Below are 72,089 nucleotides of genomic sequence, written 5' to 3' on the forward strand. Positions count from 1 at the left end.
TACCCATGAGATCTGTTGCCACCTCTCAGATCTCCACGGCCCTGAAAGCAAGTCAGTGACTACTTGTTAAGGTGCTCTGTTCTGCTTCCTTTTCTTAGAGAGGAGGTAAGAAAACCCACCAGTGTGGGAAAGCAGCAGAGACAGGACAAAAGGGGGACAGTAAATGAAAGTAAATGGTCCTGTATTAAATATGCAAATAGTGTTGTGAAAGTCACTCAAAATGTCTAAAAAAACAGTTCAGTTCAGTTCAGTCACTCAGTTGTGGTCCAACTCTTTGCGACCCCATGAACTGCAGCACGCCAGGCCTCCCTGTCCATCACCAACTCCCGGAGTCCACCCAAACCTATGTCCATTGAGATGGTGATGCCATCCAACCATCTCATCCTCTGTCGTCCCCTTCTCCTCCTGCCTTCAATCTTTCCCAGCATCAGGGTCTTTTCAAATGAGTCAGCTCTTTGCATGAGGTGGCCAAAGTATTGGAGTTTCAGCTTCAGCATCAGTCCTTCCAATGAACAGACGGATTTCTTTTAGGATGGACTGGTTGGATCTCCTTGCAGTCCAAGGGACTTTCAAGAGTCTTCTCCAACACCACAGTTCAAAAGCATCAATTCTTCTGTACTCAGCTTTCTTCACAGTCCAACTCTCACATCCATACGTGACCACTGGAAAAACCATAGCCTTGACTATACAGACCTTTGTTGGCAAAGTGATGTCTCTGCTTTTTAATATGCTGTCTGGGTTGGTCATAGCTTTCCTTCCAAGGAGCAAGCATCTTTTAATTTCATGGCTGTAGTCACCATTCCATTATAAAATAAACTCATGGCTTGCTTCACTGATTCACATTATATATGTAATTCCTATATGCATTTTGTATCACTGACTTCAAATTTAATTTTTTAGAAGTATTTTTAGGAAAAACCTACCTTATTTGACTTCATTGTTCATTAATCCCTCTAGTTACAAAAGAACAGACGCAAACTGATCATTTAAATATTTTGTCAAATTCTAGAAAAAGAATATCTAGATTAAATGAGGTAGTATTTCCTCTGTGCATTATACCTAACAATGTTCATATGAGTAATTGATTGGGGGTCTTGAGAGCAGAAGTAATGTGACTTTTCAGAAATGGAGTCTTCAATGGGCTCAATTTGCCAGATAAATGTTCTAACCTCCTGGGGAGTCCTAGGTTTATAGCTTAAAAACTGACAGCATATACTTAAGTCCCTATCAGTTCAGTCCCTATCACTGAACATCAAAGATAATGCTAATGTCCTATATGGACCCCAAGATTATACAGGACTGTTCCAAGAAAAGCCTTTCTTATACACAAAAGCTTATGTTTTTAACAGCACACAGAAAAAAAGAGAGTATCTGATCAAAGACTATAATTTAGAATGAATCCCAACTGGGCCACCATTTTGTCACGTTAATAAAAATTATTTTAAATCAATAAAATCTAGAACTATACTTCAAAGACTGAATCTTCTGTTCTTAAATTCAGAAAGAAAACAGTACAGGTTTTAAAAACAAGCTGATGTAATCCGAACATTGTAAATTAACAACTAAAACGGGTAGAAAGTATTTTAAGAGACATGCAAAGGAATCATTCTTAAGTTAGCGTGCAGTCCCAGGCATCCAACCATTACAATCCCATCAATTTAAAATGAAACTGTGGCATGACAATTACTCGGTTTACAAATAAGAGAGGCATGTAGTTTTTATGAGCTAAGGACTCAGGAGGTGGATCTTCTACTTACCAAAGTATCAGCTGGTGCAGCACTGATCCCCACTCCAACTCTGGATATGCAGCCTGGCTAGCAAGTCTGACTCCACACTTGATCCCCCATGAAAAAGCCTGACGCCTCGTGCACCGTGCTGTCTCATTCTACACTTGACTGACATCATGACAATTCCCTGGCCTAATATGGTTCAGGAGTGTTTGGGTATGATATTCCCCACTACGAACCCTGTTCTAGCTGACCCAGAGCAGGGACCAGGCTAGAGTCCTATTTAAAGGACAGAGTCACTCCCTAGCTGGTGTGTCTAAGGACTCCCCTTGGGCAACTGAGTATCTGTCGTCTTCATTCCCAGGTCACCTTTAACAAATAGAGTTCTCTCTCTGGTAACTTTTAATTACTGAAGCTGAAAATGTACCACCATTTCAGTAAAAATTCTAACCAATAGTTCCACTGTTGTCCTTCCACTAATGTCAAGAAGGACATTAGTCAAATGCTACTTGTACTAGAAAGCTCCAACAGATCGAGCAAGTAAAATTCATCAGGCTTGTAAGGATCTCAAGCACAACCCTATAATTCAGCCCCTATCTTCAAACTGAGTCTTTAAAGGACATAACATAACCTCATTTTATGAGCCAATGAAAAGCACAGAAGGGCTACTCACAGACCAAGAGAATAGTTTCATCTGAGGTCAATCCTTTTTCATTTGGTAACGACTACAATTCCACTCACAGAAAAGAGACTCTCAAAGTTCAAAGGTTTAAAGTTTCATTAGAAAAATCATACATAAAATAAAAAATATGTTTATCAACAATAATGGTATTATTTCATTCAGCAGATTCATGCAAAACATGAGTGACAGTATAGAAATGACAATATAAAATCTCATACAACTAACTTATCTGGAGAACCAGTCCCTTAGAAGGCAACTGCAGTTCCATTTTTCCAAGCTCTCTTCTTAAGTTGAGGGTTTTCTGTAATTGGTTTTACCTTTTCTCCAGAACAAGTTTAAAGATGCATGTCATTTTCCCATCACCAAGTACTTTATTTCCCAAAATGTTTAAACCAAGCACCTGATAACCAGGTGAATCTGTTGCTTCCGATTCTTTTATTTTGCTAAGGAATATGAAACTGCTTTGAAAGTCAATCCAAGATTACACCAAAGTTCTACTGTCCTTGGCTACTTGGCTCTTTGTCCTCGTCAGCTTCTTAGGAAGTATGAGTAACAGTCATCGGTAGCTGCACAACTGACATTATAATGAACACTTTTTTTCCTCTTTGTAAAGTATGCCTATAGGTTCTACCTCCTCTCTGCCCACCCGGTGGCTCCACCTCCCTGATCAGATTCAGATTTCTTCTGTGATCAAAGTACACGAGTTTACTTAAGATTTTTCAAAAAGAAAGAAAAAAAGTCTCTTTTATTGTTTCAGTGAGAAAATGCTGAAACCCCAAGAGAAGTTTACCACCTGTCCCAACTCCATTCCATCAAGGCTGCCAAGCAGCTCCCGTCTGCTGTGACAGCAGTGATGGGATGCCCACCATCAACTACTGTCAGCGCCGGTGTGACACTTCAGACTGCGTCTTTTCACTGCTCGCTTTATTCCTAAAAAGCAAAAGCCTTTGTAATTAGACTAAATTCAGTTCTGAAAGTGAAGGTATTTGTGTTGTTCCACTGTTTGGTTACATGCACAGGACAAAAGACAGGATGACTCATTTACCCTGAATAAAACGAGACAGTGACAACTAGGTTGATTAAAATATTCCTGTAGCTTAGAGAAACTAAAGCAAAGTGCAAGCTGGAACAGAGTTCTAAACATCTCCCGGGTGAAATTCAAACTATCGGAAAGAAGGCGAAGGGGCATTAATAGGATCAGTGTCCTAAAAAACTATCGAGGTGGAAAGCCACCTCTGTGCGCGCCTCCACGGCCCCCCCTGAAGCCACCTCTTTCTCCTCGGAAGTTAGATCGATTTCTCTCTCGCCCACGGCCAGCAGAAGTGCCACCTCTTCCGCCTCCTCTGGGAGCTCCACCTCCTCGATCAGATTTAGATTTGGGAGGAGGTGATTTTGGTCGAAGTCTCTCAATTTCCTCTGTACATCCAGTCAAATAAGAATTCGGGGCACTGAAGTAGGATGCATACGTTTCTGCATTGTAGTTACTATTTGTAAGAGTTGGTCCAACTGTAAGCCACCCTGAAATGGAGGGAAGAAAGATTAACCTTTTTATCGCCCCCAATTCTCTTACTGATCTTTAGGAGCCATTTCAAATCTCCAGTGTATTTCTAAAGATGTCCCTATCACTTACCCAATATTGATATTTTACATAGAACATGTGGCATTTAACTATGGTCTTTGATTTCATATATATATATATATATATATATATATAGTTTGCTTGTTTTGTTTTTCCTCTTAAACTGTAACTTTTATAATATAATCGTCATTTCCATCCATATTTCACATTCTGTGAGAATAGGATTTAGAAAATATTGGACACCACACTGAATTCTGCTTAGTGAAAATTTATTAAATTTTATATCACCTTCCTACTTGTAGAAATGGTTCCAGTTTTCTGACTAACATCCTGGAACTAACTTTTGCTTCTTTTCTTCCAACCACATTAACCCAGCTGACAGGTCTTAGAAATTCAACCTATTACCATGTTGCTCCTATTTGTTACCATCTTTCCATTTCTACTCCCACCCTTAAGAGTTTTTATTTTTCTACTAGTTTTGTCCCCTACACATATAACAGACATACATGTATGCTGTAATGCTTTCTCAGTCTCTCCTCCCTCTAAAAGTGGAAAGCCTAAAGTAAAGCTAAAACCACATTCCTTCTCTGTACAACCTTCTGGGCTTTCCACTAAGCCAGAATTCAGAAATATGGAATCGAAAGTCTTATACAATGAGGTCTGAACTAGCTTTCTAATCGCACTGCTGAAACAATGAACCACTAGTTAACTGTTTGCACACGGATATCCACCTTGTGCCTATAATTTTCTCTATCCTGTCAACCTAGTGAAAATTCCATCCTTCAACATCCACCTTAAACATGTATCTTAATGAAATGAATTATCTTTCTGAATTTCCATTACATATTATATTTCTATAGGTAAAAAGGTATTTTTGTCAACTTCACTGCTAGACAGTTTTCTTCATAAGGGTGGTTTCTGTTCGGTCGCCTTGTATCTGCAGCAGGAAGAACTGCAGATTAACTGTAAATGCCTGATGGAGACCTCGTGCTCCGAGGCTCCCTCCACGTGCTGATTCCTCATCACTGGGGCAGGCCGAGGAATCTCTAAGAATGAGGTTCTTCACCTGAAAAATCAATCTCACACTATTTATGCCTTATCAAGATTATTTCTTAGACTATTAGGTCCATGATAAAATGCAAAATATTTGACTAAGATCACATTCTAAAATGTAGTAGCCTTTTTTGTACAACACTGTGTTCATCATTTAAATCATCTAACAGTACACAGATAAGATCTGTAATATCTGGAGAAAAGTAACAGATAAAACCGTATGATGCCTTTCATGTCTCATCAAGTAGACACCCTGGTAAAAGTCAGATGAAAGAATACACTGCACACCTATGTGGTCTCACTGACAACTGAACCTATGAGACTTCTACTTGCTTTTGGTTTATTTTCTGCTATATATATGGTGCTGTGGAACACAACGCACAAGCAAGAGGTAAGAAAAAATTCGAAGATTTAATAAAAATAGTTAATATTGTCTCTTTCATGCTATATTGCCCTACATAAATAAGACATGTAAACCTTTACAAAGTAAACTGCAAGGGACGCTGCTTCCCACTCACAAATTCTTCACTGCAACAGAGTTCTATTAAAATTTCTAATCCTTTATTTCTAAGAACCAAGTAAGCTTAAATTAGCCTGGCTTCAGCGAGTATGATATATATAGCAATTTTTAAACTTTTAAAGCAGTAATAAAGAGTATTCCTTTGGTATGTGTTATATACCTTAGACTACCTCCTTGAGGAAGAAGTGTATTTGAGGATTTGACCCAAATAAATTATAGCCTCTTGAACAGACTTCTCTCAATTGCTCCTATTATTATTTACATGGTTAACTTCCTACTACATAATTTTCCCAAGTGGATATTCCTTCTTAATACTAAAATAATTTTTGCAAGAATGGGCAAAGATAAAGAATCAGATAGTAGTTTACAAGCAAAAAATAAAATCTGAACCTCTAAGACTTTGTGCAACTGGTATAGATATAGATAGAAGGGTATCAAAGATATAATGTATAATATAAAGTGGGTAGAGTGGCCACAGCTAAATGAATGGAGAAAATTCCCATGATGTTATAGTTATAGAATATTATAAATACAAACTGGCACCAAAATTTGTATTTTTACTTCAGTTGCTGTTTATGCTTGTATCTACAGCTATACTTAACAATTATCTACTCTCTCTACTCCTTAGGTTCTTCCACTCACATTAAAAAAAAACTTAAAATAATGCTATAAAGCCGTTAAAAGCATTATAACTAATTATTTAAATGTAGAAATAATTTTGACGTATATTTTGACAAATATTTTGACATAATATTGAGAAAAATATAAAATGATGAATGACACAGTTATGTAAAAATTTGTATGCACAAGAGGACTGGAAAGTATTATGCAAAAAAATACTTCTTGGAAGTAGTGAGGTTGAATCTTTTTTCCTCTTAAAAATTTTCTTTAATGTTGTTACACTGACTTTTCAATTATTAAAAGATTACCATCTGTTTGATGTTCCCTTTTATTGTTTAAATAGCTTTGCTTTTTCTTTAAAGTTTTCTACTTCCTTTAAATAGCAGTTCCCACTGAAGATTGTTTCCAGATTCAAGAGCTGTTTTTGGGTACAAAGGTTAATGATGGAAGATAAAAATCTGTTCCTTATTTCCTCAAACACTACAGCCATAATCTTAATATTCAGCATCTATGGACATCTACACTTTCTGAAAAACACACAATTCCAGCTGAGCATCTAGTTGTTACTTTCTTTTAAGCCAGTGAAGAGGAAATATTTGCTTGCCACAAGCTCTGTTGCCAAAATATTTTACTTTGATAAAAGAGTAAAATCATCTACTAAACCTCCAAACAAGATGTTCATGTATGTGTACAGCAGAAGTCTCAACAACTCAAAGTTCATTCTGTAGCTGTCTATCTAGTAAGGGTGTAATAACTCAGGCATGACTATATATATATATATATTGAGAAAAACTGGTTTTAAAAGACTAAAGAAACTATGAGGCATAACCATAGCATTCCTACCCTTTAAAAAAACCAATACGCTATTTTACTTTAGAATTTAATAATTCAAGGGTACAAGCTGCAATTTCCAAGAAAACCAGTGAAGGAACAATAAAAGAATATTTAACAAGTTAATAAAAAAGAAACACTGAATAATGTAAGAATACTTAATCCAAAAGAAATGAGAGAAAAGGGGACACAGAACAGGTGGTACCAATGTAAAGCGAACAGTAAGGTGGTCACCTTCCCTTCAAACACCCTCTTCCAACAACACGAGACAACTGTATGCATGGATGTCACCAGATGGTCAATACTGAAATCAGATGGATTATATTCTTTGTAGCCAAAGATGGAAAAGCTCTATACAGTCAGCAAAAACAAGATGGGGAGCTGACTGTGACTCATATCATGGACTCTTTATTGCAAAATTCACACTTAAATTGAAGAAAGTAGGGAAACCACTAGGCCATTCATGTATGACCTAAATCAAATCCATTATGATTATACAGTGGAAGTGACAAATACGTTTAAAGGATCAGATCTGATGGAGTGACTGAAGAATATGGACAGAGGTTCCTGACACTGTATAAGAGGTGGTGATCAAAACCATTCCTAAGAAAAAGAAATGCAACAAGGCAAAATGGTTGTCTGAGGAGGTCTTACAAATAGCTAAGAAAAGAAGAGAAGCAAAAGGCTAAGGAGAAAAGGAAAGATACACCCATCTGAATGCAGAGTTCCAGAGGGGGGATAAGTTCCAAGGAGGGATAAGGCCTTCTTAAGTGAACAATGCAAAGAAATAGAGGAAAATAGAATGAGAAAGACTAGAGATCTCGTCAAGAAAATCTGAGATACCAAAGGAACATTTCATGCCAAGATGGGCACAATAAAGGAAAGAAACAGTATGGACCTTATAGAAGCAGAAGAGATATAAGAAGTGGCGAGAATACACTGAAGAACTGTACAAAAAAGGTCTTAATGACTTGGATAAACACAATGGTGTGATCACTCAGCTAGAACCAGACCTCCTAGAGTGTGAAGACAAGTGGGCCTTAGGAAGCATTAATACGAACCAAGCTAGTGGAGGTGACAGAATTCCAGCTGAGCTATTTCAAATTCTAAAAAGTGATGCTGTGAAAGTGCTGCACTCAATATGCCAGCAAAGATGGAAAACTCAGCAGCGGCCACAGGACTGGAAAAGCTCAGTTTTCATTCCAATCCCAAAGAAGGGCAACGCCGAAGAATGTTCAAACTACCACACAATTGTACTCATTTCACATGTAAGCAAAGTAACACTCAAAATCCTTCAAGCAAGGCTTCAACAGTATGTGAACCAAGAACTTCCAGATGTACAAACTAAATTTAGGAAAGGAAGAGGAACCAGAGATCACACTGCCAACATCTATTGGATCATAGAAAAAGCAAGAGAGTTCCAGAAAAACATCTACTTCTGCTTCAGTAACAACACAGTCTTTACTGTGTGGATCACAACAAACTGTGGAAAATTCTTAAGAGATGGGATACCAGACCACCTTACTGGCCTCCTGAGGAACCTGTCTGCAGGTTAAGTAGCAACAGTTAGAACTGGACATGGAACAACAGACTGGATCAAAACTGGGAAATGACTATGTCAAGGCTGAATATTGTCATCCTGCTTATTTAACTTATATGCAGAATATATCATGAGAAATGCTGGGCTGGATGAAGAACAAGTGGGAATCAAGACTGCCAGGAGAAATATCGATACCTCAGATATGCAAATTGACTCCATCCTAAGGGCAGAAAGTGAAGAGGAACTAAAGATACTCTTGATGAAAGTGAAAGAGGAGAGTGAAAAAACTGGCTTAAAACTCAATATTCAAAAAACTAAGATCATGGCATCCAGTCCCATCACTTCATGCCAAATAGATGGGGAAACAATGGAAACAGTGACAGACTTTATTTTCTGTCTCCAAAATCACTATGGATGATGACTACAGCCATGAAATTTAAAGACACTTGTTCCTTGGAAGAAAAGCTATGACAAACCTAGACAGCATATTAAAAAGCAGAGACATCACTTTGCCGACAAAGGTCCGTATAATCAAAGGTATGGTTTTTCCAGTAGTCACATACAGATGTTAAGAGTTGGACCATAAACAAAGCTGAGTGCCAGAGAATTCATGCTTTTGAACTGTGGTGCTGGAGAAGACTCTTGAGAGTCCCTTGGACAGCAAGGAGATCAAATCAGTCAATTCTAAAAGAAATAAACCATAATTTAGAAGAACTGATGCTGAAATTGAAGCTCCAATACCTCAGCCACTTGATGCAAAGAGCCAACTCACTGGAAAAGGCCCTGATGCTGGGAAAGATTGAAGGCAGGAGGAGAAGCGGATGACAGACAATGACACGGTTCGATGGCATCACCAACTCAATGGGCTTGAGTTTGCGCAAACTCCAGAAATGGTGAAGGACAGGGAAGGGAAGCCTGGGGTGCTGCAGTCCATGGGGTCGCAAATAGTTGGACACGATTGAGCGACTGAACAACCACAAATATCAGAAACTACATTAAAGGTTATCCTAGTGGCTCAGTGGTAAAGAAACCCCACGCCAATGCAGGAGACACAGATTTGCCCTTGATCCTGGAAGATTATACATGCTGCAGGACAACTAAGCCCATTTGCAATTACTGAGCCTGTATTCTAGAAACTCCAACTACTGAGGCCATGTGCCAGAACTACTGAAGTTCTCGTGTCCTAGAGCCTCTATTTCACAAGAAAATCCACTCAAATGAGAACCTTGTGCACCATTACTAGAGTAGACCCTGCTAGCTGAGAAGTCTGTGTAGCAACAAAGACCCAGCTCAGCCAAGAATAAATAAAAAGAAATATTTTTTAAAAAGAAATTACATTAAATATAGACTTGACTTGTAGCTCAATTGGTCAAGAATCTGCCTGCAATGTAGGAGGCCAGGGTTTAATCCTTGTGTTGGGAAGATCCTCTGGAGAAGGAAACGGCAACCCACTCCAGTATTCTTGCCTGGAGAATCCCATGGACAGAGAAGCCTTGCAGGCTCATGGTTCATGGAGTCGCAAGAGTTGGACACGACTTAGAGACTAAACCACCACCACCACCACCAAACAATTCAATTAAGGGACTTCCCTGGTGGTCCAGTGGTCAGGATTCCACACTTCCAAAGCAAGGGGCATGGGATAAATTCCTGGTTGCAGAACTGAGATCCTATGTCTCTCAGCCAAAAACAAAAACAAAAAAACCAAACATGGGAAAGGGAACAATCAATTATTTTAAAAAACCCCAATTCAAAGATAAAGATTAAATCTACCTATTTAATGAAAACTACCTCTGTGTTTGATCACAAGAGATATATTAAAGGATATGGAAGACTGAAAATAAAGCATGGAAAAATATGCAAAGCAAACACAAACCAAAAAAAAAACTGGAATCACTGTAATGTTAGATGAAGTAGGATTTAAAGTTAAGAAACTGGATTAAGAAGGACATTTCTTAATATTAAGAGCATCAACCTACTAGGAAGGCATAAAAGTCCAACATTTTAAATACACCTAATGATCTCGAATAGACATAAATTCAAAACTGACAACTAAACAGAACCACAAACCCATAATCTTAATAGATTTAAACATACCTTTCTCATAGAATAAATAGTTAAACAAAATCAGTAAAGACATGGCTGACAGAACAGCATACAACAAATACTACAATCAACAACAAAAAATTTACATTACTTTCCATCAGACTTTCATCTGAATTGGACAGTCATCTAAATTCAGTCAAAGCAAATTATAAATTAGTGATATTTTATGATACATATTATTTGACCACAATATTAAGCCAAAAAGCAATGACAAATGATAACTTCAGCAACGCAATTCTGAATAACAAACTGCCAAGAGAAACACCATTTAACTTTTAAATACAGAAAACATTTTCTCTAATCCTAAGCCACAGAGAAAAAAACATTTCCCACGCAAAATATTTCTTTGTAAAGAGAATGCACTTTTATTTTTCTCTTTATCATTTTACAGAACTTTATGAAATTCAAGACCAGTTTCTACAAACGAAGATATTTCTAAGCGTGTTCACTAAAGCACATCCACAGAGACCAGCTGACGAGTCTGGGGTGGAGGCAAGGAAGATGGATCCCGTTATACCTACCCACCTACCGCAACTTTAAGGGTTACTTTTTTTAGAACGAACATCAGAGTTTCTCCTAAATTCATAGGTACTTTGAAGGCCAATTATTCCACTGTACCTTCTTCAACTTTTACTTTGTATAAAATGTAGACTATTTAAAACAAATAAGATCCTGGCTCCTTTCAGCTTTAAACAACATTTCTAGCATGGTAAAACCAAACAGGTTGATTTCATATACTGTGATTGAATGATGCAACGTCCTTAAAAGTAACTTTTATATTTTCCGAGAAGTAAAAGAAATGGAATGTAGAATTACTTCAACAATACTTTGTAAACAAAAGCTGTGCCCTCTGAAAAAAAATTCCAGTCTATAATAGCTTAATTATTTTCTACTCATTTTTTTCAAAATTGTAAATTCACATTATACAGATTTAGTAAAAAAAGTTAAAGTTTTGATAAAACAGTATCATGATATATGTAAGGAGACAAGTCAAGTACTAATAAAGCTGGGATATATCATATATTTCACAAATGTATGGTTATTTTCTACAGGATCATTTGGTTAGCAGACATTTAGTGCCATCTAAAAAGTAAGACATTTTGTTCACGCCAAAAGGTCCTTGAAACCTGAGCAAATCTGGTCCCTGCCAAATAATTTTGGACAGGGCCAAATATCAGGAGCCTTTTGGTGTGGACCAAATGTCTTACAGACGTTTTGGACAGGACCAAATGTCCATTATGCATTTCTTCAACACAGTATTTATTTAATAACCTAAATGCTGGGTCAAAGAAGAAAATAAGACAGTCTTCGCTTTCCATGAGACTGAAATGCGAAAGAGACTGACTATAAACATGTCCAAACGATTTTATAATTCAGATAATAATAGTGCTATGAGGGAAAGAGTGGTGGGAGGACTGGATAGTACTGTGAAGCTGGCTAATCTAGACAGTGTTGTGAGAAAAGGTCTGTCAGGATCAGAATGATAGGAAAGAGGGCCATGAAAGAGTACTGAGACAAGACTGAGTATACTTGAAATACAGCAAGAAGAAGGGTCAAATGTGTCATAAGCATTTTATTTTACAAAGCACTGTGTACTCTTTCTTAACATCTATATCTCAAGGAACTATCAACACTCCCCCCTGCTGAGATCTTACCTGGTCGAATTGTACTATCTCTTCCAAACAGATGAAGGCGTCTTCTACCAAGACAAAAATGTTCAATTATATGAAAAATTTCTACAGGCTTTTCTATATTGCCAATTTCAGGTTCTTCTGTGATAATCAAGTCAATGTCAACATTAGCATGAATGAAGTCCCCATCTGTGCTACGCTTAACAGTTCCTTTGATCCCCATAAGGCAGTGTTCCTAAGTAACAATAAAAACAGGCCAATTAATCTCTTCTCATAAACAGTCATATTGCACAACATTTTACATTTCAAATTCCAAAACAATACTCATTTCTCTGAATCTTTGGGATATAGTTCTATGGGCAAAAACACAATAGGAAAAACCTGGATCTCTGGACCTCCGAAGATTGGCAGGGAAGCTAGACATTAAACTCAGGGCTGTCACATTTTAGATAACTGAGTCAACGACTGTGGGATCTTTTCTTCTGCAACTCTTGATAGTAACTTGTTTCCAGAAGTTATGGAAACATGGGACTTGACTTCAGAATCTGATGTTATATTGGGCCTTGCATGATCCAAGAGCAAATCTATACACAAGGTATAAGCCTTTTCAAATGGAGGAAAGACTTTAAGCAAGGATACAAACTTAAAATACTCAACATACATAAATGTGAAAGTCAAACAATTTCCTTTTTTGTTGTTTATTGTTTGACCTCTATTTAATCTGGACAACAGGGTATAGTTTAAATAAATTTAATCTCACTTGACTCCATGAACCAATGGATGGCTTGGATTTCCTTCAAAAAGAATTTCTAGCCCAAGAAAGACTTCAAAAAGACCCTCCCCATGAAGCTCCCAGAAGAATGAAAGACTGGAGGACAAACTGTTAAACCCTGATAACTAGGAGGGCAGTCCTACGAATTAGAGGTTCTCAGGGGTTCTTGTTCAGGTTCTTATGCAGAAAAAAGAAGGTAAAGTGAAAGTTGCTCTGTCCATGGAATTCTCCAGGCCAAAATACTGGAGTGGGTAGCCTTTCCCTTCTCCAGGGGATCTTCCCAACTCAGGATCGAACTAGGGTCTCTGGCATTGCGGATGGATTCTTTACCAGCTGAGCCACCAGAGAAGCCAAGTATACTAGACTGGGTAGCCTATCCCTTCTCCAGGGGATCTTCCTAACCCAGGAATCAAACTGGGGTCTCCTGCATTGCAGGCGGATTGTTTACCAACCAAGCTATCAGGGAAGCCCAGAAAAAAGGGAAGAGGAGAGAAATATTCATCTCAGCTGGCCAGCTATTGAGTCTTGCTGCCATTTCTTTTTTCTGAGTCTAGAGAAAGGAAAAAATATGGGGGTCAGAAGTACCAAAAGCCCGTATCTGACTGAGAATTACAGTAGTATAGGATATACGGGAATACATATTACCTTCTCCAGCACAGCACAGGCTTCTCTGAGTGAATAAAGTTTTTAAAATGAACTTGGCTTTGTTACTTTAATGCTCAATGCTATCTGTGCAAGTCTGAGAGAACCCTTCCACCAAAATGAATTAAACAGCATGGAGTCATCTGGAAAAGCTTGAGAGAAAATAATTAAAATATAGAAAAGAAAACAGTAAAGACAATACCTTTGTTCTCTGGAAGACGGCCTTTGGATCTAAAGTCTTAGTCTTCCCAGGATTGTTTTTATTGGTTTTAATCCAACAAATATCTTCACATCTTCTGTAACCCCACTTGCGTAAACACTAGAAATAAGAGAATTTTTAAAAAATCCTTAGCTAAAAGAAATAAACAATACTTAACCAACCAGCATTAAAAACTTCCTAGAGGTTTGAGACACTAAATTCCAAGATGGCATAGTAATTTTGTATTACTGTAGAAACAGAAAAAAAGAAATACTTGTCTTTAAATATACAGCCATTATAAAAACATATAAAATCAAAACATGTAAAAGACTATATAATAGTCCAATTCTTTATACTACCTTCCACTGTCATCAATAGAAAGTGAGCTTTAAATAAGAGAATAATCAGCCCCTATTAAATCAAAAAATAATTCAAAAGGTAACTGTTCTTGCCACCTCAATTTTCTATCCTCTGATAAAGCTAAAAACTGTTGAGAAGTTCTAATCAGTAACTTCCTTTCAAATGAGTCTTGTAAAATGTTATTTTTATATATTTAATACTAAACCTCAAAAATCCAAAGACTTACAATTGTCTGTATATTTCTTTATAGGATAAAACTTTACTTTCAGCTTTATGTAACTTAGACAATAGAGAGTTTTGAATCTTAGTGTCTTAGAATCTGTCATATATGAACATATAACAAATACCAGCTAAGTGAGTACCCAGAGTAGCATTTTGAGCCCTACCATATGTAGGTGTTTGCTAGCTGCTGGGATTAAAAACTTGAGTAGGATGCAGTCCTTACCCCTAATTGACTAAGAGCAAAGTAGGAGGAATTAAATAAATTGTGCAGTGCAATACTGTTGGCACTATGATCAAGTACAAATAAAGACACAGTGGAGCATAAAACATATGTACTTTTCACTGTATAAACTGAGATACACCTCAAAATGGAACTTAGATTTTTAACTTAAAATCTCAAAAATCACAATCACTATCTGTTCCTGTTGCCAAATATTTGTTTAGCACTGGATATTCATGAAGTATCACAAGGGCCTAAATCCAACATGCCCTAATCAACTTACCACAAGTTCATGAGTATTCCTCATGCTGTATTATTTTTGTAATTATTTGGGGCCAAAATCTGCTTTCACTAGTATGACAAACTGCTGCATAAACAAGTAAGATAAAGCCTCCTAGTCAATTTCAAGCTAATTTGAGGGGTAGGAGAAAAGCCCAAAGCTAGACATTTGATCTAACAAGGGTAATATACCTATAAAATATACCAATACACCCATAAAAACATACGGTGTGTTTCTATTTTGTTTTTTTTTTTACAGCATCTTAGGGAGATGCCAGCAATAAAACAGATTCCCAGTATACAGTTATAGTCTTACCATGGAGTTAATAAAAGATGGAAACAATGATGTGATCCAACGATCTCAAACTTGCTATTTATACAAAAACTACAAAGCAACTGCAGAATTTCAGGATTTGAGCACAAATTTATCTCAATATAATCCTACTTAAATTCTTTACCTGTCAAATGGACACCTCCTAAAATTACCAGGATTAAATGAGATCTTGGTAGTATATCAAGTATTAATAATGTCCTAAAAATGTAAACATTATCCCATAACAAGTGAGGAAACTGAAGCACACAAGAGTAAATACCTCTTTACACAAAGTTTCACAGCTGGACAGCAGATCTGAGACCAAAACTAGCCACAAAGCTACCAGTATTAAAAAGAAAAAGCTTTCATTATTTGGTTTCCACTTAGAAATTCAAAATACTCCAACCAAAAAAAACAAAGAAAGTTCTGAACATGATAAACATAAGGTACCTAAAATAAACTGAGATGATAAACTTCTTTCTCACTCTCACTCATCCCTTCAAACTATGTGTTCTAGATGCTGTGTTATTTATCCAACTCGATTTGGCTTCCACTTGGAATTCATGAGTTAAGACTACTCAGAAGAATACATTTTAGCTACTAATAATGGACAGTATACAACAGTAAGCCTCCCGTTTTTGAGCTGCAATTCAATTTCAAATCTCTAAACTGTTCTCTTCTTGCAGTTGTAGTAAATTGTAGTTTGATTTTTTATCGTAAAAGCTAGTTAACTGACTAAGGGGTACTGTCTTTTACATATTCTTTTTATTTTTTTTTAATTTTTAAAATTTTTTACATATTCTTTTTAAAACAGTTTTTCTTTCTGAATATTTGAGTACTATGTAAGAAATGAAGAACAATTTAACATTAATCTTCAAATTTCTTACACAACATATTGTTATTTGTTTCTTATGAATTTTAAAAAAACACTTAAAAAAAACGCCATCTTACCACTCTTCCAAGGTCCAATCCTTCCCCAGAACCACACCAGAGGAAAATAAATGATCGAGGCGCTGCAATCTCATCGATTTCTAACTTCATAATCTGGAAGAAGCCAAAACAGTATAGCAGAGAAGCATCTTGTTTCCCACTCATTCTAAATCCAAAAGAACAAGCACTGAGATTTATCAGGACTTATAGTATATGTTTATATACTTATAATATATGCTTAACTGGTGGCTCAGATGGTAAAATGTCTGCTTGCAATGTGGGAGACCTGGGTTCGATCCCTGGGTCAGGAAGATCCCCTGGAGAAGGAAATGGCAACCCACTCCAGTACCCTTGCCTGGAAAATCCCATGGATGGAGGAGCCTGGTAGGCTGCAGTGCATGGGGTCGTAACGAGTCGGACACGACTGAGCAACTTCACTTTCCTTTTCACTTATAGTATATGTGCTCTTTAAATGTACTAATTTTCATTAGGAAATACAATGGAAAATAAATTTTATCCTTAAAGCTTGTTCTTAAGGGTTTTTTTCTCCCTGTATTAATACAACACAGATGAACACATGCACATACATACACTTGATTTTATATGAAAAGTTTATAGAAAACCATATTTATAGAATTATGGAATTTTATAAGGTATAGCTTTAGAGCAACCTGTTACCACTTACAGAAAAAGAAACTGAAAAGGAAAAGGATTAAATTACCCCAAAGTTAGGGGCAAACTTAAAATAAAACATAACTACAAATGTTTGTGGAGGACATGGTTTCCAGTAGAACAGTTCTAAATAAAATAAATCAATATACACATTTCATTGTAATGATCACTCGGTCTGAAATGTAAAAAAAAAATAGGCTATAATTGTTGGCTTTGTATGTGTTGAGTATGACAATTAAAAAAAAAGTTCTTTAATAATTAAACCTCTAAATTTGGGGACTACCATAAATGTGTATAAATGACTACAAAAGCAATCATTTAATATGGTATTCTTATTCTACTGCTTCCTATTACAGCTAACAAGTTTCACAGACCATGGCTCAAGCTAATACTTATTAGTTAGATGTATTAAGAAAAGTTTAACTTAGAAAAATTTTTTTTTCCTTTATTTTTTTCTTTGACCACACCTCACGGACTTGTGGAACTTTCCCAACCAAGGATGGAACCCACATTCCCCACAGAGGAAGTACAGAGTCCTAACCACTGGACTACAAGGGAAGTTCCTTAATTTTTACCTGAATGCATCATAACTGCATCACCTACAACTTATCTAAGTAAAAGAAACATTATTTGAGGGTGATAGTGAAAATAAACTACAATAGGCATAAACCTATTCAGTTTTACACTTCCAACTTTGTCTTGATATAACGCCTGATCTAATAGTCTCATAAGAATATGAATAAACATTAATATGCACACACACATATATTCCTACACACATTCCTACACACATATTATACATGGCATAGCTAAGGTAAGTGATGGCACCCAGTGAAGAACATTAAGCAAATAACTCTTGATGTTACAATTATAAATACTAAATATTGGTATTTTAAGTAAGTGCTTATATTCTTAACTAAAACACACTGACCTCTACTGACTTTAACATGAAAAAGAATACCTGAGAAACTCAAACACTTTTTTAATTTATATTTAGCTATTGGCACTTTCTTTAGGTCATTACTACATAAAGGTTAAGTTCTAAAGCTTAGAGTTCTTAGGGCTCCAGACAAACTTTTCAATATGCATATAAAATGGAATTTCTTTATTTCAAAAACTCTATTAGTTTATCATATAAAATTTAAACTCTTGGATTTCACTGACCAAATCTTAGAGATGGGCCAGAGAAAATAAAGTTCAACCTAACTACTAATCATAGACATAGTAAGATTAATTTTTCAAGTTTCTTTTGCCTAAATTGAAAAAGATTATTTTCTATATCAATTTTAATGAGGAAAAATAGACATTTCTTAAACACCATCAGAACAAATATTAATTTGTGCAATCTATCTGGAAAACCTCTCAGCCCTAAATATCAACAGCACTACATCTTTAACCTTAAATTTTGGGGATACTATATATTTCTGTGTTTCAACAATAAACACAGATTATACTTATCAGAGGACAGGAAAAACTTGCAAAATAAAAATGTAAATAAATGTGACAGAGGTATTGAAGCTAAAAAGAAAAGTTTCAAGGAAGAAAAACTGAAGTTATATCTTGAAGAGTAAGGAATACTAACAATAGTAATGACTATTAACTCAGAAGGGGATATGCAAGGATTCAAAGCAACTTCCTGTGAAATAGCAGTTTACAGTTTCCGTCCACTGCTTTCCCTACCTCTCTTCTGTGTTCAACGCTTTTGATCACATGCTCCTCAACTAGGGAAGCTCTCTATTTCCTTGGCTTCCATGACATTCAAACTGTCTTGATTCACCTCATTCATCTGTGACCCATTCTTTTCACATCTTTTCTATTTGCCTCTTAAATATAAGTTCCCTGAGGCTTTACTGTAAATTCACATTGTATCCTAATTGAGATACTATCTCAAATGAATATACATTCATTTATTCTCATAGGTTTAATATGCTAACCCTTTAAAATCTGTCTTTTGAGATGGTCAGATCTTTCTGTTACGTTGCATACTCCTGTTACAACCTTCACTTGAATGTCTCTCATACACCTCTAATCAACACATTCAGCATAATCCTAATCCCTCTAACCCTGCTCCTCTCCTTAAACTGACTTTCAGCTGGTGATAACTGAACGCACTTATCCCAAGTCTCAAACTTCCAAGCATCCTTACCTCTTTCCCTCATCCCAATCACTAGATCTCACAAGAAATACCTACAAAACATTTCTGAATTTATCACCTTTCTATCCTTACTACCATTACCCTAATTCAGGGATCCTTTATCTCCTAACCAGACTACTCCAACAGTCTGCTACCTGCTCTTCCCTCTCCAGTCTTCATTTTCTCTGGACCATCCTTCTCCACACACTAATTAGACCATTTTACTAAACTGGTTAAAGCCCTTCAAAGATTCCTTAATGCCTTCACGATAAAAGTCCAAGCTTCTAAGAAGACAGCATCTCTAGACAGTCTCCATCTGTGTTTCAACACAATCAACATACATACAGACCTCCATTCTCATCTCTTTGCCTCCTGCTCTTGCTGTTCCTTCAGCTTGCCCATTCTCAGCGGCTAATTCTAGCTAATCTGTACACGCATCACCTCCTCTTTATGTCCCCCAGCTTCCTCAACTTGATCAGGTTTTTGTTCAGATCACCTTATGCAGTCCTCTATTATTGAACTAACAAAATGATACTGCAATTATCTGTTTAGGTCACTGCTTATCCCATTCACCTCTGTGCTCCTTAAGGCCAAATACTAAGTCTCATTCATCTTTGAATCTCTAGTACCTAGTTGCCTAGTACAGAGTGGTACTCAATAAATATATATTTGCTATTTTTGTTACTGACCAGTAAAAACAGATTACTTTATGTAACTCACTGAAGCTATCAGTTTGTTTAATTAGGAAAACAGAACTTTACTGTAACTATATAAGACTGAGATTATATATTTTTAAAATCTATTATACTGTAAATTCTTTAAAGAGTAAAAATTATGCTAATACATATATGTGTGTGTGAATACTCTGACATTCACTGAAACTAACCAAATACAGAAAGCTATCAACCATTCAATCTGTTTTTAGACTTATTTCTAGCTATACATTCAAGGACTCTTAAGATTGGAATTTTAAGGCTTCTATAGACAACTTACTTATTCCCTGCTCAACTTCTGCCTCAAAAAGAAAGACCAAAGATATTATAATGTTTGTTGCTGCACCTTAGATTTTCAGCCATAATATATACTATAAATCTATATTTATAATTCCTAAAACAGTATTTATAATATTACTCTCTGATCAAATAAAGATATATTCATTTGAAAAATAAATAATTCATTACAATGCAGAAAGTTTCATCATACATCATCCCAAGTCCAGCATTTTTCATTAGCAGTGATGCCAGTCTCTCTGTAATATTCTTCTAAAGGTGGTTCAAGAAGAATCACATCAAATTTGGGTGTCAGTTCTCTGATGTCAAAGGCTTCTATATCTGCTTGTAAGTACCTATTTGATTAAAGCATAAAAAGTAAGAGATTACAGATGGTAATGAAAAAAAGTTTCTTAAATATTTCCTAATACTATTTCAAAGTCATCATGAGCTAATAACTAAATACCTTTTTATGGAGGAATCTCTCTCCTCAGTATAGACAGTAAAACTATCTATCACTGTTCTTCCTGAGGACATGGATAGAATCATACTGCAAAGCAAAACCATGATCCCACAGGAATATCCTGAGTATAAACCTCTCTCATTTTTTATACTGAAAATCCATACTCAGATGTGAGATGTGACTGTCTGAGTCCCTTTCCATTATCATCATAATACTTCGAGGAATATCACATTATTTTTCCTGCAATTGTCCTTTAGAAAAATTGTTTTAAATTCCTCCATCTAAAAAAGTTTCTAAAGATAGACATAATTTTCTTTTGCTAGTTTGTTTGTTAGCAATAGTGTTTATATTAACAGTCCTTTCCAGCCACTTAGTATAAATTACTACTAGCCTTTATTTAATGGTTATTTCTACATAGTATGAAGGTATTTCAAATATAAATATAAAACACTTTGGGGCCTCCCCGGTGGCTCAGTGGTTAAGAATTCACCTGCAATGCAGAAGACCCAGGTTCAATCCCTGGGTCGGGAAGATTCCCTGGAGGAGGGCATGGCAACCCACTCCAGTATTCTTGCCCACATAATCCCATGGACAGAGGAGCCTGAAGGGCTACAGTCCATAGGGTTGCAAAGAGTTGGACACAACTGAAGCAACTTAGCATGCATGCATGCATAAGATACTTTAAATGTAAAATATTTCTAAATATGATAAATAATATCCTGTTAAAATTTTTTTCACAAACTCAGTCATCTCTGTGGTTTTTCTAATAATAGTATACATTTTAGCAAACTGTTAAATGTACAAAATGTTCAAAGTAAGCTAAAGAGTCTCCAATTTTAAGGATTATACACATTTTTTGAAGGAAACATTATTCTGTTAGCAAAGGTTAAAATGAATTTTTGTATTCCAAAATGTTAAGAATAGTATCCCTAGATGCCAAGTTATAATTTAACTTTCATTTTCTTATTTTCTCTCAAGTTTTCTAACTTTCTTCAGTAAGTAATTTTTGCGAAGGAAATATATTTAAAAACATTTAAAGATAGTTAAGAATACAACAAAAAAGATTTTCTAAGAAAAAATACTTAAAGACACTCTAAATTATCTAGTAAACTGAAAACAAATAAAATGACAACCTACTGTGTACTCAGTACCAGACTTTCAAACTAATACATTTCACTATTAAAGAAGAAAGAGTGTGTTAACCTTTCAAAGGTGCTGAATTTTTTTCAAACTTCAGAAAGGTTACATTACAAAATGTAAAATATTAGTCTGAGTTGGGAACAAAAATTTTAAGCCTGAGTTGGGAACAAAAACTCCACTTACATAGGAGGAGTGTTGGATTTAGCTATTAACTCATCCTTCAGTCTGATGAGCTCCCGCAGTTTAGGGTATTCTTCAAATCTGTCGGCCAAACCTGGGGAGGAAAAATAGTAAATTCCAAATTTCAATACAATTGAGTATCAGTGAATTCAAAGGTGATGAGCCTGCTCAGGAAAACAAAACAAGACACAACCAACTTATCATTCTCACATCCTTTGTAAAAAAAGTTAGTTCTGAGTATTTTTAAATACTTCATATACACATTTTATACCTAATGACCCTAATTTCACATGTAGGCAAACACCCAGGGGTTTTAAAGGCCAGATGGTTTAAGTCAATTAACCATTTAATTTTTCAAACTCATTACATAATCTGCTTAAAGTATCAAGTTTAGACATTCTGTTCTCAGGAAAAGAAATTTTTTTTTATTCATGCTTTTTTTTTTTTTTTTAACTAAAAAACAACACCAACAACAAAAAACAACTCTCCCAAAGATCTAGTGACTGTTCAGTTTTCCCTTAGTTTGACAGTTATCCAGAAGAGAAAATGAAGATTTGTTATCCTTACTATTGACGATCTTAAATGGCTTAAATTATGGACACAATCCCAGAACAAATCTAGGCAGGGAGATAATGAGTCCCTATTAGTCAATTAGCTTTCACCTCACTCACTCTGATTACTTATCTAAAGTGCACTACCAACTCCAAGACAAGTCATTTTCTGTAAGAACATATCCTATATCAGTATTTATAGTTTTAAAGATCTCACATCTCCACATATTATAAACCAAATCCTCATATATATTTTCAAGCTTAGGATCTTCAAAAACACCTCAAAGTCCCAGAAAGGTTAAAAGCAGGAGCCTCATTGTTTCCATGTCCTCAAAAATATTTAAATCTTTGAACCTCAGAAGAGATTGCAGGGAAAACAGCATAATGCCTGTTTAAACAACTGTAAGGGTAAGTAGGGCCTTGAATATCAAAGATTCCTAAACGATTTTATTTTACTTTATCATTCTGCCTTACAAGAATCATAATCATCTTACGTTAAAAACCAAAAGTACATTTTTACAACCCTAATATCAAAAATTAAAAAAATGAAAGATTTTGTAAACAGTGCTTAATCAGTGGTTATAGATCAAATTTCAAATGAAACAAGTTTGAAGATTTTATTATATTCGGGTTTCAATCACAGTAGTCAGCTCTCAATCACCTACAAAACAGAGCTACAACTTTTTCTCAATTCATAATAGTTTCCTACGTACATTTTCTTTGCCTCAGAGAAATAAACGTCTTAAAAGCAGAAAGGCCAATAATGAAATCTGGCTATATTACTTATATCCTTAAAAAAAGCTTTACTGAAGTATAATTGATAAACAAAAACCTTATAAACTTATATTTAATGGATGCAATCTGATGAGTTTTAACATATGCACATAGCTGTGAAACCATAACCACAATCAAGGTAAGACATATTAATAACCTTCAGAAGTTTGTGTTCCTCCAGTTTTGGCGTGTGTATGTGCAGTAAGACCCCTTCATGGATCACTGCCTTGCCATGGCGAACGACGGGCTTGCATAACTCAATGAAGCTATGAGCCATGCTGTGAAGGGCCACCCAAGACAGACGGGTCATAGTGGAGGGTTTGGACAAAACGTGATCCACTGGAGGAGAGAATGGCAAACCACACCAGTATACAAGCCTTGAGAACTCCATGAACTGTATAAAAAGGCAAAAAGATGTGACACTGAAAGATGAGCCACTCAGGTTGGAAGGTGTCCAATATGCTACTGGGGAAGAGCGGAGTACAACTACTAACAGCTCCAGAAAGAATGAAGCAGCTGGGCCAAAGCAGAAACAACACTCAGTTGTGGATGTGTCTGGTGATATAAGTAAAATCGGGTGTTTTAAAGAATAGCACTGCATAGGAACCTGGAATGTCAGATTCATGAATCAAGGTACATTGGACATTGTCAAGCAGGAGATGACAAGAGTAAACATCGACATCTCAGGAATCCATGAACTAAAATGAATGGGAATGGGTGAAATTAATTCAGATGATCATTGGACCTACTACTGTGGACAAGAATCCCCAAGGGAAGCAACCTAGATACCCAGCGACAGATGAATGGATAAAGAATTTGTGCTACATATGCACAATGGAATATTACTCAGCCATTAAAAGGAATGCATTTGAGTCAGTTCTGATGAGATGGATGAATGTAGACCCTATTATACAGAGTGAGGTGAGTCAGAAAGGGAAAGATAAATATTGTATTCTAACACAGAATCTGGAAAAATGGTACTGAAGAATTTACTTATAGGGCAGCAAAGGAGAAACAGACAGAGAAGTCTTATGGACATGGTGGGAGGGGAGGAGAGGGTGAGATGTATGGAGAGAGTAACATGGAAATTTACATTACCATACGTAAAACAGATAGGCAAGGGGAATTTGCTGTATGGCTCAGGAAACTCAAACAGGGGCTCTGTATTAACCTAGAGGGATGTGATTGGGAGGGAGATGGGAAGGACGCTCAAAAGGGAGGGGACATGTGTATACCTATGGCTGATTTATATTGAGGTTTGAGAGAAAACAACAAAATTCTGTAAAGCAATTATCCTTCAATAAAAAAAAATAAATTAAAAAAACAAAGAATCCCTTAGAAGAAATGGAGTAATCTTTATAATCAACAAAAGAGTCTGAAATGCAGTACTTGGGTGCAACCTTAAAAATAACAAAACGATTTCAGTTCGTTTTCAAGGCAAACTATTCTACATCACAGTAATCCAGTCTATGCCCCAACCACCAATGCTGAAGAAGCTAATCAGTTCTATGAAGACCTAGAAGTCTTCTAGAACACCAAAAAAAGATGTCCTATTCATCACAAAGAAAGCCGAGTGCCAGAGAATTGATGCTCCTGAACTGTGGTGTTGGAGAAGACTCTTGAGAGTCCCCTGGACTGCAAGGAGGTCAAACCAATCAATCCTAAAGGAAATCAGTCCTGAATATTCATTGGGAAGACTGATGCTGAAGCTGAAACTTCAATACTTTGGCCACCTCTTGTGAAGAACTGACTCATTTGAAAAGACCCTGATGCTGGAAAGATTGAAGGTGGGAGGAGAAGGGGACGACAGGGGATAAGATGGTTGGATGGCATCACCGACTAAATGGACAAAAGTTTGAGCAAGCTCGGGGAGTTGGCAAAGGACAGGGGAGCTTGGCGTGCTGCAGTCCACGGGGTCACAAACAGTCAGACCTGACTGAGTGACTGGACTGAACTGATTCATCATAAGGGACTGGAATGCAAAGTACGAACTCAAGAGATACTTGGAATAACAGGCAAGTTTGGCCTTGGAGTACAAAATGAAGCAGGGCAATGGTTGACAGAATTTTGCAAAGAAAATACACTTGTCAGAGCAAACACCCTTTTATAACAACACAAGAGATGACTTTACCCATGGACATCACCAAATGGTCACTACTGAAATCAGATCGATTACATTCTTCATAGCTGAAGATGGAGAAACTGTATAGAGTCAACAAAAACAAGACCTGGAGCTGACTGTGGCACAGATCATCAGCTCCTCATAGCAAAATTCAAGCCTAAAAGAAAGAAAGCGGGGACAACTACTAGGCCAGTCAGGTAAGACTCAAATCAAATTCCCTACGAATATCAGCGGAGGTGACAAACACTCAAATGATTAGATCCAGTGAGCAGAGGGCCTGGAGAACTATGGACAGAGGTCTACAACACTGTACAGGAGGCAGCAAACAGCACCCCAACGAAGAAAATGCAAGAAGGCACGTGGCTGCCTGAGGAGGCTTCACAAACAGCTGGGGAAAGGAGAGGAGCAAAGAGAATGGGTGAAATGGAAAGGTTCACCCAACTAAATGCAGAGTTCCAGAAAACAGCAAGACCAGAAGGTCTTCTTCAATGAACAGTACAGAGAAATAGAGGACAACAGAAAGCCTAAGGCTAGAGATCTCTTCAAGAAAATTGGAAATACCAAAGGAACATTTCATCCAAAGATGGGCACAATAAAGGACAGAAACAGTAAAGACCTAATTGAAGCAGAAGAGATCAAGAAAAGATGGAAAAAATACACAGAAGAACTGTACAAAAAAGATCTTAATGACCTGGATAACCACGATGGTGTAGTCTCTCATTCAGAGTCGGACATCCTGGAGTGTGAAGTCAAGTGGGTGTTAGGAAGCACTGCTGCCAATAAAGCTAGTGGAGGTGATGAAATTCCAGCAGAGCTATTTAAAATTCTAAAAGATGATGTTATTAAAGCGCTGCACTCAATAAGGCAGCAAATTTGGAGAATCCAGCAGTGATCACAGGACTGGAAAAGATCAATCCTCATCGTAACTCCCAAGAAGGTCAGTACTAAAGAACGTTCAAACCAATGGACAACTGCACTCATCTCCCATGCTAGTAAGGCTATGTTCAAAATCCTCCAAGGCAGGCTTCAGCATTACGTGAACCAAGAACTTCCAGAAGTTCAACAAGCAAGCTGCATTCAGAAAAGGCAGAGGAACCAGAGAACACATTGCCAACCTTCACTGAATCACAGAGCAAGCAAGGGAATTCCAGAAAAACATCTACCTCTGTTTCACTGACTATGCTAAAGCCTTTACCTGTGTGGATCATAACAAACTGTGGAAGATTAAAGAGATGAGACTATCAGACCATATTACCTATCTCCTGAGAAACCTGTATGCAGGTCAAGAAGCAACAGTGAGAGCCCTACAGGGAACAACTGACTGATTCAGGATTGAGAAAGGAGTAGGAGAAGGCTGGTATTGTCAACCCTGTTTATTTAACTTATATACAAAGTACATCATGGAAATACTAGGCTGGATGAGTTACAAGCTGGAATCAAGATTGCCAGGAGAAATATCAACAACTTCAGATATGCAGATGATACCATTCTAATGGCAGAGCATGAAGAGGAACTGAAGAGCCTCTTGATGAGGGTGAAAGAGGAGAGTGAAAAAGCTGGCTTAAAACTTAACATTAAAAAAACCAAGCTCATGACATCCATTCCCGTCACTTCAGGGCAAAGAGAAGGGGGAAAGGGAAAAGCAATGACAAATTTTCTTTTCTTGGGCTTTAAAATGACCATGGATGGTGACTACAGCCATAAAATTAGAAGACAACTGCTTCTTGGCAGGGAAGGAAGACGACGGCTTCTTGGCAGGAAAGCTACAGCAAACCTAGACAGTGTGTTAAAAAGCAAAGACATCACTTGGCCAACAAAGGTCCGTATAGTCAATCAAAGCTACGATCTTTCCAGTAGTCATGTACGGATGTGAAAACTGTACCATAAAGAAGGCTGAACACCAAAGAAGTGATGCTGTTGAACTGGTGCTGGAGAAGACTCTTGAAAGTCCCTTGGAAAGCAAGGAGATCAAACCAAATCAGATCTTAAAGGAAATCAACCATGAACACTCTTTGGAAGGACTGATGCTAAAGCTGTAGTTCCAATCCTTTGGCCACCTGATGCAAAGAGCTGACTCATTAGAAAAGACCCTGATGCTGGGAAAGATTGAAAGCAGGAGAAGAGGGCAAGAGGATGATGGTTGGATGGCATCACTAATTCAATGGACATGACTTGGGCAAACTTTGGAAGAGGGTGAGGGATAGCAAAGCCTGGCGTGATGCAGTCCATGGGGTCACAGAGAATCAGACACAACTTGGCGACTCAACAAGTATCTTTAAGTAAGATAAAATACGCCCTCTTAAATTTTTTGAAGTATCGCTGACTATGGTCAGCAGTATTGCTGAGTATAGACAATTTGCTATACAGCAGACCTAAAGAATCTTTTCATCACAGGGGCCTGGAATGCAAAGTAGGAAGTCAAGAGTTAACAGACAAGTCTGGCCTTGGAGTGCAGAATGAAGCAAGGCAAAGGCTAACAGACTTTCGCCAAGAGAACATACTGGTCATAACAAACACCCTCTTCCAACAACACAAGAGACAGCCCTACACATGGACATCACCAGATGGAGAAGATGGAGCAGCTCTTTACAGCCAAAGATGGAGAAACTCTACACAGTCAGCAAAAACAAGACCGGGAGCTGACTGTGGCTCAGACCATGACTCCTTATTGCCAAATGCAGACTTAAACTGAAGAAAGCAGGGGAGACCACTAGGCCATTTAGCTACGACCCAAATCAAATCCATTATGATTATACAGCAGAAGTGACAAATGGATTCAAGGGATTAGATCTGATAAGAGTGTGCCTGAAGAACTACGGAAGCAGTTCAAAACATTGTATAGGAGGTAGCGACCAAAATCATTCCTAGGAAATAAAACAAGGTAAAATGGTTGTCTGAGGAGGCTTTACAAATAGCTGAGAAAAGAAGAGAAGTGAAAGGCAAAGGAGAAAAGGAAAGATATACCCATCTGAATGCAGAGTCCCAAAGAATAACAAGGAGAGATAAGAAAGCCTTCCTCAGTGATCAATGAGGAGAAATAGAGGAAAACAACAGAATGGGAAAGACTAGAGATCTCTTCAAAGAGCTACCAAGGGAACATTTCATGCAAAGATGGGCACAATAAAGAACAGAAACGGTATGAAACAGAAGCAGAAGAGATATAAAAAGAAGTGGCAAAAATACACAGAAGAACTTTATAAAAAAGGTCTCAATGACCCGGGTAACCATGATGGTGTGATCTCTCACCTATAGCCAGACCTCCTGGACTATGAAGTCAAGTGGGCGTTAGGAAACATTAATATGAACAAAGCTAGTAGAGGTGATGGAATTCCAGCTGAGCTATTTCACATTCTAAAAGATGATATGCCAGCAAATTTGGAAAACTCAGGAGTGGCCACAGGACTGGAAAAGGTCAGTTTTCATTCCAATCCCAAAGAAGGGTAATGCCAAAGAATGCCAAACTACCGCACAATTACACTCATTTCACATACTAGCAAGGTAATGCTCAAAATCCTTCAAGCTAGGCTTCAGCAGTACACGAATTGAGAACTTCCAGATTTCGTAATGGACAAGCTGTATTTACAAAAGGCAGAGGAACCAGAGATCACATTGCCAACATCCTTTGGATCATAGAAAAAGCAAGGGAATTTCAGAAAAATATCTACTTCTGCTTCATTGACTAAAGCTTTTGACTGTGTGGATCACAAGAAACTGGAAAATTCTTCAAGAGATGGGACTACCAGACCACCTTACCTGCCTCCTGAGAAACCTGTATGCAGGTCAAGAAGCAACATTTAGAACAGGACATGGCACAACAGCCTGGTTCCAAATTGCAAAAAGAGTATGTCATGGCTGTATATTGTCGCCCTGCTTATTTAACTTATATACAGAGTATATCATGGGAAATGAGGAGCTGGTTGAATCACAAGCTGAAATCAAGATTGCCAGGAGAAATATCAATAATCTCAGATATGCAGATGACACCACTCCAATAGCAGAAAGCAAAGAGGAACTAAAGAGTCTCTTGAAGAAGGTGAAAGAGGAGAGTGAAAAAGCTGACTTAAAACTCAACATTCAAAAAACTATGATAATGGCATCTGTCCCATCACTTCATGGCAAATAGATGGGGGAAAAAATGGAAACAGTGATAGGCTTTATTTTCCAGGCTGTAAACTATTACAAACCTAGACAGTGTATTAAAAAGCAGAGATATCACTTTGCTGACAAAGGTCCATACAGTCAAAGTTATGGTTTTTCCAGTAGACATGTAGGGCTATGAGAGTTGCCCTATTAAAGCCTGAGTGTTGAAGAATTGATGCTTCTGAAATGTGGTGATGAAAAAGACTCTTGGGATCCCTTGGACAGCAAGGAGATCAAACCAGTCAATCCTAAAGGAAATTAACCCTGAATATTCATTGGAAGGACTGATGCTAAAGCTGAAGCTCTTAATACTCTGGCCACCTGATGCAAAGAGCCGACTCACTGGAAAAGTGATGGTGGGAAAGACTGACCGCAGGAGGAGAAAGGGGCAGCAGAGGTTGAGATAGTTGGATGGCATCACCAAGTCAATGGGCATAAGTTTGAGCAAATTCCAGGAGACAGTGAAGGACAGGGAAGCCTTGCAAGCTGCGGTCCATGGAGTCACAGAGTCAGACATGACTGAGTGACTGAACAACAAGATCTACAGAATTAATTTATCTTGCATAACTGAAACTTTATGCCAACGCACAACAACTTCTCATTTTCTTCTCTCTCCAGCCTCTGACAACCACTGCTGTATTCTCTTCTTCTATGAGAATCACTATTTTAGGTAGCTCATAAAAGTGTATGTATTTATATATGTACTACTGATATTTTAAGTACCTCTTTAAGTGTGTGCATTTTTGTCATTCTGTAACTGGCCTATCTCACCATTATTATAACTTTTTGTACTACATCTAAATTGTGACCATGAAAACATTAAAACCAGTTTCTACATGTTGCTTACAAGCAAAAAAAGAAAAAGTATATTGGATTACATCAAAATAAAATTTTTGTGTGGCAAATGGTGCCATCAAAAGTGAAAAGATAACCCACAGAATGGGAGAAAATATTTGCAAATCACACATCTGATAAAGGACTTACACTGAGAATATACAAAGAACTCTTTCAATAAAATAATAAAAAGTCAAATACAAAAAAAAAAAGCTTTCAGACATTTCTCCAAAATAGGTATTTAAATGGAAAAATAAGCATAGGAAAAGATTTTTAATATCATTAGTCACTAGGGAAATGCAGATCAAAACCACAATGAAATACTACTTCATAATCACTAGTATAGCTATAATTATAAAGACAGACAATAGAAAGTGTCAATGATACGTGAAATATTGTTGGAACCCTCACATATTGTTAGTAGAAATGTATACAGTACAGCTGCTCTGAAAAACAGATTTGCAGTTCCTCAAGAAGTTAAATGTAGAACTATCACATGACCCAGTGATTCTCTCCCAGGCATACACCCAAGAGAAATGAGAGCATACATCCACACAAAAACTCTAAATGAACATTCACAGCAGGAGAGTTTTCAAGTCAGAAAGTGGAAACAATCCAAATTAATAGATAAACAAAATGTGGGATGCACTTACAATGGAATATTATTTGGCAATAAAAAGAAACAAAGTACTACACACTGCTAACATCAATGGCCCCTGAAAACATTATGTTAAGTGAGAAAAGCCCAGTCACAAAATCACATATTGTATGAGTCCAATCATATGAAAAGTCTAGAATAGGCAAACTGATTAGGAGTCAATGAATGGTCACTTAAGGCTGGTGGGGGTGGGGCAGCTGTGTGTGAAGGAATGGGAACTGACTGCTAATGATCGAGTTCTGAGTTTCTTTAGGGGAGATAAAAATGTTCTAAGGATGCGTGATATTGTTGGTAGGAATGTAAACTGGTGCAGCAACTGTGGAAAACAGTATGGAACTACCATAGTGTTTTCTCAAAAAACTAAAAACAGAAGTAACTATATGAATACAGAAATTCCACTCCAGGGTATATATCTGCTGCTGCTAAGTCGCTTCAGTCGTGTCCGACCCTGTGCGACCCCATAGATGGCAGCCCACCAGGCTCCCCCATCCCTGGGATTCTCTAGGCAAGGACACTGGAGTGGGTTGCCATTTCCTTCTCCAATGCATGAAAGTGAAAAGTGGAAGTGAAGTTGCTCAGTCGTGTCCAACTCTTAGCGACCCCATGGACTGCAGCCTACCAGGCTCCTCCGTCCATGGGATTTTCCAGGCAAGAGTGCTGGAGTGGGGTGCCACTGCCTTCTCCAGGTATATATCTGAAGAAAACAAAAACACTAATTCAAAAAGACGCATGCACCCAATGTTCTTAGCACTGTTTACAACAGCCAGGATATGGAAGCGACCTAAGTGCCCATCAACACGTGAAAGGATAAAGAAGATGTAGTATATATACATATCCAATGGAGTACTACTCAGCCATTAAAAAAGTGATTATTTTTTTCACCATTTGCAACAACATGGAGGATATTATGCTTAGTGAAATAAGTCAGAAAGACAAATACCATATATTATCACTCATGTCAAATCTAAACAATAAAGAGCAACCTAGTGAATACAACAAAAAGATGCAGAAAACAAATTAGTGGTTATCAGTGGGGATAGAAGAGGGAGAGCAAAATGGGGGAGGGGATTAAGAAATACAAATTTCTTTACATATAATAAATAAGTTACAAGCATAATGTTCAGCAGAGAGAATATAGCCAATATTTTATATTAACTATAAATGAAGTGCAAACTTTAAAAATTGTGAACCACTATTTGTACACCTAAAACTTATATTTTAAGTCAAATATACCTCAATTTTAAAAAAAGGTCTAAAATTAGATGGTGGCGATGGTTGCACAAACCTGTAGATACTTTAAAAAATTAAATTATATTCTTTAAATGGGTGAATTGTATAGTACATGAATTATCTTAATCAAGCTGCTTTTATTTTTTTTGGACTAGATTCATTATTTTTTTTTTTTTCACTTATTTTTATTAGTTGGAGGCTAGTCACGCCACAACATTGCAGTGGTTTCTGCCATACATTGACATGAATCAGCCATGGATTCACATGTGTTCCCCATCCCAATCCCCCCTCCTGCCTCCCTCCCCATCCCATCCCTCTCGGTCATCCCAGTGCACCAGCCCCGAGCACTTGTCTCATGCATCCAACCTGGGCTGGCGGTCTATTTCACCCTAGATACTATACTTGCTTCAATGCTGTTCTCTCAGAACATCCCACCCTCGCCTTCTCCCACAGAGTCCCAAAGTCTGTTCTGTACATCTGTGTCTCTTTTTCTGTTGTGCATATTGGGTTATCGTTACCATCTTTTTAAATTCCATATATATGCATTTGTATACTGTACTGGTCTTTATTTTTCTGGCTTACTTTACTCTGTATAATGGGCTCCAGTTTCATCCATCTCATTAGAACTGATTCAAATGAATTCTTTTTAATGGCTGAGTAATATTCCATTGTGTATATGTACCATAGCTTCCTTATCCATTCATCTGCTGATGGATATCTAGGTTGCTTCCATGTCCTGGCAATTATAAACAGTGCTGCGATGAACATTGGGGTGCACGTGTCTCTTTCAGATCTAGTTTCCTCGGTGTGTATGCCCAGGAGTGGTATTGCTGGGTCATATGGCACCTTGAATAGCCAAAGCAATCTTGAGAAAGAAGAATGGACTGGAGGAACCAACCTGCCTGACTTCAGGCTCTACTACAAAGCCACAGTCATCAAGACAGTATGGTACTGGCACAAAGACAGAAATATAGATCAATGGAACAGAATTGAAAGCCCAGAGATAAATCCAGGAACCTACAGACACCTTATCTTAGACAAAGGAGGCAAGGATATACAATGCAAAAAAGACAACCTCTTTAACAAGTGGTGCTGGGAAAATTGGTCAACCACTTGTAAAAGAATGAAACTAGAATACCTTCTAACACCATACACAAAAATAAACTCAAAATGGATTAAAGATCTAAATGTAAGACCAGAAACTATAAAACTCCTAGAGGAGAACACAGGCAAAACACTCTCCGACATAAATCACAGCAGGATCCTCTATGACCCACCTCCCGAATACTGGAAATAAAAGCAAAAATAAACAAATGGGACCTAATTAAACTTAAAAGCTTTTGCACTACAAAGGAAACTATAAGCAAAGTGAAAAGACAGCCCTCAGATTGGGAGAAAATAATAGCAAACGAAGCAACAGCAAAGGATTAATCTCAAAAATATAAAAGCAACTCCTGAAGCTCAATTCCAGAAAAATAAATGACCCAATCAAAAAATGGGCCAAAGAACTAAACAGACATTTCTCCAAAGAAGACATACAGATGGCTAACAAACACATGAAAAGATGCTCAACATCACTCATTATGAGAGAAATGCAAATCAAAACCACAATGAGGTACCATTACACACCAGTCAGGATGGCTGCTATCCAAAGTCTACAAGCAATAAAGACTGGAGAAGGTGTGGAGAAAAGGGAACCCTCTTACACTGTTGCTGGGAATGCAAACTAGTACAGCCACTATGGAAAACAGTGTGGAGATTTCTTAAAAAACTGGAAATAGAACTGCCATATGATCAAGCTGCTTTTAAAAATGCAGGGATACTGCCTCTGACGAGCATACTGGTAGACCGAACAAGCTGAGGAAAGAATCTAAGCCTGAGGATATCTCAACAGAAATCTCAAAAACTGAAAAGTAAAGAGAACAAAAATTGGGGGGGTGGGGTGAAAAAAGACTATCCAAGGAACATTAAGATAACTACAAAAGGTGTAATGGAAATACCAGAAGAAGAAAAAAACCAGAGGAAGAGAAGAAATATCTGAATCAATAATAACTGGGGGGACTTCCCTGGTGGTCCAGCCGTTAAGAATACAACCTGCAATGCAGGGGATGACAGTTCGATCCCCGATTGGGGAACTAAGACCCCACCTGCAGCAGGACAACTAAGTCCATGTGCCACAACTACTGAGCCACAACAGTGAGCTCACATGCCACAACTAAGATCTGAAGAAGTCAAAAATAAACAAATAAAATAATGACTAAACATTTCACAAATTAATGTCAGACATCAAACCCCAGATATAGGAAGCTCAGAGAATACCAAACAGGATACATATCAAAAAAAAAGAAAAACTCAACTATACCTACACATATCATTTTCAAGCTATAGAAAATAAAATTCCTGAAAGAAACCAGGAAAAAAAAAAAACTACTGTGGAACAAAGTTAAGAATTATATCCAACTTCTCAGAAAAAAGCAAGCAAAAAGAGAGTGAAGTAAAATATTTAAAGTACTGAAAGAAAGAAAGCACCAATCCAGAATTCTGTACTTTACAAAATTAATCTTTCAAAAGTAAAGGAGAAATAAACACTTTCTCAGAGAAACAAAAACTGAGGGAATTTGTTGCTAGCCGGCCTATCTTGCAAGAAATGTTAAAAAAAATTCTTAGAGGAAAGGAAAATGACATAGGTCAAAAAATCAGATTTACCTAAAGAAAGGAAGAGCATCAAAGAAGGAATAAATAAAGGCAAAATAAAAATGAGGGATAATCACAGAAACAAAATGAAGGAAAGGAAGGAAGAAGGAAAAAAGCAACACTGCTTGATGGAAAAAGAGAGTGTACAAAAAGTACTATGAATGGAAAGGGGAAGCCAAGCCAGGAAAAAGTAATTTTGTTAGAAATAAACCACAAAATGGATAAATTACATGCATGTCATCGACAGCCAGCAATTGCATATTCCCAACAAATCAGACATACCTACATCCCTGATGAAATTCTGGGGTCTATGTCCAGTGTCTACAAAATGTTGGCAGTAATCATTATGGGGATTTAAACTCTGTGTTCCCTAAAGAAAAAGTCAAAATTAAATTAATAGATTTCACTCTGGTGGCAGATACATTAACTTGGAGCTTTTTTTTTATTATTATGAGGCCAAGCAAAATATAAGCTAACTGACAGATTTAAAAAATAAAAAACATCACTACTAAAATGATAGTTTACAATTTAGTTATCTACAAACATTAATAGCCAAGCATCAGAAAAACACTTCATGAATAATTTTAAATGATATTTTATTTTATAATAATAATGATCCCTCAATAACTGAAAAAAAGTCTTGAACATAAATAAGTATTTAAAATTTTTTCAGGCACAGAGCTGAAACATGAAAAGTTAAAGATTTGAAAATTATTTACCTTAAGAAAAGTGCTAGAATCTTTATAAATCTCTTCTTCATATGGCAAATTCTCTTCCTCCTGTTGCATTTCTAATTCATCCTTAAAAAAGGAAGATTAAGTATATTTTATGTTTAAGAGGAATCTTATGTATTATATTGTAAGTATTAAGACTCATAAATATTTTATTTCCCTAAGACATAAATTTTTCAAATTACCATTAAACTCAAACACTGAAGTCTTTGCTTTCTCATCATTACCTGTAACTAGCTATGTTTATAATAAAAATTTCCTTTTCACTCTCAATAATAACTGTCTATAACTACTAATTTTGTTGACTAAGTTATCTAGATTTACCTTAGATATAATACTTGAAATTATTAGATGCTTAAATCATGAAAGATAGGCCCACCAATGGGGCAATTTTACTTCTACTAGAGCAAACTGAAAGAAATCGCTATTTTATAGGTCAAAAATGTTAAAATATTAGGAACTGTATATGCTTTAATCTAACATAGTCACAAATATTTAAGTTATATATTAGAATATATCAAATGCAACCAACACACAATATTGTTGTTTCACTAAGTTGTGTCCAACTCTTTATGACCTCATGGACTGTAGCCTGCCAGGCCCCTCTGTCCACGGGATTTCCTAGGCAAGAATACTGGAGTGGGTTGCCATTTCCCCCTCCAGGGGATCTTTCAAACCCAGGGATTGAACCCACATCTCTTATGTCTCCTGCACTGGCAGGCACATTCTTTACACTAAGCCACCAGGGAAGCCCAACACACAACATAGTTTTTATGAAATTAGGTAATTATACTTAGAGATTTACTGAACTATTTATTCTCTTCTGTTAAATATAGCTGCATGACAATTAATTTGAAAAGGTGGAGATAGGTTTTTTGCCCTTTACTTTTTTTTCACCTAAATAATGCAACTATAAGTTCATAAGTTGGGTTTTTTACCTTGGGCCTCTGTTAGAAATGCTTCTACACTGTTATCTAGCCCATGGATTCTCAAAATATTTTAACTGCACTACCCTATATTGTTAAGATGGAATAACATAACTCATAAAAGATAGTAGTGCAGCCTCCTGAAAATTGATGCAATTATCCAACGTTTCTGGTACATCTACCTCCTTGCTCTTATTTAAGAATGTTGTTGTCTAGAGCTTACTAGGCATGGCGCTTAGTGTTTTATATACATCACCTGATTTAATCCACATACCTCTTCTATTAAAATGAGTAAATTGATATAAATGGTGACATATATGCTACTGACATTATTCAGTGTTTTGTCAAAATTCAACTTTTGTCAAATTTGTTTTCCTAGATAAGACTCTACAGATTGTAAGGACTTATTTTTTTTCTTGACCAAAACACTGTCCCATTCTCTACTTGCCTTATATTCTTCCATCTTGTCTTCATCTGTCTCTCCTTCATCCTGATACTTACGTTTTGCGTTTGGAGCAGCGGTATCGTAGGAAGCCCTGAAAATTAAAACTGAAATATCACTCACAAATACATAAGATGTATACATGTATCCATTAATATTAAAGAACAGTTTTACAGAGACAGAACAAGGCAAAATTTCCTAACTAAACAGTATCCATTCACTCAGTTTATAAATTTTAAAAGTATCACAACCTGATTAGTAACTTTGTCCTTTATTTTTTAGAAAGCAACCAAATGAGAAAATAAGTTTTTATAAGGTATGTATGGCAAAGAGAAATTTCTACATTACATATCATTCTAATCTGTCTTGAGTGAAACTGATGTTCTAACTGGTAACTACAATACTGAAAAATTCTAAATGCTTTATGAACTATCAAATGAGTACCACTTTTAGGATAAAGTACTTTTTTTTAAAATAAGGATTTTTAAAATAAAATTATATATGGTACATAAGCTGATTCTCAGTCTAACATTCCATTTTCTAACTAGCTGATAAATGAGAACTTACTTATATTCAGAAAATAAGCATTTCGTAATTCATAGACAATAAAAATCAATGTTTTCCAAATTGGTATGCTGATGCTTATCATAACAACATACTTGATGCCTAAGATTACTGTTTATTAAAGCAATGATCCTTTTGCAAATATTAACATATCACTTATAAAGAGCAATTATTCTACTGACCTGCAAGTTTCTCTTGTTTCAGCAATTTCCCTCTGCTCATCTTTGCTATTTAACACAGCACCAATGCTGTCGGCACTTTCAGCTCCCAACTGAGAAAAGGCAAAAATCAGAACACAATGCTCTGAACATCCTTTCTAGCCATTTGTAGCAGCATTTAATACATCAAATATTTAAAAAAAAAAAAAGAAAGAAAGAAATATCCCTAACTATAGTAGCAAGCAAATGGACTATTTACCTTGCAGGAAAAAGGGAAAGTACCTTGAAACAAAACCACATTATTTAAGAATGATTTCGACAGCTGAAAAGTATTTTATGCTTTAAGTTATACTGAAATCAAAACAATTAACTTGAGCCAATCTTCTTTTAAAGTAAATAATAAAACATGATTTAGCAGTAGTAACAAAAGAAAAAAAAAGCAGCTAACAGTGTTCATAGTTTGATAGGCATTATGTTAAACACTTTCATCCATCTACATACCATACCTTATTTCTTCTATATAGTACATATACTTCATGTGCTACACTTTATTTATCCCATACTGTAATAAATACCTATTTGGTTTTATTCAAGCCAAGTCTTTATATAATGATTACAGGCACAATACTAAACTTTCCAAATACCTGAAAAATAGTTATGCAAATTATGGCTGGCAGTTGGGGAAATTTTGCAAAATGCAAACGTAAACAAATCCCTAGTTGAGATAAGTCTGGCTACAAACTGTGGCATCAATTCATGAAAAAATTAAAAACCAAACCAAAGGTATAGAAAGCAATTTATAGGCCATGAGGAATCACTTAATATTTTTAAGCACAAGAAGAGCATGAGGAAGTCTGCATTAAATAGTCCTTAAGCTCAAAACAGGTGAGAAAGCATACAATACTAGAGCCCAGCCTTTATTAAACAATTATATTAATTCCCACTGCCTCTTTAGACTATTCCATGACTCCCCTAAGGTTTCTCCAATGATACATCTCTTCCAATATTATTAACTGTTCTGATATTTTAACTCTTCCATAAAATTTTCCTGACCGCTACTCTGTTTCGTCAGAAAACACATCTACTTCCTGTAGGGGAAATGCTTTTTAACCTTCTTCCCATTAAAGCGACTGACTCCACTCCCTTCAGTTCTCAGATAAACACAAGTCACTTTCTCAGAGAGTTCTTCCATGAACACTAGAGACAGAATAGGTAGTCTCCTTCCATTTTTTTCTTACCTCCTCATTTTCTCATTCAGATCAAAATGCAAACTAATTTTGTTTTACTTTTGTTTATTCACTATTTATATTATTTTATATTTTATATTTGTACACCTCAATAATTTTATGTTTACTTTTGTCTACTTCTCCCCCCACTGAATTGTTAGCTCACTGAGGAAAAACTCTGCCCTGTTGATATCTATATGTTCAGGAGCTATTAAAAAGTCTGACTTTTAATAGATGCTCATTAATAAATACATGAATAAACCAATTAGATTTCTTGCCAAGGCCTAAATTAGAATACGATGTTTTATAAGACAAACGCTTTAAATCAAATTATGCTTACATACATATTCGTCTTGTGTTCCAACATTTTTTTTTTAAATTGTGGAATGACTGGAGTAATTAGACTTTCTATTGTGTGTGGGTGGGTGGGGGTGTGTGTGTGTGTGTAAACAGACTTTCCATTGTGGGTGGGTGGGTGTGGCTATGTGTGTGGGTGTGTGCATTTGTCCAATTCTTTGTGATTCCTCCTTGAATGTAGCCCACAAGGCTACTCTGCCCATGGAATTCTCCAAGGAAGAATACTGGAGTGGGCTGCCATTTCCACTGTGGTAGCACTAAATATATTATTTGAATAATTATGACAATTTGGTATCCTTTGGAAGTATATTAATTTTTAAAAACAAAGAGCAGTTGAAGAGCAGGTGTAAATTACTGGTGGCAGCATCAATGGCCACAATCACAGCGTGTGCCTATACACTGCATCTGATATACCCAGCAGCCAAAAGCAAATCAAGCAAATTACATACATTGAGTTGTGCTCTAGTTTGAAGTTCATGAATCAACAAAAGCTTATTAAAAACTAGCTTTGGGTAAGAAAAGGAGTTAGGGCAGAAGATTAACCCAACTGGAACTGTCCGTATGAGTTAGTGATGTGTAGTCGTGGACTCAACACTCAGGACAAGGGACGCACAGAGCAAGGAAAGCCTAAACCAGGGCGTCCCAGACCGAGTTCCATCACAAAGCTCTGACCTGGGCTGTGCCATAAAGGACAGACAGAAATCAGAAAGAAAGGACACTTCTTGAAAGTTATAAAGTCTATTATATTACACAAATAACTTTCTGGAGAGCAACCAGTCTGTCTTGTTCACGTAGTAAGTGAAAAAAAGGCTGCTGATAAAGTGGAAATCTACCATTGACGATATTGGCCATCCTCACCCAGGTGGAATGGTTTCTAACCAGTTATACCAACCAGGGAGCCAGGTGTATTGGAAACAGCACAGAAAGGCCTAAGACTGAAGCTGGCAAACTTAAGTTTTGTCACCTTCAGCCTGTAAGGTAAATTCTTGGAGCTTTATTTTTTTCATCTATAAGATCCAGATAGCATCTGACTTGTATGATAAAATATAACATACGTAAAAGTTTGTCAAGTCCTTTGACACATACAAGGGACAGCTGCTGCTGCTGTCGCTTCAGTCGTGTCCGACTCTGTGCGATTCCATAGACGGCAGCCCACCAGTCTCCCCTGTCTCTGGGATTCTCCTGGCAAGAACACTGGAGTGGGTTGCCATTTCCTTCTCCAATGCATGAAAGTGAAAAGTGAAAGGGAAGTCGCTCAGTCGTGTCCGACTCTTAGAGACCCCTTGGACTGCAGCCTACCAGGCTCCTCCGTCCATGGGATTTTCCAGGCAAGAGTACTGCAGTGGGGTGCCATTGCCTTCTCCATAATAAATGGCAGCCATTATTAAATGCTGTACACTATGTAAATTCTCTAAAGGTAGGATAACCTATAATTCACAGCTGAATTACCAACATCTACAAGAGTTCCTGGTACATAGTAAGACATTCAAGAAATAACTGTTTATGTATGTATTTTGAGTCAAATATAGGTCTGACTTCAAAACTTAAAGTGTAAAAATCTTACTTGGTTGTAAAAAAGAGCCACTGGACATTTTCAAACATAACATGATAAAAGCAACTGGGATAAAGAAGTCTTGAAAAAGATATCTGTTTGTCAAAAAAATCATGTCAGAGGCACAAAAACAGATCTGATTTCAAACATCCAGTTTTGTTTTGTTTTTTTTTTTTTTTTTGGCTTACACCACGGGGCTTAGGGGATCTTAGTTCCCAGACCAGGGATTGAACCCAGGCCACAGCCATGAAATCGCAGAGTCCTAACCACTAGACCAACAGAGAAGTCCCTAAACACCGACATTTTAAACTCTATGCCATAAATCTTTTCATCATGTCATAAAAGAAGCTATATCTTTGATTTTCATTTACTAAAAGCAAGACTTATCACAGAAAAAGTAACTATTTTCGAATAACTATTGAGATTCCTCATTAAAGCTTATGAGCATTTCCCCCATCACTTTTACTGACCCGAGGGGTAGAAAGGAAAACACAACCTGACTTTAAGCAAAGGTGTTGCATCTGCATTTTCTGCATGGGTACTCTACTAATCAGCACCTGTCAACTTACACACAAGAAGCAGTGAAGACAAGCTTTGGAGAGACAAACCTGGGTTCAACTTATTGGCCTAGCAGTTAAGAATCGGGGGCGGGGGGTGGGGGATCAGTTAACCACCGGCGCTTGTGTTTCATTATGTGAAGATAATGCTACCTCTTTCAGAGATTTGTTGTGACTGATAAATTCAAACATTTAGCTGTGGGTAATGACGAGGATACCGTACACAGCACAGTCGACTGCAACACCCATGATGCAGAACCTAAAATTTACACTCAGGCTACTTCCAATGCGGTCTTTAGATATTATGTCAGGGGAAAAAAAAAACAAAACTGTAAACCTATTTCACAATGAAGCCACAATCTCATGAATCAGGTGCTGATACGAGAAAAGCAAGACACAAACGACTATTTACAAAGTGAACAGAAATTTAGGGGCTAACGAGTCGCCTTTCCTCGCGTGAACTGCGAAAGTTTATACACAAAACACCAAAGTTTTGTATCCTCATCACTGAAGATGCCAGACACCTGACGGGCAATCCATACACGATGCTGAAGACCAGGCGTGGCGGTCGGTTTAGCACCACCACAAGGACCACAACATGAAAGGGGAACGATTCGGGGAACACAGGTAGGTAGGTCCTGGGATTTAAGTCTCGAGACCAGAAAGGGCTGGCGGGTGGCAGGTGAGGAGACGGAAAAGCCGGGAGAAAGGGACGAGGAACGCCGCGCACGCGCATTCGCGACCCCTCCCTGGGCCGCGGACCTGCTGCGCGAGAAGCTGTCGACGTAACTTCTGCCGCTCCCGGATCTCCTGCAAGCGGCTGTCCATGTCCCGACTTGTTTTCCACTACCTCGGAAACTTGGCAATTAGCGGGTGAATCCTTGTCCCAATTTCTCTTCGGAATCTGTGGAACACAAAATTTTCCAGCCGCTTCAGGAGGCCGGTACCCAATACCCTCTCCTCAGTAGGTATATCCGGCGCGGCCGGAACTTTGTGCCACGGGGCCCGGAAGTCCCGCCTCTTCCCTGACGCCGCGATTTGACGCCATTTAGCAGAGGCCCAATGAGTGTCCTGCGGCGCCGGGGGCGTCACGGAAGGTGTCCGCCCTTCCGAGAGCGCGGGCTTTCAGAGTGGCGCGGGCAAGTGGCATGGCCTCTCACTGTGCTCTCCTGGGACTGCAGGCTTCCTAGGTCTGTTAGCACTGTTTCCGAGTTGTGGGCCGTATTGTCGATTCCCTTTTCCAGTAATTCCCCAGTTGCCAGTGCTGACGTTTTGAAAATTGCTGGATACCAGGTTTTTTGCTAAAAGCACAACTCGAGTCGGATTGCCGGGTTTAAACCTGGGACTTACTAGCTGAATGGCCTTGGCTAGTTAATCACCGTCTGTGTGCCTCTAGTTTTGTCATTTGTACAGTGGGAGTGATAAGAGGGCCTACTTCACAGAGTTGAAGATTGAAAGAATAAGCAGAGCTAAAAGCATACCACCACGGAGCTGTTTATTGAGATTTTTATTATTACTTACATTTCCCTGTAGGCAGGGAACAATAATGCAGGAGACAGGAGAGACGGGTTTGATCCCTGGGTCAGGAAGAGCCCATGGAGGAGGGCATGGCAACCCAGTCCAGCATTCTTGCCTGGAGAATCCCATGGACAGAGGAGCCTGGCGGGCTGCAGTCCATGGGGTCACAAAGAGTTGGACACGACTGAAGCGCCTTAGCACTGCACAACCCAGGGGAAAGTCACTATCTGCTCATGCTCCTCACAACTTGTTCTGCCCGTAGTCCGAGTCCCCGGTCGGGAAAGAAGACTCTTCGAAACAATGCAACTTGCAATAGGGGAATTTATTACTGACTCGAGCCAGGGCCTCCTGCCCTCACCAAATGCGTGAGGATGAAAGGCCCCGAGTCCCAGTTCTCTCGGGTATTTATTAGGTCAAAAAAAGCAGCAGGTAGTTGTTGCAAGCGGATTGGTTACACAGTAGGTAGTTGGCACAAGCGGATTGGTTAGACAGTTGCAAGGTAATTTTTGTTGGCCCGAGGTGGGGCTTTCAGCTTTCCCCTGATAGGTTCCCTTTTTTCTTGCTAGGCATATGTTGATTGGCTAGCTCCAGGAGGCCTGATAATTATGTTACCCCGGGAAACCAGGCCTACTCCTAATCTAGGCTGCCTGTCATGGCGTTAGCCGTGACAGCCCCACAAACTCACTAACCCTTGAGAAGTTTCCTATTTTACCCGAATGCATTTTTATGGATTCTTTTGTTTAGGGAAGTGAATGTGTAGTAAGTGGTTGAGACAGTGAAGAAACTGTTTGCAATGCAGGAGACCCACGTTCGACCTCTGGGTCAGGAAGATCCCCTGGTGAAAGGAATGGCAACCCACTCCAGTATTCTTGCCTGGAGAATCCCATGGACAGAGTAGCCTGGCAGGCTACAGTCCATGGGGTTGCAAAGAGTTGGACAGGACTGAGTGACTAACACTTTCACTTTGACTTTTTTTGTCCTCTATTACAAGTTAATCACTAAAAGGATGCTGTCTATTGTTCTTCCCATAGTCCGAATCCCCGATCAGGAAAGAAGACTCCTCGAGACAATGCAACTTGCAATAGGGGAATTTATTACTGACTCGAGCCAGGGCCTCCCACCCTCACCAAGGGTGTGAGGACGAAAAGGCCCCGAGCCCCAGTTCTCTCGGGTATTTATTGGGTACAATTATTCAAATATAAGCAGCAGGTAGTTGGCGCAAGCGGACTGGTTACACAGTAGCGGGTAGTTGGTCAAGCGGATTGGTTACACAGTTGCAAGGCAATTTTTGTTGGCCTAATCCTTCTTGGGCTTTCAGCTTTCCCCTGATAGGTTCCCCCTTTCCTGCTAGGCACATGATGATTGGCTGGCTCCAGGTGGCCTGATAATTATGTTACCCCGGGAAACCAGGCCTACTCCTAATCTAGGCTGCCTGTCATAGCATTAGCCATGACAGCCTCACATCTATAAGCTTAAGTTATACATAAACGGCCTATCTCTGGGAACCCTGCTTTCCAGGGAATGCACATTTAGCTAAAATCCTTCTCATAGGAAACATCCTGACCAGACCCACCTGTGAATCACTGCCAGGAGAAAGAAATTAACATGCCCACCCGCACCCCCGCGCCCCCCCAGATGCTGATAGGAAACAGAAGGCGTTTGACTTTACTTCCTCCACTTTTACTATTAAAAAAAAAAAGCCTAAATTCTAACTCAGGCAAGATGGTTCTTTGGGGCATGAGCCCACTCTCTTCTTGCTTAACTGACTTTCCAAAGGAAGTCATTATTCCTTGTCCCAACTACTTGCTTGTCTCTTAATTACTGGCCTTTTGTGCAGCAAGCAGTATAAGCTTAGACTTGGTAACAGATGGGTCAAAGGAAAACAAGTCTTGGTTTTATTCTAGACGTCAGATGCTACGGGGCCCCTTTTTTGTGCTTGTGCATTTGTCTTAGCTGGAAATAACCCTGAGATATAAAAACAAATAGCCTACTGAAATAACCTGCTTGTAGCAGGGGACTCCGTGATGCTTCTCCTCTCTTTATATGAAGGCAGCAAAGACTGAAGTCTTAAGTTATTACCACTATACACCATATTATCATCTTATTCCAAATTCAAAGTACTAGCAGAAGTAGACTAAGAAAGTCATGTGACTCCATGTTTAATTGGAAATTGTGGCAAGTACTTACTAACATCAGTAACAAGTCTATATTCTTCAAGAGGGGATTTACTTTTTGAAAATAGTATTAAATCCTCCAGATCAAAAGCAAGTGGTCCAGGCTAGGTCAAAAGGGCTAAACTCAGTAACGGGTGGGTCATAGTAAAACATGTTTTGGTTCATGTTCTAGAGGTCAGATGCTAGGGGTCCCCTTTCTGTGTTTGTTCATTTGTCTTAGCTGGAAATAACCAGTTCTAGACTCTACCAATTTTCATGTATTTCTCAATAAGTAGCTCTGAAAGGCAATTTCAAGAAGGAGTCCTAAAAATCCTTTGAGTAATGGCAGCACTACTTGAAAAAGTATGCTGACTTCCAAGGGCCCTATACTGTAAAAGGCAATACTAACTTGTACTTAAAAATTAGCTGCATCACTTGCCAGTCACATGAGTACTGATTTGAACTTTTATTGATCAGTGATGTAAATAGACATTTTGTTCACTCAAATATGCATTGATATTTATTGAGCATTTTATAGGACAGACACTATTATGGACCCTCAGGTATATAAAAAAACAAAAACAAAATCAGACAGTTTTCTTTAGGGAGCTTACTATTGAAAGGAGGGAAAAATTTTTTTTCTGGTAAAGTGCAGTGCAGTGAGTGGTATTTGAGCCCCATAGTCACCCACACTCTGCTCTGTGATGATGGTTAAGCTGGGAGTTCACAAACTGAATTTCCCAACTTTCCTTGTCTGATGTCTTCCTGTAAGATTCTGCCAAGAATTCTGCACAGGCAGAAGATTAGAAGGTGGAACATGGAAAAGCTATTGTCCTTTATTTCTCTGCCTCTCTGCTTCTATGTCTGGGGGAATGTCTGTGGCCTTTACAAAGTCGTAGAGCCAGTTGCGGAAGCCCCTCCTCAGTGGTCCAACCTTCCCTTTCCCTACACTCGGGTGGGTGTCCCCAGAAGTGACTTTGCTCTTGGGCTCTGAAAATACCACCTCTCCACTCTATCCTACCAGTTCTAGGGCTGGCAGCCACTTCCTGAAATTAGGAATTTATGATTTAATCTCACCTTCCACTTTTTGCTCTTCTAGCCTTCAACATTTCTCCATAGCAAATGCTGTCTCTTTAGAATTCCTTGTATGATTTGTTTTCCTGCCTGAAATGTGTACTGATAAAGAAGCAAATGTGTACTACCTTATAGTATTTACAAAGCCATTGGCATGTAGCAGAGAGTTGTTGCAATTTTCACAAACAAAGGGATGTAACTCTGAAGTCTGTCTCCCAATGAATTTTAAAACACCAGACCACACCAGCACACCTGTAGAGTACTGTACATGTGCATCAGTAATATTTCTTCATCACGACAAAATAAGGGCCACTAGGGAATGTGTGTGGCAGGGGCGGGGGAAGAAGAAATTTGAAAATTCCCCAAATATAATTCATATTCTTTGCAAAAGCAGTTTTACTTGTAGGCACTTATTTGAAGGAAGTAATGAGAGATGCAGCTTTCCCAGGTGTCTCAGTGGTAAAGAATCCACCCGCCAATGCAGGAGATGTGGGTTCAGTTCCTGGATTGGGAAGCTCGCCTGGATGAGGGAATGGCAACCCATTCTAGTTTTCTTGCCAGAAAAATCCTGTGGACAGAGGAGCCTAGCGGGCTATAGTCCCTGGGGTCACAAAAGAGTCTGACATGACTTAGCAACCAAACAACAACAAATAAAAGATCTCAGTAACAATGAATGCAGCTCCCCTCTTGGGCTCCATCCCATAGGCCTACAATCCTGTGTTCACCCAGCTTCAAGCCCAGAGTTAGCAACAGAGACACCAATGGTTTAATGGATGGGGGACTCACATGTGTGAAGCAAAGTCCTGGAGCAACACCTCATGGGGTATGGCAAACGGCAGGCAAGACATGGTGGCCATCTTCACTGGGGCGATCGGAGTATATTACCAGTTATAAGGGAACTGATGTCAAGTGGGCTCATTAGTTACTAGGGAAACCAGTAGAGGGGCATGCCCCTCCCCACCTCTTTGATGAGAACAATCACTAAATCACTAGCTGGAGCCTGAGGCAAGTTCATAGGAAGGTCAGCCATCTGATTAGGGTGCAGGCAGTTGGGGTGCAGGGCATGTGCAGACAGCAAGAGAGCAAACGTCTTCAGTGACCTGACCATGCACCCCTCTAAGTTCCCTGAGGATGACTCTTCCAAACTTACGCATCCAACTGCCTATTGTCCATCTTACTAAAATGCCCCTCAGTCTCAAAGTGGAGATGGCTATAAGGTGAATCCATCAGTTACCCGCATCCATTTATTTTTTAATTACCTTTTATTGAAGTGTAGTTGCTTTACAGTGTTGTGTCAGTTCCTGCTGTACAGAGGAATGAACACACATACATACCCCGCGCTTTCGGACTTCCTTCCATCCAGGTCACCGCAGTGCGTTAAGCAGAGCTCCCTGGGCCTGTCTTTTTAATTCTACTCCGAAAATGGTTCCTCTTTCAGTGCGTGGGATCAGTAGCCAGCCATTTTCCTAAATAAGAAGCACTCTACCTCTCCTTCGGCTTCCTTATCTTCTTTGTGACTATAATCTCTTCCCTGACCTTAGCACTACACACACACACACCTACACACACACCCCAGTCTCCATTTCACACACACACACACACACACACACACACACCCCAGTCTTCATTTCTATAAACGCAACCTTGGATGATACATATCCTGATTCATATCCTAATTTTCCTATCAGTTTTCAGTCTATCAAATTCTTCCTAGAGATTTGTGGAAAAATAAACATTTATCACTTCCAACTCTACTAAAAATTTTTGCATGCTTCCCCACTGTCTGGGGGCAGTGCTGTCCAAGAAATAATTTTATAGTTATAGAAATGTGCTATTTGCACTAAACCACTAGCAATATGTATGCACTGAGGACTTAAAATGTGCCTAGTGTACCCAAGGAATAGAATTTTTATTTGGTTTTAATTAATGTAATTAACCATATTTGGTTTATCAGCTACTATATTACATAACACAGCTCTAGGTTCAAGAGGATTAAAATCTAAACTACCCAGCATTATATGCAAAACAGTCCTCTGTTACCCCTCCCATTTTCATTCTATTCTCCTTTATGTATCCAATCTTCAGGTATATTAAAATTTTTATCTATTTTCCAAAACATACCTTTTTTCTTGTACTTTTTATGAACTTATAACTGGGTGAGAGAAAATCTCCTAAAATAAAAAGAGATATGCTTAAATGACTTTTAAAAAATACATTTGGTAAGAAACTTTTTAGGAAAGAGCTAAAGAACTAGAAACGAACGCTTTCTCCGAGTGCCTTGGAAAGAACAAACACTCAACAAATGCTTATTGATGAACTGGTTGAGGCTAACTCTCTAATTTTTCTGAGCTTCGTTGGGAAGGTTGGTTGTAAGTAGCTGCTTTGAGAGGGATGGGAGACACAGCCAGTTAGCATTTGACATTTTCTACATCATCCGTGAAAATTCATTTACAGCCATGGGTGCAGGTTTCCCAGTCCGTGATTGTGCCCAACAGGAAAACAGTTAAGACCTAGTGCAGCTGTGGCATGAGAGAATACTTAGCAAGCCTCACGTGTAAATAAATGGACTACATAAGAAACAGGGATTAAGATGGTTTTTCTTATCATCTGTCAATAGATTTTATTAACGGCACTGTGATTAAATTATTCTGGAGACTTTCCTGGCGGTCCAGTGGCTAAAATTCCACGCTTCCAAAGAAGGGGGCCCAGTTTCTACCTCTGGCCGGGGAAATGGATTGCACATGCCACAATTAAAGCGTTTGAATGCCTGCAACGAAAGATCCCGCATGCTGAAATGACGATCAAAGATCCCACGTGTCACAACTAAGACCTGGTGGAGCCAAGTAAATTTTTAATAATACTTAAAAAAATTTCATAAAAGATTGGTTTCCTGGAATATAAGAAGAATATTTCACAGATTATATGTCAGTGTTAAATGGAAAAATGTGGAGAAGGGAGTATGTTGGATTTACCTGGAGAATTAGCACAAAAAATCCCTAGTCTTTTCAAAATGAAAAAAAGAAGGAAGCAAGTGAGACAAGGCCAAGTGAAAAGCATAAAATAATGCAAAGACACTTTAAGTAATGTCAACACACTTAACTAAATAGATGAAGAAAAATATTTAAATATTGGTTAGTGTGATGTTAAATGACTGCATTATTCACAAAAATCAGTTCTGCTGGAGCGCACAAAATAGAGTGGATGAATCCTATAGGATGTGTTAAGAACAGATAATGAGTAAGGCCTTGGAGTACAGACTGAAGCTGGCAAAGGCTAACAGAGTTTTACCAAGGGGACACACTGGTCACAGCAAACACCCTCTTCCAAAAACACAAGAGAAGACTCTACACATGGACATCACCATATGGTCAATACCGAAATCAGATGGATTATATTCTTTACAGTCAAAGAATGAGAAGCTGTATACAATCAGCAAAAATAAGACCAGGAGCTGACTGTGGCTCAGATGATGCACCCCTTATTGCAAAATTCAGACTTAAATTGAAGAAAGTAGGGGGAACCACTAGACCATTCAGGTATGACCTAAATCAAATCCCTTATGATTATACAGTGAAAGTGACAAATAGATTCAAGGGATTAGATGTGATAGAGTGCCTGAAGAACTATGGATGGAGGTTCGTGACATTGTACAGGAGGCAGGGATCAAGACCACCCCAAGAAAAAAAAATGCAAAAAGACAAAATCGTTGTTTGATGAGGCTTTACAAATAGCTGTGAAAAGAAGAGAAGCAAAAGGCAAAGGAGAAAAGGAAAGATATACCCATTTGAATGCAGAGCCAAAGAATAGCAAGGAGAGATAAGAAAGCCTTCCTCAGTGATCAATGCAAAGAAATAGAAGAAAACAATAGAATGGGAAAGACTAGAGATCTCTTCAAGAAAATTAGAGATACCAAGGGAATATTTCATGCAAAGATGGGCACAATAAAGGACAGAAATGGTATGGACTTAACAGAAGCAGAAGATATTAAGAAGAGGTGGCAAAAATACACAGAAGAGCTGTACAAAAAAGATCTTAGTGACCCAGGTAATCATGATGGTGTGATCACTCACCTAGGGCCAGACATCCTGGAATGTGAAGTCAAGAGGGCCTTAGGAAAAATCACTGTGAACAAAGCTAGTGGAGGCGATGGAATTCCAGTTGAGCTATTTCAAATCCTAAAAGATGATGCTGTGAAAGTGTTGCACTCAATATGCCAGCAAATTTGGAGAACTCAGCAGTGGCCACAGGACTGGAAATGGTCAGTTTTCATTCCAATCCCAAAGAAAGGCAATGCCAAAGAATATTCAAACTACCGCACAATTGCACTCATCTCAAATGCTAGCAAAGTAATGCTAAAAATTCTCCAAGCCAAGCTTCAACAGTATGTGAACCGTGAACCTCCAGATGTTCAAGCTGGATTTAAAAAAGCAGAGGAACCAGAGATCAAATTGCCAACATCCTTTGGATCATCAAAAAAGCAAGAGAGTTCCAGGAAAATATCTACTTCAGCTTTATTGACTATGCCAAAGCCTTTGTGTGGATTACAAGAAACTGTGGAACATTCTTCAAGACTTGGGAATACCAGACCACCTGACCTGAGAAATCTGTATTCAGGTTAAGAAGCAACAGTTAGAACTGGACATGAAACAACAGACTGGTTCCAAACTGGGAAAGCAGTACGTCAAGGCTGTATATTGTCACCCTGCTTATTTAACTTATACGCAGAGTACATCATGAGAAATACCAGGCTGGATGAAGCACAAGCTGAAATCAAGATTGCCAGGAGAAATATCAATAATCTCAGATATGCAGATGACACCACTCTTATGGCAGAAAGTGAAGAACTAAAGAGTCTCTTGATGAAAGTGAAAGAGAAGACTGAAAAAGTTGGCTTCAGTCAGTCAATCAGTTCAGTTGCTCAGTCATGTCCAATCTTTGTGACCCCATGAACTGCAGCAAGCCAGGCCTCCCTGTCCATCACCAACTCCTGGAGTTTACTCCAACTCATGTCCACTGAGTAAGTGATGCCATCCAGCCATCTCCTCCTCTGTCATCCCCTTCTCCTCCCACCTTTAATCTTTCCCAGCATCAAGGTCTTTTCAAATGAGCCAGGTCTTCATATCACGTGGCCAAAGTATTGGAGTTTCAGCTTCAACATCAGTTCTTCCAATGAATATTCAGGACTGATTTCCTTTAGGATGGACTGGTTGGATCTCTTTGCAGTCCAAGGGACTCTCAAGAGTCTTCTCCAACACCACAGTTCAAAAGCATCAATTCTTCGGCGCTCAGCTTTCTTTATAGTCCAACTCTCACATCCATACATGACTACTGGAAAAACTATAGCTTTGACTAGATGGACCTTTGTTGGCAAAGTAATGTCTCTGCTTTTTAGTATGCTGTCTAGGTTGGTCATAACTTTTTTTCAAGTAGTAAGCAGAGACATCTGGACATCACCAGATGGTCAGTACTGAAATCAGATTGATTATATTCTTTGCAGCCAAAGATGGAGAAGCTCTATACAGTCAGCAAAAACAAGACCAGGAGCTGACTGTGGCTCAGATCATAAACTCCTTATTGTCAAATTCAGGCTTAAACTGAAGAAAGTAGGAAAAACCACTAGACCATTCAGGTATGACCTAAATCAAGTCCCTTTTGACTATACAGTGGAAGTGAGAAATAGATTTAAGGGACTAGATCTGATAGACAGAGGGCCTGATGAACTATGGACGTGAGTTTGAGTAAGCTCCACGAGTTGGTGATGAACAGGGAAGACTGGCGTGCTGCAGTCCATGGAGGTGCAAAGAGTCAGACACGACCGAGCAACTGAACTGAACTGAACTGATATTTTAAAACATTTAAATTATCAAGAAGAGAGAAGAGCAAGAGGCTTTAAAAACACTTATAATTAGGAGGAAGTGGATGTATAGTTCTACCTTTTATGAATTCTTCTATTATTTCTATACAATTTCTTCAACATTCCCTGTAACTTTATTCCTATTTCAAAAACACTAATAATGCAGTTGAGATAAAAAATTTAATAAAATGAAATATCCCTATGAAATGAAAGCAATTTCCCCCTAATTTATCTCTTCTATAGTTTATTTTAACAGGTCAGTGTATCTCAATTTCCTGGATAAGGAAAGGGCAACTCACTCCAGTATTTGTGCCTGAAAACTCCCATGGACAGAGGAGGCTGGTGGACTACAGTCCATGGGGTCGCCAAGAGTCGGTCATGACCGAGCCACTGAGCACGCACACAGGTATCTCTGTGTAACACAGAAAATGTTGAGTTAGAAATCTGTAAAGTTTGAAATACCTGTAACAGCATGTAAGGCTTTCTCTAAGAAGATTACCATACTTACGTAAGAAATGAAATTGTTTATGAAGCAAATACTTTTGGGAGCTTATTCAGTGGTTTTTAATAACAGGAGGTTTTGTTCTGTAGCTTACTCCAACTAACAGCCTTAATGCTTTACACTATTTTTCAAATGTGTTTGTTTTTACAGCTTAATTCTTTGAGTTTTCTCTCTCTCCAGAATTTGAAATGTTAAAAACAATTAGAAAAAGAAATTACGTTCTGGAATGAATCAAAATAAAACCTATAGGGGCTTCCTTGGTGTTCCAGTGGTTAAGAATCCACAATCCGATGCAGGGGACACAGAGTCTATCCCTGACTGAAGAACTAAATCCCACACGACGCTAGGCTTGCATGCCACAACTAGAGAAAGCCAGCGCAGCGAAGACCCAGTGCGGCCAAAAATAATAAATACATAAAACTCATAGTCAAAGAGGAATTGATGATATAATAGTAAGTGCTGCTCACTTTTTACTGATCTGTTTGGGATTTGGGGGATTTTAAAACATTTACGGTATTTTATAAAACACACATACAAACTGTACAAGATTTGGTCTAATTACAAAGTACTATTATAAAGGAATACACTATTCCAGAAATTTGGATCAGAAAAATACTACAAACTATTTTTGTAACTTTATACCCAAACTTCCCAGGTGGCGCTCGTGGTAAAGAACCTGCCTGCCAATGCAACAGACGTTAAGAGACGCAAGTTCAATCCCTGGGTCGGGAAGATCCCCTGGAGGACAGCATGGTAACCCACTCCAGTATTCTTGCCTGGAGAATTCCATGGACAGAGGAGCCTGGTGGGCTACAGCCCATAGGATCGCACAGAGCCGAATATGACTGAAGCAACTTAGCACGCAGGCACCGTGATTATAGCTTTCATTGGATACATTCTTTAAAACAGGCGACATATTCATACAGAGTGAAGTAATCGAAAGAGAAAAACAAACATCATTTATTAACGCATGTGTATGGAATCTAGAAAGATGGTACAGATGAGCCTGTTTGCAAGGCAGGAATAGAGATGCAGACGTAGGGATAAGTGGACACGGGAGGCGGGGAATGGATTGACATATACTATACACCACTGTGTGTAGAACAGATAGCTAGTGGGAAGCAGCTGTGTGTAGCACAGGGAACTCAGCTCGGTGCTCTGTGGTGACCTAGACAGGTGTAATGGGGGAGGTGGGAGTGGGAGCGAGGCTCAAGACGCAGGGGATACAAGTGTACACACAGCTGATTTACTTTGCTGTACATCAGAAACTAACACGACATTGCAAAGCAATTATATGCCAATTCAAAAAACAGTATAACAGATTATTGTAGCCAATGCAAACGCTGTAATTTTTACAGTATTTAAAATTAAATTTCTAAATTCCAAAGAATTAAGTTTCAAATGAATATGAAAAGACAATTCTTGTATATGTGCACAAAAATACAGATATTAAGACCAAATTATGGCTAAATCTGTTTTAGATTATAAATCAGTGCATCCAAGAGAAATCACTGGAGTCGCCCTACTTTCTCCTTCCCAGCCTTCTCCTCTGGGCATTTATGTCAGATGGCTTAGGAATGTGCAGAATTAGCACTCACTGGCTACTCACTGGTTATGCAGAATTCCCTCCGATTTGAATGATCTCAACTGTGTTTTTTTTTTCTCTCATCTGTTTATGGGTCAAATGTACAATAATTCAAAGCATGTTGATCCTAGTGAAATTTAGCAGAGAAAAACAGCTTTGGCCACAGAAACTTGAAGAGCTTTACTGAAGGGAAAAAATTGGACATTTTCTCATGGAGAGGAGCTGGATAGGATTCTAACTTCAATTTCCAACTGTAATAGTTTTGTTATGTCTCTAAAGGCTGGACCTTACTTATAGTAAGACTCATCTTAGGCCAAAATAAACAATTTCCATATTTGTAGCACAGTATTACTGCTCTATAAGTTAATTAATTCAGGAAAACTGGAAATGACATAATAAGTAAGCAACTCTTTCACATCTGTACCCAAGTCTGAATTGGTAGTTTCTGAAAACAGGTATCATTTTCATAGCAGGGGTAAAAGCACATGATTCTGTATGTACGTGTACACACATATGTACATATGGCAATAGTATAATTTGGAAAATTTTTGTTAAGATGTATAGGAAGATTAGGGCTTCCCAGGTGGTGAAGAATCTGCCTGCCAATGCAGGAGGTACATTATATAAAGGTTCGATCCCTGGGTCAGGAATATCCTCTGGAGAAGGAAATGGCAACCCACTTCAGTATTCTTGCCCGGAGAATCCCATGGACAGAGGAACCTGGTGGGCTACAGTCCATGGGGTCACAAAGAGTCGGACACTGAGTCTGCATGCATAGGAAGATTACCTTTATATTTAGAATACTGACCCAGCAGGGCCTGTAGCATATATTCATAAAGCAAATTAATTATTGTCTTCTTTCTGTGAAACTGTGAAACTCTTTCTGTGAAACTGGTTCTTCCCTTGTCTTTGGATGAAAACTTAAGCAGTCTTCATAGTTTTTCTGGTCATTCTTTTTTAATGGAAACAGTTATTTGGTTATTCAAGTTTTCGTCTCATTATAACAATCAATGAGACGGGGGCAGGGTGGGGGGGTGCCTTCCTTGGTGGCTCAGTTGGCAAGAATCTGCCTGCAATGAATACCTGGGTTTGATCCCTGGGTCAGGAAGATCCCCTGGAGAAGGGCATAGCAACCCACTCCAGTATTCTTGCCTGGAGAATCCCATGGACAGAGGAGCCTGGCGGGCTACAGTCCATGGGGTAGCAAAGAGTCAGACACGACTGAGTGACTAACACACACATAACAATCAAAATAAGAAGTCACAATTTAATTCTGGCTTTCTGGTAAAGGCTTGTCTCCTTACCCCCGTCTTCAGGCCAGTTGCAGGCGTGAAGCTAACCACTGCAGAGGCAGAGAAAGGAGGGCACCATCTGCTGCTTCTCTCCTTCCTCCTAGGGATGCTCCAGCTCCACCAGTTAGATCTGCAGACCTCCCCTCCAAGGTAGGAGTGTGGGGACCGAGGGGACTTAATGGACAGCTTTCTGGAAAAGTTCTTACTAAATTGGTACTGTCTTCATGATCTAGCATAGAAACTTTCTGGACTTGGCAGATGTTCAAAATTGATTCTTTTTCTCTCTTTAAAATATTTCTTTTATGTATTTGGCTGTGCCACTTCTTAGTTGTGGCACGTGGGGTCTTTGCTCTTCATTGCAGCACGTGGAATCTTTAATTGCAGCATTCAAACTCTTAGTTGAAGCATGTGAACTTGAGTTGCAGCATGTGGAATCTCATTCCCTTGCTGAGAGAGAGTGAAGTCTTAGCCACTGGACCACAATGGAAGTCTCTTAAAATTGACACTTTCTCATTTTGCATTTTCATGGGTTCTTCCAAGACCCACTCTACTCTCCCTGTGGGTTCCCATGACAAGAGCTAATGCATCTCTGTTTCTACTTCTCTTTAGCTTTCTTTATTTGCTTGGCTTCTTTCTGCAGAGGACTAGTCAGCCCTCTTGGCTATTCTTCAGGGCATAATCTAAGAAGACCCCATGCTGGCTTTCTAAGTGAGTGGCTTTCCAAGATTTGGTTCACGGAAAAACCACTGCTTATCCCAACAGACTCTGGGAGCAGTATTTTACTGCCAGAATTCAGGAAACCCAGAAATCCTGTTACAAAGTGGCCACTTGACCCTTTGAGCAACTAACCAGCCATTCCAAATGGAAAGTAAACAGTCCCATATCCCCCAGACCTCAGGTTCCCCCTTAGTCTCCTTAAGGCCTCCTTTGTTGATTTAGGACTAAGCTCCCCCTCCCTTCCTTGAAAGAAAGGGTGGTATCACAACATAATACAGTGAACTCTGAAAATTCTCTCCTCCAATCATCACTTCTTGATCATTTGAGGACTCAGAAGCAGACAGCCTAGTTTAGAGCCTTACAGCCAATTATCTTCTACTTCTTTTACATGTCCGACAGGGTGGTTGTGATCCACAACTTTGGAAACTTTGGAAGTCCTAGCCAAAACTTCCACAAGTACTATTGTACACTTAAGTGAAAGATATATCCTACGATGTTGTTCAGTCACTAAGTCATGTCTGACTCTTTGTGGGCCCATGGACTGAAGCTCACCAGGCCTCCCTGTCCTTCACTATCTCCTGGAGTTTGGTCAAACCCATGTCCATGGAGTCAGTGATGCCATCCAACCACCTTATCCTTACTGGCTCTCTTCTCCTCCTGCCCTCAGTCTTTCCCAGCATCAGAGTTTTTTCCACTTAACGGGCTCTTTACATCCGGTGAACAAAGTATTGGAGCTTCAGCTCCAGCATCAGTCCTTCCAACAAATATACAGGGTTGATTTCCTTTAGGATTGACTGGTTTGATCTTCTTGCTGTCCAAGGGACTCTGAAGAGTCTTCTCCAACACCACACCTCCAAAGCATCAATTCTTCAGTGCTCAGTCTTCTTTATGGTCTAACTCTCGCATCTGTACATGACTACTGGAAAAATCATAACTTTGAAGAGACCGACCTTTGTCGGCAAAGTGATGTCTCTGCTTCTTAATACACTGTCTAGGTTTGTCATAGCTTTTCTTCCAAGGAGTAAGCATCTTTTAATCCTAAAAATCATAGCAAACACCCTCTTCCAACAACACAAGAGAAGACTTACACATGGACATCACCAGATGGTCAACACCGAAATCAGATTGATTATATTCTTTGCAGCCAAAGATGGAGAAGCTCTATACAGTCAGCAAAAACAAGACCAGGAGCTGACTGTGGCTCAGATCATGAACTCCTTATTGTCAAATTCAGGCTTAAACTGAAGAAAGTAGGAAAAACCACTAGACCATTCAGGTATGACCTAAATCAAATCCCTTTTGACTATACAGTGGAAGTGAGAAATAGATTTAACGGACTAGATCTGATAGACAGAGAGCCTGATGAAGTATGCACAGAGGTTCGTGACATTGTACAGGAGACAGGGATCAAGACCATCCCCATGGAAAAGAAATGCAAAAAGGCAAAATGGTTGTCCGAGGAGGCCTTACAAATAGCTGTGAAAAGAAGAGAAGCAAAAAGCAAAGGAGAAAAGGAAAGATATTCCCATTTGAATGCAGAGTTCCAAAGAATAGCCAGGAGAGATAAGAAGGCCTTCCTCAGCGATCAATGCAAAGAAATAGACGAAAACAATAGAATGGGAAAGACTAGAGATCTCTTCAAGAAAATTAGAGATATCAAGGGAACATTTCAGGCAAAGATGGGTTCGATAAAGGACAGAAATGGTATGGACCTAACAGAAGCAGAAGATATCAAGAAGAGGTGGCAAGAATACACAGAAGAGCTGTACAAAAAAGATCTTCACAACCCAGATAATCGTGATGGTGTGATCACTCACCTAGAGCCAGACATCCTGGAATGTGAAGTCAGGGGGGCCTTAGAAAGCATCACTACGAACAAAGCTAGTGGATGTGATGGAATTCCAGTTGAGCTATTTCAAGTCCTGAAGGGTGATGCTGTGAAAGTGTTGCACTCAATATGCCAGCAAATTTGGAAAACTCAGCAGGGGCCACAGGACTGGAAAAGGTCAGTTTTCATTCCAATCCCTAAGAAAGGCAATCCCAAAGAATGCTCAAACTACCACACAATTGTACTCATCTCACATGCTAGTAAAGTAATGCTCAAAATTCTCCAAGCCAGGCTTCAGCAATACGTGAACTGAGAACTTCCAGATGTTCAAGCTGGCTTTAGAAAAGGCAGAGGAACCAGAGATCAAATTGCCAACATCCTTTGGATCATCAAAAAAGCAAGAGAGTTCCAGAAAAACATCTATTTCTACTTTATTGACTACGCCAAGGCCTTCGACTGTGTGGATCACAATAAACTGTGGAAAATTCTGAAAGAGATGGGACTACCAGACCACCTGACCTGCCTCTTGAGAAACCTGTATGCAGGTCAGGAAGCAACAGTTAGGACTGGACATGGACCAACAGACTGGTTCCAAATAGGAAAAGGAGTACATCAAGGCTGTATATTGTCACCCTGATTATTTAACTTATATGCAGAGTACATCATGAGAAACGCTGGTCTGGAAGAAGCACAAGCTGGTATCAAGATTGCTGGGAGAAATATAAATAACTTCAGATATGCAGATGACACCACCCTTATGGCAGAGAGTGAAGAGGAACTGAAAAGCCTCTTGATGAAAGTGAAAGAGGAGAGTGAAAAAGTTGGCTTAAAGCTTAACATTCAGAAAACTAAGATCATGGCATCTGGTCCCATCACCTCATGGGAAATAGATAGGGAGACAGTGGAAACAGTGTCAGACTTCATTTTTTTGGGGCTCCAAAATCACTGTGGATGGTGACTGCAGCCATGAAATTAAAAGATGCTTACTCCTTGGAAGGAAAGTTATGACCAACCTAGATAGCATATTAAAAAGCAGAGACATTACTTTGCCAACAAATGTCCGTCTGGTCAAGGCTATGGTTTTTCCAGTGGTCATGTATAGATGTGAGAGTTGGACTGTGAAGAAAGCTGAGCACCGAAAAACTGATGCTTTTGAACTGTGGTGTTGGAGAAGACTCTTGAGAGTCCCTTGGACTGCAAGGAGATCCAACCAGTCCATCCTAAAGCAAATAAGTCCTGGGTGTTCATTGGAAGGACTGATGCTGAAGCTGAAACTCCAATACTTTGGCCACCTCATGTGAAGAGTTGACTCATTGGAAAAGACCCTGATGCTGGGAGGGATTGGGGGCAGGAGGAGAAGGGGACAACAGAGGATGAGATGGCTGGATGGCATCACTGACTCGATGGGCATGAGTTTGAGTAAACTCTGGGAGTTGGTGATGGACAGGGAGGCCTGGCGTACTGTGATTCATGGGGTCGCAAAGAGTCGGACACAACTGAGCAACTGAAGTGAACTGAACTGATACAATAGTTAAATTTTAAAAATTAAAGGTTTTAATTTGTTACTACTCTGTTGTGTGTTATTCTTTTGCACTAGACTAGCTGAAATTATTTGTCTACTTCATCTGCCCCCACTCAAAGTGTGACCTTGCCTGTCATAGTCATCACATCTCAAACACTCAGCACATAGGGGTCACTCAATATTTATTACATGTTTCACATTTCTATTTCCTTTTCAAAATGCAAATTCTTTTTGAGTATTCAACTACTGGTAGATTCAGTATATCCTCAAAAGGGACTGTTTATAGTGTTGTTAATTAATTACAGAAACAAAGAAAAGTGAGCTCTAATTTCAGATAAATCCTACTCATGCTGCTTACCACTAAGTCCAGTCCTCTGTTCATGCTGCCTGAAGTAAATAAAACACGTGGAACCACATGTTAATATATCTCAGACATAGCTTGATTCTAAATGAAAGAGAGGATATTGTTGTTGTGTTTCACAAGTTCCAGAAACCATGGGAATTTTTATCCTTTGACTTCATTAGTAATTTGGTGATTTAACCTAGGCAAGTCTGAACAGGCTTTCACAGCTTTGTGTTTTGTTGTGTTAAAAGGATATAGCACAAGCTTACCTCATCAAGATGCTATGTAAAACAGTTTCTATTTGTTCTAAGTGCTGTGTGATTTTGTGTCTATATTTGTATGGAACAGCACATTTATTACATGATGGCGTCAAAAGAGTTCATGCCACAAAGGATGATACATTCTTAGAGATACTAGTGGGATTCTATTATATCTGTTAAATTAATTTTGGGGGTTGGGTTGCAGTTAAGTCTAAAGATAAATTTTGAATTTAGCTAGGTTGAAAAACTGTCTCAGACCTTTTTAAATTGTGTCTTTAGAATAAGACCCTTAGATATCTCAGGATAGCCTCAAAACTTTAGTAGAAAATCAGTGAAATACATCTTATAAACTTAAAATTCTATAGTTTATGTATCTATTACATAATTAGAATACTGAAGGCACATTCCTTATTTTGAAATGAAAGAGCTTTCTGATATTATTAGCATTCACTTACTTGAAACCCTGTGGAACTCAACACAATAATAGAACACACAAATAGAAAAAAAATTATCCATTTATCCATTCTGATTCTGAAAGGATTTTAAAAGAAACTGAAACTTAAAATATATGATACACTTTCATAAAATGCATTTTGTAGAGTTTTTAAAAGAATTTTAAACTATCAAAAGAACCTTATGGTTACCTTAATACAACTAGGAGTAATTTTATAATAGAATTCAGTAAAATAAAAAATGTAATTTAATTTATAAAATTACAATTTTTATTTATAAATGTAAACTAGGCTTTAAAACTTCTTGAGCTATGAAAAAGAAGTAGCTTTATGGCATGGATCAAGTCATCTAACCATTTGTATCCTGTGTTCCTAAACTGCAATTCAAAAGGAATGAAATAATTTAGTGGTTCTCAAATAATTCAGTGGTTCTTTGAGATTTCTCAAAGAAGTCTCAAGGACTTCTTTACTCTCTTAAAACAGGTGATCTCAATGAGCTCAATTTATGTTTGTGAGGATTATATCAATCATTATTACAGTATTAGAAATTAAGATTGAGAAAAACTTGAGAAATATTGTATTCATTCAAAAATAACTATCTCATTATAAGCAATAACTATGTTTTCCAAAACAAAATATTTTTCTAAGAAGAGTAGCTCTGTTTTGCATGATAAAAAAAATCTGTTTAATGTCTGGTTTAATAAAGAAAGGCTGGATTCTTAGATGTTTTCCTGCATTGATTTTCCTGTGATACGTTGTCTTGATTAAAGTATATGAATAAAATTTGATCTCATGTAGATACTTGGAAAGGAGTTTAAACCTTTAAAATTTTAATATTCTTTTAAGATAATTATGGATATTTTTCTTCATACCACATGGAAGCTTGATACGTGATCATTTTTTTAAAGCCCAGCTGCTATGTGAAATCTGTCGGAGAAGGCAATGGCAACCCACTCCAGTACTCTTGCTTGGAAACTCCCATGGATGGAGGAGCCTGGTAGGCTGCCTCCATGGGGTAGCTAAGAGTTGGACACGACTGAGCGACTTCACTTTCACTTTTCACTTTCATGCATTGGAGAAGGAAATGGCAACACACTCCAGTGTTCTTGCCTGGAGAATCCCAGGGACAGAGGAGCCTGGTAGGCTGCCATCTATGGGGTCGCACAGAATTGGACATGACTGAAGCGACTTAGCAGCAGCAGCAGCAGCAGCTTTGTGAAATCTGTAATCATAGCAATGAATTTTTCATATCAAAGAGTAACAACTTTCTGGAGAGTGGCTTGAAAATGAATAGAGGTCATGCCACCTTTTAGTCTACCACTAAGAGTGATGTGATGAGAGTTTTTTATTCCTTTATCTTTACTTGACCCCTTTTCATTTGTGAATATTCTTTCATTGTCTTGAAAAAATTTATTTTTGGTGAATTTTCTTAAGACCAGATAATAGCTAAGCAATCTAAATAGAGAGGTAATTTAAGAGATATCACAGTGAAATGAAGGATACTGAATATCATCAATTTAATCAGAAATTCTGTGAGTCTGTCTCGACTGAAAGATAGACGATCAGTGGGGGAGGGGAGTGGGCGGAACAGAGTTAGTGGCTCAGTACACTCACAGTAGTAGTAATAACAGAATAATGCTCGGTTCAGTTGTACCAGCAGCATCCTGGGAACCTAGCTTCTAAACCTTTCATTCAGGATTGAGACGGGCTCAAAATGTCTCTTAGATCAATTTACGATCTGAGTCTTCTCGGTGCTCTCTTAGAAGCCTCCCTTTCTACTGCTGGTGATGATGGCCTCTTGTGTCCTGTATCACTAGATCTCTGATCCTCTGTTCTTACCCGAGTCGAAGAGTCCTGGTGCTCAGATGGCAGAGACTGCCTGCAATGGAGGAGACCCAGGTTCGATCCCTGGGTCAGAAAGATCCTCTGGAGAAGGAAGTGGCAACCCACTCCAGTATTCTTGCCTGGAGAATCCCATGGATGGAGGGACCTGGGGATTTGGAGTCTATTGGATTGCAAGGAGTCAGACATGACTGAATGACTAACACTTCTTACATTTCTAGGACCAAGAGAAAATGAAATCCAGAGAGGGAGCATCCTGTTCCCCATCTGTTCTATGCCATTAGGACACACATAAAATAACTCCTCAAAATGGCTTTATTCTATTCTTCATTTTGAGAGTTTCTTCTCAACCTGACACTCTAGCTGAGAGGTAAAGGACTAGACCTTGTTCTCTGATGATTTAAGGACCTTACAACTGCGCTAGGGAACAGCTATCAAAAGTAGCTCAGCTAGTCATTGCCCTTCTCATGAACTGTAGTTTTTCAAGGGAATAGACCCAGCTAGCCCACTTGCTTTCACTATAAAGGTAGCTGGTGACTATTCAAGAGGTTCATGCTTTGGACTTCATTCCAGTAAACTTCCTACCCAGAATTTTGGTTTACCTTGCTCTCTTGATTTCATTTTCTCTCAGTCTAAGATACTCCTGTGCCTGCATTCTCTTACTGTCTTTAGCCCAATTATTACTTTGTTAATCATGAGCAAAAAAGTTTGATCTATGCTCTAAAGGCTTAAATACTTCTCTGTGTCTCAGAATCACCTGGGGAGATTTACAAAAGCTTTCTTCTAAGGCTGTATCTACCTCTATCAAGAAACAGAAGCTGTGTGTGTGTGTGTGTGTGTGTGTGTGTGTGTGTGTGTGTGTGTGTGAGTGTGTGTGTGTGTGCGCGCGCGCGCACCTTGAAGAGGAAGGAGATGAAGACAGGAATAGTGACCTCCAGGTGAAGAGAGCTAGGCATCAGGGATGGAGGTTTGGTTGGAAGAGTTGTCCTTTTCTCTCTCCTACATTGTTCTGGCTAGTTATTTCCCATCCCAGTGCCTCGCAGGGCAGAAAAACACTAGCACCGGCTCAGTGCCAGCCCAGGGTAATGATATGGTAGCATATAACAACTAAGGCAGGCAAGCTGACTATGCCCTGGGCATGCATCCTACTCCTTCACCCACTTCACCCCAGCTCTGGCCAGATAATTACAGCTGAAGGAAACAGTTGCTGGAAAGAACAGTGCCCAGGTTGGTAAAAGTGATAGAAGGTTTCCTAAGGGATAGGATTGCCTGGTAGATCATGGGAAGGGTGGAGATGGGGAGTGGTCAATTCACATTGCAACATCAAAGACAAAGAAAACATCTTAGAAGATTTCTGAGAGAAAATGCGTATCACCTATAGAGAAACAAAAATCAGCTTGATTAAGCCTTTCATGAGCCACTCTAGGTGCAAGAAAGTAAGAGAGTTAATATTTTCAAAGGATTTTAGCAAAACAACTTTTAACCTAGATTTTTTACTTCTAGGAAAACTACATTTGTGTGTAAGGGCTTGATAATACAAGGAGGCAAAAGTTTTTTCCTGAAAAATCTTCTTTGCAATGACTCTTGGAGGAAATACTCCCTCAAGAGAGAAATAAATTCTGGAGAAAACAACTTTATATTTATATTTAAAGATGAACAAAATAATATAAAGATAAACAATAAGTTCATAAACACTGACTTGAGAAAAAGAATGTGAAAGAAGCATTTAAAATATATTTATATCAATTCTGAGCAAAAATGCTAGATGATACCAGTATAGGCTGGTGAAGGGCTGAGGCAGAACAGAAAGAAATGGGCTGATGCTAAGGTCCTTATCTTGTTTGAGGCAAGACATACCTATTGATAAGTACAACTAATTTGTAGAGACAATTGAGTCTAGTCCTTTGGGTTTTAGGAAGAGACAATAAAGAACCAAGTAACACAATTATTCTTGTTGTGCAGTCGCCAAGTCATGTTTGACTCTCTGCAACCCCAAGAACTGGAGTACACCAGGCTTCCCTATCCTTCACTATCTCCTTTTGGGAGGATTGAATTCACTGGTTTGAGCTCCTTACTGTCCAAGGGGACTCTCAAGAGCCTTCTCCAGCACAACTTGAAAGCCTCAATTCTTAGGCGCTCAGTCTTCTTTATGGTTCAACTCTCACGTCCATACATGACTACTGGAAAAACCCCATAGCTTTGACTATATGGACCTTTGGTGGCAAAGCAATGTCTCTGTCTTTTAGTATGTTGTCTAGGTTTATCATAGGCTTCCCAGGTGGTGCTAGTGGTAAATAATCCCCCTGCCAGTTCAGGAGATGTAAGAGACATGGGTGCAATCCTGAGTCAGGATGATCCCCTGGAGGAGGGCATGGCAACCCGCTCCAGTATTCTTGCCTGGAGAATCCCATGGGCAGGGGAGGCTGGTAGGCTACAGTCTGTGGGGTCGAAAAGAGTCGGATACTACTGAAGTGACTTAGCAAGCACCATGCAGGTTTGTCATAGCTTTTTTTGGAAGGAGCAAATGTCTTTTAATTTCATGGCTGCAATCACCATCCACAGTGATTTTGGAACCCAAGAAAATAAAATCTGTCACTGTTTCCACTTTTTCCCCATCTATTTCCCATGAAGTGATGGGACCAAATGCCATGATCTTAATTTTTTGAATGTTGAGTTTTAAGCCAGATTTTTCATTCTCCTCTTTCACCTTCATCAAGAGGCTCTTTAGTTCCTCTTCACTTTCTGCCATTAAAGTGGTATCTATCATCAGCCTATCTGAGATTGTTGATACTTCTCCTGGCAATCTTGATTCCAGCTTGTGATTCATCCAGCCCAGCATTTTGCATGATGTACCCTGCATAAAAGTTAAATAAGCAGGGTGACAATATACAGCCTTCACATACTCCTTTCCCAATTTTGAACTAGTCCACTGTTGCTCATCCAATTCTAACTGTTGCTTCTTGACCTGCATACAGGTTTCTCAGGAGGCAGGTAAGATGGTCTGGTATTCCCATCTCTTTAGGAATTTTCCACAGTTTGTTGTGGTCCACACAGTCAAAGAGTTTAGCATAGTCAATGAAGCAGAAGTAGATTTTTTGGGAATTCCCTTGCTTTTTCTATGATCCAGTGGATGTTGGCAATTTGATTTCTGGCTCCTCTGCTTTTTCTAAATCCAGATTGTACATCTGGAAGTTGTCAGTTCATGTACTGCTGAAGCCTAGCTTGAAGGATTTTGAGCATAATCTTGCAAGCATGTGAAATGAGTGCAATTGTACAGTAATTTGAACAATCTTTGGCATTGCCTTTCTTTGGAGTTGGAATGAAAATTGACCTTTTCCAGTCCTGTAGCCACTGCTGAGCTTTCCAGATTTGCTGGCATATTGAGTGCAACACTTTAACAAAATGCATAACTTTTAAATCAACAAAACATAATATGCATTATCCTGTGGGAAGTAGAAAAGGAAGAAAAGAATACGACAATTGCAAAACACTAAATAAGGGACCAGAAAACATTCCAAATATCACAATGATTTCAATCAATGTCAGTAGGTTACATTTACAGATTACAAGACAGAAATTTTCAGATTGTATTAAAAATATAACAGTTTCTAAAAAATACATTTCTTAAAAGAGACTGTTTCTTTTCTCAGAGAGATACATGGGTGAGCTGTGCATCCCCATTGGAGTCTGTATCCGTTCTCCCTCTGGGCATCAAGAACCTACAGCCAGATCTTCACCATATCCATTGTCAAGATCATTGCCAAAGCTTCCTAGAAACTTGGTGTTGAGGTTAAGCTTTCCATCTGAAAACTTCTCTTCAGAGCTCTTCAGAGCATGTCCATCAGTATACATATATATAAGGCCCTCAAGCTCTGGGAAACAGTGAAAAAAAGTGGCACCAAAGCTGTCAAACACATCAGTTAAAGTACTGGAACTGCCCAGTAAACAAGGGACTGAGTGTTATGTAAAGGAGGTTGACAAACTGATGACAAATTGGCACTGGGGAGGAATTTAAGTAGAAATATTGTCACACTAAGTATTCCCCTTGCTGTCAAGGCTGAAACTGTCAAGGGGGGGGGGGCTCTCTCCCCCATCTCATTATAACTAATCTGGCCACTCAGATGTCAGCTAGTCAGTTCCAGTTTTCAGTGTGATCAAGAATAGAAACAAGCTTACAATGCAGTGTTTCACAACACTTCCCTACCAGTGATGCAAACTTCAGATAATGCAGAGTTGAGGTCTAACAAAACAAAAGAACTTCATCAAGGAGGAATAAAGAAAGATGCAGCAATAAGGGGCATGAAAGGTTTTCCTCTAAACACCCTTGAGAATAATGAAGCCCTGGTCCTGTTAAAGATCATCATTGCCAAGGCTGCATACAAGGATAAAGTTGTTGACATAGATGAAAGTACCTCTGGTTCTTCCTGTGTTGGAGATATGACCTGGATTTCAAGTCTTTTGTTAACTCTAGCTGGTATATCTTATCTGACTAGTTATCAAGCATGTGCAGTTTTTTTCATCAAGGATGATTTGGTGGCATGATGCTGTGTCTATTTAATATCATTTTCATAAGGATGGCTAGGAAACTTGAAAGAAGTTCTCCAGCATACTATTTTCCAGGTGGTGGGAGTAGATCTCATAGTGACCAGCCCTAAGCAAATTTCCAAGGCTGTGCTGAGAAGTCATGCCATTGCCTTCTGCTCACAGTGAATCAGATCAGCTCTGAAACTGAGTGTTTTCAGGTGTGCTATTTGGTTCAGTCCAAAAGGTGAATTCTCATGGTTTCCCATAATTCTAAAGATGCTGAGATATTACTGTTGTCAGCATGGACAGCACAAGGCCATCTCTGTTCCGATCTAAGTGCTTGGCCAAGTACAACCGGGCAACAAAGAAACCAAAAGTTCCATAGACAAGTATTACTGAGTAAGACCTCTGCTCCTCTTCTAAAAGCAGGTAGCCCAAGATAGCATAATTACCTCTTCTTCTGCCCATTTACCTTTTGATAGGCTCCATGAGATTCATTAGAACTGCTAACCTGGAAACTAAGCTTGTACCTGGAGCATGTTGGGGGAAGAATGTAGATTTTGTGTCTGACTCAGAATTATTATGTAACCTCATCTGTCTCTATGAAGCTATATACTTATAATGTAGATCTTAAAGTGTTTGTAAGCAAGACCCGTGGCTTTATGTTGGGGAAGGGAAACAATTCAGTAACTTACCTCAAATGTGTGTATAAAAGGGTATATGTTAAGAAAAAGAGATATCAGGTAAATATGAAACAATCTCCTTTAAAAAAAGCCATGATAGCAAAATAAAATTTGAAGTTAAAAGTAACTTTTAGAATAACAGTATGCCAATAAACTATAACAATATAATACGAACATTTCAGCAACAGACAACATAACTTTCAATTATATAAGGAAGCAGAAAGAACTATTGAGAGAAATTAATAAATTAATTTAAGCTGGAGATTTTAAGTCATCCCTTTAAAAAAACTGATTAAGTCTTCAAAAAATGAACACTATACAAAATTATAACATGACTTATAAACTGAAATGAAGATAATAGAATCTTACACTCAGCAGAGTATATATATAATATATAAATTATATAATATAAATATATTTTGATATATTAATATATATCTTAATATTATGTATTAATTATTAATACATTCTCTATATTATACAATATAATCTATATTATATAACATACTTATATATTATATAATATAAATTATACATATTGTATAATGTATATAATATATTGTATATTATATAATAGATAATATATATGAAAATAATATATATTATATAGACATTAATATATTACATTATATTAATTGTTATATATATTAAATATTAATTATATATTGCATACTTATTAGTATATATTATATATAATATATTATATAATGTATATAATTATAAATTATAGATGATGTATTATATATATACATTATCTATAATATATGTATTATATTACATATATGTTACATATTACATATGTATATATATTAAATTATATATATACATATATTACATATATGCACATATATATGACATTATACATTATATAATGTCATATATATTATATACTATATATAATATATATAATGTCATATATATGTACTGTAATATATGTATATATTATAATACATTATATATAATATTATATATAGTGTAATATAATATCTAATATGTATAATATACATTAAATGATATATAATATATACTTGTGTTATACATATATATATACTTGTTATATATATAATATACATATTAATATATTATATATACTATACTATACTATATATTATCTATTATATATTAATGTGTAATATATAATGTATTAATATTATATTGTGTATATATTATTATATTTTATATATAATATAATAATGTATATATTAATATTATATAATAATAATACATAATGTATATATTATTTAATATATATTATGCAATATATAATTTATATTATATTATATATTAACAAGTACTTATTATAATTAATATTATAATTAATGTTATATATTAATATTACAATGTTACATTATTAATATTATAATGTTATATATTATGATGCTATATAATTAATATTATAATTAATGTTATATATAATATATATAACAGTTTTTAAAAAGTTTTAAAATAACTGAGCAAAATAAAACAAGCATTAAACTCAAAGAACTAGAAAAGTAAACAACAGAATAAACATAGAAACAGGAAGGGAGGAGACAATACAAATAAGGAAAAATCAATAAGAAAGAAAGAAATCAATAGAGATGACAAAACCTTATTTCTGAAGAGATAAAGTATTGAACACAAATATCTGACAAAGCTGATCAACCAAATAAAAGACTATTAATTAAAACTTAACCCCCAAAAGGAAATTAACTATTGAAATAATTGAGATTTAAAAATAACAAAAACGATGAACTGTACAACAGTAATACCAAACAATCTGCAGGCGGGCGTGCGTCCCCGGAGGCTCAGCGGTAAAAGTCGCTGCCAGCGCAGGAGACGCGGGCTTGGTCCCGACCCGGGAGGACCCCACGTGCCGTGGGGCCACGAAGCCCAGGCGCCCAAGCGCTGAGCCTGAGAGCCGGGGGTCCGCAAACGCCCAGCCCGTGCGCGGCAGCTCCCGGAGCCCTTGGCCCCAGAGTCCATGCTCTGCTACAAGAGAGGGCACCACAATGAGAAGCCTGAGCTCCGCAACTGGAGAAAAGCCTATCGAAGGACCAGCACAGCCGAAAATAAGAATAAAGAAAGAATTTTTTTTAACATCTAAATGAAAAATAAATTTTCAGGAAGAAATTTGCCTGAGAAGAAATAGAAAACTTGGATAATGCATTAATCATGAAAGAGATTTCTAAGTATTCATCAGAACTCCAGTCTAAAATTTATGGTCAAGTTTCCTAATTTTAGTTAAGTAAATAGTTAAGTAGTTAGGATACTCTCCAAAGGATTTTTTAAAGAATATTTAAATCACAGAATTGTTAAAAAGACTCATGAAACAGACTACAGCTGAGCTTTCAAGAATGATTTCCAAAACCCACCAGGAATAAACAAAAGAACTGTGGCCACTGTTAGCATCAGGAATTTGCTGCCCGCACTTCTGACTTTACCACCACCACTGCCAAAATCTATGTGATAAAAACAAATGTACAAAGTTATAGTTATAAGATAAAATCAGTACTAGAGATGTAAAGCACAACATGATAAACATAATTAACTTTGCTATATGTTATATATGAAATATATGTATATATGTTATATACAGAAATTGTTAAAAGAATAAATGCCAAGGCTTCTCCTCACAAGGAAAACATTTTTTTCTCTTTACTTTTATATCTATATGAGATGATGGGTGTTCACTGTACTTACTGTGATAATCATTTCATGAATGTGTTTAAGTTGAATCATTATGCTGTACACCTTAAACCTATACAGTGTTGTATGTCAATTATGGGCTTCCCTTGTAGCTCAGTTGGTAAAGAATCTGCCTGCAATGCAGGAGACATGGGTTTGATTCCTGGGTAGGGAAGATTCCCTGGAGAAGGAAATAGCAGAGGATCAGATAGTATTTTGAGTTTCAGAACTTTCAAAGTAAAGATAATTCCAGTTGATATAAAGTGGTCCAGAAAAAAGAAAATGAGGGAAAGCAGTGCACCTCATTTTAGGTCTCAATTTAAGTTAATTAATTATAATCTTCAGATCAGTAATGGATTGGGAAATGACAAGAAAAGAATCTATTAGCCCATTTCGCTATGAACAAAATATGAAATCCTAAATAAATATTAGTTGAGTTCAACGTGTTTTTATAAACAAAACACGGTGATGTCAATTTCATTTCAGAAATGTAAGGGGGTTCATCACCAGAAAAGTTATCAATACAATTTATCTCATTAATGACCTATAGGGAAAAAAATTACTTCAACATAAGCATAATTAATATTTGGTAAAGTTTAAAACCTATTTATGATATTTTTAAGTGTTAAAAAATTAGGTATTAGAGAACATTTAACTTAATAAAAGCTTTTAACAAAAACCTATGAAAAAATCATGACATGTTATGATTAGGAACAGGGAAGAGAGACTTGTTATTACAGCTCCCATAGTGAGGAGATTTTGGCCAATATAATAAGACAAGAAAAAAACAGGAGGTATAAGGATTGGGTAGAATAAATTACTCTGTCACTGTAGATCATTAGATCTTCTATTAGAAGACCTAACTGAATCAATAGACAAACTATTAGAACTAATAGAGTTCAGAAAGATTGCATAGGTGCAAGATCAATAATAGGCAATATACTAAGTAATACATAAGCATATACTAAGTACTATATAAGAAACTATATAAATATTTTACTTATACTAATCTATTTATGTTTAATGTAAATATCAAGACACTTTTCTGCATCAGCAGCAACCAACCAGAAATAAGCATGGAGAATATGACTTCACTTACATTAGCAACAAAAACTACAAATTACATAAGATAACCTAATGAAGAAGTACTAATCCTTTACAAAGTACTTTTCAAATTTTATTAAATAACATAAAATAAGATTTAGGTAAAAAGAGAAAAGTAACATGTTCATGGATGGGGAAAAACTACACTGTAAAAAAATATCATTCTCCATAAATGAACTTATAAAGTCAATGCAGTTTTGATGAAAATTTTAGCAGGGTTTTGTGAGAAAACAGAAAAATAGTTTCTGTGAATGGAAGAATAATGGACTAAAGAAAGGGAATTTGTTTTATTGGATATATTAAGATATTTTATAAAACCAAAGCAATAAAAACAGCATGGTACTAGTACAGAAACAGATTAAAAAAATAGATGCAACAAATAGAAAAGCAATGAATAAGTGCCTGTTATATATGAGAAGGTAGCAGAAATCAGCATCACAAATAAAAAAAGAGGGATTATTTAGTAAATGACTCAATATATAGGTAAAAGTATATTTAGATTCTTACAGAATTAATTCCAAATATATTAAAAACCTAACTATAAAAGGCAATATATAAAGTAATAAAATATATGAGGCTGTCTTTGTGAACTTGGGATAGGAAAGGATGTTTAGACAAGACTAAAAATTTGTAAACTTTTAAGAGTAAGTCGAACCATGTATATTATCAAGTGTGAAACAGATCGCCAGTCCAGGTAAGATGCATGAGACAAGTGCTCAGGGCTGGTGCACTGGGAAGACCCAGAGGGATGGGATGGGGAGGGAGATGGGAGGGGGTTTCAGGATGGGGAACACATGTAAATCCATGGCTGATTCATGTCAATGTATGGCAAAAACCACTACAATATTGTA

The 72,089-nt window shown here is 37.9% G+C and overlaps 2 protein-coding genes across 2 annotated transcripts in view; one reads left to right on the forward strand and one right to left on the reverse strand.

The window, feature by feature from the left end:
- Positions 1 to 2,487: 2,487 nt before the first annotated feature.
- On the reverse strand, positions 2,488 to 42,303 carry METTL14 (methyltransferase 14, N6-adenosine-methyltransferase subunit). The gene is made up of 11 exons (XM_043871125.1): positions 42,081 to 42,303; positions 37,651 to 37,739; positions 36,911 to 36,998; positions 35,525 to 35,605; positions 35,088 to 35,175; positions 21,806 to 21,896; positions 20,234 to 20,375; positions 16,246 to 16,338; positions 13,904 to 14,020; positions 12,312 to 12,522; positions 2,488 to 3,927 (listed from the first exon to the last, which is right to left on the reverse strand). The coding sequence occupies exons 1-11, from the start codon at positions 42,144 to 42,146 to the stop codon at positions 3,623 to 3,625; spliced, it is 1,371 nt and encodes a 456-aa protein (XP_043727060.1). The 5' UTR covers positions 42,147 to 42,303; the 3' UTR covers positions 2,488 to 3,622.
- A 28,271-nt stretch (positions 42,304 to 70,574) lies between these two features.
- LOC122673339 (40S ribosomal protein S27-like) overlaps positions 70,575 to 72,089 on the forward strand; it is a 19,354-nt gene continuing 17,839 nt past the window's right edge. Inside the window, exon 1 of the mRNA XM_043871065.1 lies at positions 70,575 to 70,579. The gene's annotated coding sequence lies outside the window, so the exon portion shown is untranslated. The remainder of the gene's footprint in view (positions 70,580 to 72,089) is intronic.

Source organism: Cervus elaphus, chromosome 17, assembly GCF_910594005.1.
Source record: "Cervus elaphus chromosome 17, mCerEla1.1, whole genome shotgun sequence".
Classification (NCBI taxonomy): Eukaryota; Metazoa; Chordata; class Mammalia; order Artiodactyla; family Cervidae; genus Cervus; species Cervus elaphus.

Coding starts and splice junctions, on each gene's coding strand:
- METTL14 (XM_043871125.1), bottom strand. CDS start 42,146: ATGGACAGCCGCTTGCAGGAGATCCGGGAGCGGCAGAAGTTACGTCGA. Junction 37,740..42,080: donor GACAGCTTCTCGCGCAGCAG/GTCCGCGGCCCA, acceptor GCCTTTTCTCAG/TTGGGAGCTGAAAGTGCCGA. Junction 14,021..16,245: donor GATTGGACCTTGGAAGAGTG/GTAAGATGGCGT, acceptor TCTTATTTCTAG/TGTTTACGCAAGTGGGGTTA.